The sequence below is a fragment of the Thamnophis elegans genome, chromosome 14, assembly GCF_009769535.1.
Source record: "Thamnophis elegans isolate rThaEle1 chromosome 14, rThaEle1.pri, whole genome shotgun sequence".
Classification (NCBI taxonomy): Eukaryota; Metazoa; Chordata; class Lepidosauria; order Squamata; family Colubridae; genus Thamnophis; species Thamnophis elegans.
This window is the reverse complement of record NC_045554.1, coordinates 8,872,591-8,943,645: the sequence shown is the minus strand read 5'-3', so window position 1 is coordinate 8,943,645 and position 71,055 is coordinate 8,872,591. Positions and strand designations below refer to the sequence as shown.

The window sequence follows — 71,055 nt, the reverse complement described above, 5'->3', positions numbered from 1 at the left end:
CCGGAACAGCCAGGTCTTAATGGCTTTGCAGAAAGCCTGAAGGGTGGTGAGGGTCCGGATCTCCATGGGGAGATCGTTCCAGAGGGCTGGAGCAGCCACGGTGTGGGCTTCAATGGACTCCAGAGGATGGGAGAGGACAGGAAGGCCTGGAGGAACGTTGTCCATGGGGTCGCGATGGGTCGGACACGACTTCACAACTCACAAAACAACAACAAGCAGTGAATACAAAGCTTCAACAACCCTAGCGTTGAGGGTCTCCCCAGTTGGCAACGTGTTTGGACAAAACTTTTTTTCCTAACGATCCAAAGGATTAGAAACAAAAACAAAAATAAATTCCAAGTATGGTTGAAGAGCTACCTACCCACAGTCATGGATTCTGGCATGCTATCGGAAGGCAGAAGTTCGGTTAATGCATTCTTGTGGACGGGAGAGCTGGTTTCTACCCTGTAAAAACAGAGAGGGAGATTGGCTAAAAGCAAAAGCGCAACCTAAAACCGTGATGTCGAACCTATGGCAAGCATGTCTGAAGTGGCACGCGGAGCCATGTTGCCTGGCGCACCCCCCATCGCCCATTCCTCCTCCGGGTCCCCTGGCGCGCATGCGCACACGACGATCAGCTGGCGTGCATGCGGCAGTGCTGGAAACCGGAAGAGCCGGTCTTCAATTTCCTGGTGTGAGCATGCGTGCTGGCCGGCGGATCGGCATGCGCGCATGCGCGGCAGTCACTGGAAGGCTTGCTGGCGCGCACCAGGAGCCAGAAGTATGTTTCCTGACACGTGCATGCCCCTGGGCAGCTCCTCTTCCTGGTTGCGGCCTAGATGAGCGTGCACGCCAGTGGTGGGATTCAGCCAGTTCGCACCTATTTGGGAGAACCGGTTGTTAACTTTCTAAGCAGTTCAGAGAACCGGTTGTTGGAAGAAATCTCATTTTGTTTTTTCACCACTTTACAGGGCTAATCCTGTAAGGAAGGCAGGAAGGAAACATTCTGGTGTTATTTCTAGCCTCATCTTTGTTGCCCTGCTTACAGGAACTGCCTCTCCGGTTAACCCTTATTACATTGTAACAGCTAAGGTGAAGCGCCCATCAATGTGAGTGATGTTGAGTTGGCCACGCCCACCCAGTCACATGACTACTGAGCCACACCTACTCAGCTGGTCATTAGGGCAGAGAACCGGTATTAAATTATTTGAATCCCACCACTGGTGCACGCGTACAAAAAGTGCTATGCGCACTAGAAGTGCTCCCTTTTGGGCACTCGCCATCACTGACCTAAAACAATTGGAAGAACTGAAGCAGGAGTCGCAAATAATTCACTCCAGCTTCATCAAATCACCCACTAGGAGCCTTGGCAGAGTGGAACTCTCAATTCCCATTAACATGGCCTTTGCTATCCAAGGAAGTCTTCTGTAGCCAACACGGACCACTACATCGTTCGAATCGAAACTCTGGTATCAAGACGTATGAATCTAAGATGGCCAAGCGGCTGAATTTTGACCATGTGACCTTGGGGATGCTGCAACGACGGTCCTGAGCGTGGAAATGTCAGGGGTTCCAAACAGCATCCAAAATTAAATCAGAGTCCAAGGCAAAGTATTGTTCAAAGTTCCAATTTATTATGAGAGACATGTTGGCACATCTGGGAAAACCCGAATCTGAACGCTTCCCGGTTTTCCCCACCCAGATAAAAGTTCACGATCTTGCCCCCACACCCATTAGTCCCATCACATGGTCCAATCTCCCACTGCCATGCTGGCAGCTTCCACCCATCCAGTTCCGGCCAGGTGCAGAGGTGCAGAGACAAAGGATGACCTTGGCTTTCTAGAAAGAATGTTGTTATGGCTACCTATCATCTAATTCCGTACAATTCCCCCCTCCCACTTTCCCACCATAGAAAATTCATAGCAGAATAATAGAAAGGGGGTGGCAGGCCAAAGAATCCAAAAGAAAAGATGGCAGGAAAAATGAGTCCCATCTTTCAGTGCTGCTGAAACTTTGAACAGTCACTCAATGAAACGTTGCAAGTCAACGGCAATCTGTAGCCTGGTGATTTTGCTGAACGACCTTTTAATTGATTCTTTCAATGCAATAGCAGAGTTGGAAGGGACCTTGGAGGTCTTCTAGTCCAACCCCCTGCCTAGGCAGGAAACCCTGCAACGCTTCAGACAAATGGTTTTCCAGTCTCTTGTTAAAAACCTCCAGTGTTGGAGCATCCACAACTTCTAGAGGCAAGTTGTTCCACTGATTAATTGTTGTAATTGTCTGGAAATTTCTCCTTAGTTCTAAGTTGCTTCTCTCCTTGATTAGTTTCCACCCATTGCTTCTTGTTCTACCTTCAGGTGCTTTGGAGAATAGCTTGACTCCCTCTTCTTTGTGGCAGCCCCTGAGATATTGGAACAGTGCTATCATGTCTCCCCTAGTCCTTCTTTTCATTAAACTAGACATACCCAGTTCCTGCAACCGTTCTTCATATGTTTTAGCCTCCAGTCCCCTAATCCTCTTGGTTGCTCTTCTCTGCACTTTCTACAGTCTCCGCATCTTTTCTACATCGTGGCGACCAAAACTGAATGCAGTTACCTGTAGTGCAATTCAGCGCTGCTCTCAGTCAATTCCACTGAAAAATCTGCATTTTCAGGTTCGTTGCCGTCCTCCAGATTTTCTAAAGTAGCCGATAGAAACATGTGTTAGTAAAAGAAAAAACATGGCACATTCTCATCCTCTTCCCTTTTTTCAACTCTACACACAGACACAAAAGAAGGGCTAAAGGTGACACGACAGCAGTCTTCCAATATCTCAGGGGCTGCCACAAAGAAGAGGCAGGCCAGCTATCCTCATGGGTGGGCTGCTAGGGGTTCGCACAGGTTCGGGCGCTCCTCTGGCTAGGATTCTGCCCAGTTCAGTGAACCCCCAAATGCCACCCCTGGCTGGCCACACCCACCCCACCTTTTCCCAGGAATCTCCAGCGGCCTGTTCATCATGTCAGGTAAGTGCAGAGTCAGCGCAGAGACTCGTGGAGGGGGGGGGGGGAAACGGGCCAACTGGAAGTTCCGGAAGTCCGGAAATGGGTGTCATGCGTGCCTCCTTCAATAACCAAGAAAGAAAACTCCCAACTCCATTGTTTGTGGAATTAAAGATACTGTCAGGCCTGCAATTATATTCCTTTTAGAATTTTGGCCTGCCACACTTTCTCTTATTTCATTATGCTGTTTCATTAGTATAGTTGATGGGAGGGGGGAATAGACAGGAGTAGGATTGTGGAATGTATTGTTGTCATTCTTTACTAGAAGACCAAGGTCATCTTTTGTCTCCGCACTTTTACACCGGATCAGAAGCAGCTGGGTGGAGATGCCAGTGTGGAAGAAGACGATTGGACCATGTGATGGATTTGTGGGTGTGGGGACAAGATCATGAACTTTTAACTGGGTGGGATTCTGATGTCATTTCCAGAATTGGGATTTCCACAGCAATGTGCTAAGATGTCTGCTTTATTAAATTGGAACTTTAAGGATCATTTTGCCTTGGACTCTGATTTAATTCTACATGATACTTGGAACGCTGACAGATACTTTTATGAAGTATGGTTATGAAAAGATAGCAGCGGAAAGAAAGCAAGATCTGAATCAAAAAGGCACCGAACATTGCCAGACCCCCTCCCCCCCAATCACCCCAACCCAATGACCAATCGGGAACTCCCAAAGGTGTCATGTGGGGTGCATCTTCAAAACCCTCATTTAATGGGTAAGGTTAGATGGTTGACCTTGACTAGGTCCAAACACAGGCCATTAGCATGGGTGAGATGGGTGAGGGTGAGAACAAACTCCCTCCTGATAACTGCTCCAGCACCATAAGTTTCCCATCCCAAATACCACAAGCCCCCTCCCTCCCCGTTTCTATGGCAGCCGATAGCAGCAAGCGAAGTAGAGGCTGACAATGGGCCTGTCCGGAACCCAGGGAAAAGCAGTTTTCGCCCTCCCGGAGACTCAGGGAAAGCCTCCGGAGCCTGGGGAGGGTGAAACACACACACACACCATGGTGCAGGAGGTGATTAGGCCATGCCCACTGTGACCACGCCCACCCAGTCACGGGACAGCGAACCCATTGCTGCAATTTTTTAAGCCCAGCCCTGGCTATTCTGCAAAGCACCAGAGGACAGGACAAGAAGCAATGGGTGGAAACTAATCAAGGAGAGAAGCAACCTAGAACTAAAGAGAAATTTCCTGACAGTTTAGAACAATGAATCAGTGGAACAACCTTCCTCCGGAAGTTGTGAATGCTCCAACACTGGAGGTTTTTAAGATGATGTTGGACAACCCTTTGTCTGAAATCGTCTTTCAGGGTGTCCTGCTTGAGTAGGGAGTTGGACTAGAAGACCTCCAAGGTCCCTTCCAACTCAGTCATTCTGCCATTCTGTTATCGCCCACATTCTCACACATTCTCTTTTGGGTGCTGACTCGTCACATTCCACTCCAAACTCATTCTGTGTCGGGGAAATTCCCCTCCGGTTGCAAATTTTGAAGTGGAGAAATTAACAATACCTTAAATGGAACACTGGAAGGAGTCTGGCAGCACTTTTTCCAACTAACAGGTTTTATTAAAAGGTGTTAAACTTTTCATTAAAACTTATTATACCTTGAGAAAAAAAAAGAAATGTTACTTGGAAAAGGTGCTACTAAATTCTTTCTGGTTTTTAGCTGTCGTACATTAACACCTCTTTCTCTCTCTCTCTCTCCCTCCCTCCCTCCCCCCCCCTCTCTCTCTGCAATTATCTGCAAACTAAATGCTTATCACTTGTTGCTTGTATGTACACTGTGACCTTATGCACTGGAGACAAATTATTTTGTGTGTCCAATCACACTTAGCCAATAAAGAATTCTGTTCTGTTCTGTTCTGTTCTGTTCTGTTCTGTTCTGTTCTGTTCTGTTCTGTTCTGTCCTGTCCTGTCCTGTCCTGCCCTACCCTGCCCTACCCTACTCTACTCTACTTTACTTGTCTATTCTATTTTCTATTCCATACTATTCTACTCTGCTCTACTCACTCTTCTCTTCTACTCTACTCATCTCTTCTATTTTCTATTCCATACTCTATTCTACTCTGCTCTACTCCACTCCCTCTTCTAATCTACTCTACTCTACTCAAAGGTGATGGTTAAACAAACCACAGCTGAACACTATTTGAAAACCTAGTTTTAGATTGTCAACTTGGTTATGTCTTCAGACCTCCTTTGGCTATCCTTCACCAGAGATGGATGGATGGATGGATGAAGATAGATAATAGATAGATAGATAGATAGATAGATAGATAGATAGATAGATAGATAGATGTAGATAGATAGGAGATAGGTAAGTAGATAGGAGATAGATAGATAGATAGATAGATAGATAGATAGATAGATAGATAGATAGATAGATAGATGATACATAGATAGAGAGATGATAGATAGATGATAGATAGAATAGATAGAGAGATGATAGATGATAGATAGATGATAGATAGATAGATAGATAGATAGATAGATAGATAGATAGATAGATAGATAGATAGATAGATGGGGATAAATGATAGATGATAGATAGATGATAGATAGATAGATAGATAGATAGATAGATAGATAGATAGATAGATAGATAGATAGATGATAGAATAGATAGAGAGATGATAGATGATAGATAGATGATAGATAGATAGATAGATAGATAGATAGATAGATAGATGATAGATAGATGATAGATGATAGATAGATAGAGAGATAGAGAGATAGACAGACAGATAGAGAGATAGATGATAGATAGATGATAGATAGATAGATAGATAGATAGATAGATAGATAGATAGATAGAGAGAGAGAGAGAGATGATAGATGATAGATGATAGATGATAGATAGATGATAGATAGATGATAGATAGATGATAGATAGATAGATAGATAGATAGATAGATGTAGATAGATAGGAGATAGGTAAGTAGGTAGGAGATGATAGATGATAGATGATAGATAGATGATAGATAGATAGATAGATAGATAGATAGATAGATAGATAGATAGATGTAGATAGATAGGAGATAGGTAAGTAGGTAGGAGATGATAGATGATAGATGATAGATAGATGATAGATAGATAGATAGATAGATAGATAGATAGATAGATAGATAGATAGATAGATAGATAGATGATAGACAGACAGAGGGAGAGAGACAGAGACACAGACAGACAGACACACAGACAGTTTTTGATAGCCAGGGATCAGCATATTTGGTGCTAGGGAAATGGGAAATGAAAACAAACGGATACAAACTTTTCTTCCTACAATTTTATAGCCTCGAGGCCTAACCTTCCTTGTATAAGCTCTAATGTCCTAAACACGAACTCTCCCTTCGACCAACTTGTCCTGGGCGTAATTGAATTTTATTATTGCTTTCTTTTCTTTTATGGCTGCTGCCTAATGGCTTTCCCTCTTCTCTATTAGATTTTTAAATAATTCATGCTCTAAATTGCCCGCTGCGTTGGAATTCCCCATAATGAATGGCGTGGGAAGGAAATAAAAGCATAATTTGTATAAAATGACTAGCTGGCATAGAATTCTTTTCTTTTTTAAGTTCCTATGTTATGCAACTTCAGCACTAAAATGCTGGAATTTGGCAGAAGTTAGCAACATAGTCACTTTAAAAAAGCCTATAAGTCAGGGGTGAAATCCAGCAGGTTCTGACAGGTTCTGGAGAACCAGTAGTGGAAATTTTGAGTAGTTCGGAGAACTGGTAGTGGAAATTTTGAGTAGTTCGGAGAACCGGTAGTGGAAATTTTGAGTAGTTCGGAGAACCGGTAGCGGAAATTTTTAGTAGTTCGGAGAACCAGTAGTGGAAAGTTTGAGTAGTTCGGAGAACCGGTAGCGGAAATTTTTAGTAGTTCGGAGAACCAGTAGTGGAAATTTTGAGTAGTTCGGAGAACCGGTAGTGGAAAATTTGAGTAGTTCGGAGAACCGGTAGCGGAAATTTTGAGTAGTTCGGAGAACCGGTAGCAGAAATTTTGAGTAGTTTGGAGAACCGGTAGCGGAAATTTTGAGTAGTTTGGAGAACCGGTAGCAGAAATTTTGAGTAGTTCGGAGAACCGGTAGCGGAAATTTTGACTAGTTCGGGGAACCGGTAGCAGAAATTTTGAGTAGTTCGGAGAACCGGTAGCGGAAATTTTGAGTAGTTCGGAGAACCGGTAGCAGAAATTTTGAGTAGTTCGGAGAACCGGTAGTGGAAATTTTGAGTAGTTCGGAGAACCGGTAGCGGAAATTTTGAGTAGTTCGGAGAACCGGTAGTGGAAATTTTGAGTAGTTCGGAGAACCGGTAGCGGAAATTTTGAGTAGTTCGGAGAACCGGTAGCGGAAATTTTGAGTAGTTCGGAGAACCAGTAGTGGAAATTTTGAGTAGTTCAGAGAACCAGTAGCGGAAATTTTGAGTAGTTCAGAGAACCAGTAGCGGAAATTTTGAGTAGTTCAGAGAACCAGTAGTGGAAATTTTGAGTAGTTCGGAGAACCAGTAGTGGAAATTTTGAGTAGTTCGGAGAACCGGTAGTGGAAATTTTGAGTAGTTCGGAGAACCGGTAGCGGAAATTTTGAGTAGTTTGGAGAACCGGTAGCAGAAATTTTGAGTAGTTCGGAGAACCGGTAGCGGAAATTTTGAGTAGTTTGGAGAACCGGTAGCAGAAATTTTGAGTAGTTTGGAGAACCGGTAGTAGAAATTTTGAGTAGTTCGGAGAACCGGTAGCAGAAATTTTGAGTAGCTTGGAGAACCGGTAGTGGAAACTTTGAGTAGTTCGGAGAACCGGTAGCGGAAATTTTGAGTAGTTCGGAGAACCGGCAAATGCCACCTCTGGCTGGTCGCAGAGTAGGGTGGGAATAGAGATTTTGCAGTAACCTTCCCCTGCCACGCCCACTAAGCGACACCCACCAAGCCATACCAAGCCACGCCCACAGAACCAGTAGTAAAAAAAATTGAATTTCAACACTGCTATAAGTAGTCCTCGATTTACAACCACAACTGAGCTCAAAATTTCCATTGCTAAACAAGACGGTTGTTAAGTGAATTTTGCCCCATTTTACAATCTTTCTTTCCACACTTGTTAAGCGAATCACTGCAGTTGTCAAGTCAGCAACACGGTTGTTAAGTGGAACTGGCTTCCCCATTGACTTGGCTTGTCAGGAAGACGCAAAAGAGAATCACATGATGATGGTTGGCTGCAACCGTCCTAAGTACATGCCAGTTGCCAAGCATCTGAATTTTGATCCCTTGAACACGGGGATGCTGCAACAGTCGTAAGTATGTAAAACGGTCATAACTCACTTCTTACAGCGCCGTTGTTAACTTCGAACAAACGCAACGGTTGTTAAGTCGAGGATTACATGTTTGGCCAAGCAACTCAATTCTGGTCAAGTGACCACAGGGTTTGTGTGATGGTCAGTTCCGTTTCCTTTGAAACGTTTTCAAAGGAAAAAATAAAAAAGCAAGAAAGCCCAAGTGCCAAATTGGAAAAAGCCCCTTTGGGACCAAAGAAGGGATTGTTCTGACCGAGGCTTCCCAGGAGCAGGAAGCAAACTCCTTGTCCCAACAAAAAATCTTTTTATTAATTGACTGAATTTGGCTCATTCACATCCCGCAAAGTCTTTCAAGGGAGGGTTTACAGTCACAGACCTTATCTGTCTTGGAAAGCTGCCAGGCCGATATCTGCAAAACTTGGCAAGGAGTCTCGGAGAGTCACAAACCAATTAAGCGGACTAATTGTCTCCTGCAAACTCCACTCCCCTTTCGCTCCTCTTTTATTTCCTCTGGGAGGGGCCATTCACCATCCACCTGTGGCCTTACTCCCAAATTGACACCTGTTCTTTAGCTGTTCCCTTCATCTGGCAACTCTGCACATGCGCACCCTGGGAACAGGCTCCAGCTGTTCCTCTGCCTCACTGATGTCTTACTCTGAAGGCAGCTGATAACTGTCAGATGGCCCTGGCCCCCTCTCTGCCTCTGACACAGAGCCCTCATCAGAGCCTTCCCCAGACTCCAGGACTGGCCCATGTTCCTCCCCAACCTCCTCACTGTCCGAATTTGCTGCCAGCTCCACTGGCCGCTGGTGGGCCACAACAGGGATTTAGTGCTATCAAACCTACTTACCAGTCTGGGAGAAAGATCCCACAGCGCTAACTGGGAATAGTTCATCCGTGTCATCGTTCAGCATTTGTAGAGGCGCCCCCGTGCAAACCAGCGAATGGGTCGTCACACCTTCAGCGGGTCTAGTTAATTAAGACAAACCCCCAAAAATAGTAAGTGGTGGAAAAGGACACAGACGGAAGTTGGAAGGGACCTTGGAGGTCTTCTAGTCCAACCCCCTGCCTAGGCAGGAAACCTGTTCCAGACAAATGGCTATCCTACATCTTCTTAAAGGCTTCCAGTCTAACACAGACGGGTGTCCAACCTTGGCACTTTTAAGACTTGTGGACTTCAATTCCCAGAATTCCCCAGCCAGCTTGGCTGGCTGGGGAATTCTGGGAGTTGAAGTCCACAAGTCTTATAAGTGGCCAAGGTTGGTCACTGCTGGTTAAACCACAATAGTGGCCTTTCTATGAAATGTTAAGTTCAAAAGCCGGTCTAGTTAGTTAACAACATTTAACAAATTCTACAAAGTGGTTGTCAGATTTCTAAGGCAAAACCTGGGAGGGAGAAAAAGGAGGCAGCTTCTTGGATTTCTCACGTAGATGACAAAATACATGATACTCAATAGTAGTCACTGTGAGAAGGATCTTGGAGTCCTAGTGGACAACCATTTAAATAGGAGCCAGCCGTGTGCAGCAGCTGCCAAAAACACCAATACAGTTCTAGGCTGCATCAACAGAGGGATAGAATCAAGATCACGTGAAGGGTTAATACCACTTTATAATGCTTTGCTAAGGCCACACTTGGAATACGGCATTCAGTTTTGGTCGCCACGATGTAGAAAAGATGTGGAGACTAGAAAGAGGGCAGAGAAGAGCAAGAAAGAGGATTAGGGGACTGGAGACTAAAACATACGAAGAACGGTTGCAGGAACTGGATATGTCTAGTTTAATGAAAAGAAGGACTAGGGGAGACATGATAGCAGTGTTCTAAGATCTCAGGGGCTGCCACAAAGAAGAGGGAGTCAAACTATTCTCCAAGGCACCTGAGGGCAGGTTAAGAAGCAATGGTTGGAAACTAATCAAGGATCAAGGATTGAAAGAGCCAAGGTGGCGCAGTGGTTAAATGCAGCACTGCAGGCTACTTCAGCTGACTGCAGTTCAGCAGTTCGGCTGTTCAAATCCCACCAGGCTCAAGGTTGACTCAGCCTTCCATCCTTCCGAGGTGGGTAAAATGAGGACCCGGATTGTTGTTGGGGGCAATATGCTGACTCTATAAACTGCTTAGAGAGGGCTGAAAGCCCTATGAAGCGGTATATAAGTATTGCTATTGCTATTAGAAAGAAGCAACTTAGAACTAAAGAGAAATTTTCTGACATTGAGAACAATTAATCAATGGAACAGCTTGCCTCCAGAAGTTGTGAATGCCCCAACACTGGAAGTCTTTAAGAAGATGTTGGACAGCCATTTGTCTGAAACAGGTTTCCTGCCTAGGCAGGGGATTGGACTAGAAGACCTCCAAGGTCCCTTCCAACTCTGTTATTGTATATCACATAACAGGGATGGAGAACCTTTTTGGGACCAAGTGCCTGAACCAGAACGGGCATGCATGTATGTGCACATGCGTGCGCTGGAGCACTGGAAGCCAAAAGACCAGCTGGCTGGTGTGCGCATGCCTGTTTTTTGGCTGGTTTTGGCCATTTTTTTTGGCTGTTTTTCAGGACATTTTCAGACTGTTTTGGGGGCAGTTTTCAGGCTGCTTTCGAGCTGCTTTTGGCCTGAAAATGTCCCAAAAACACCCTTAAAACGGGCCAAACACAGCCCAAAACAGCCTGAAAAATGATCCAAAACAGCTCAGAAATTGCCTGAAAGCACCCCCAAAAATGGCCTGTTTTGGGGAGGCATTTTTCAGCCCAATATCAGGCCATTGTCCGGTGCTCCAGTGCCTGCAAAGACCAGATGGCTGGTGCACTTGCGCGCCGGAAAGCAGCTGGCAGATGGCACGCTTGCCCACAGAGAGGGCTCTGAGTGCCACTTCAAACCTCACCAGGCTCAAGGTTGACTCAGCCTTCCGTCCTTGTGAGGTCGGTAAAATGAGGACCCAAACTGTTGGGGGGCAAGAGGCTGACTCTGTAAACTGCTTAGAGAGGGCTGGAAAGCAACATTGCCTTTACTAAGTGCTTTTGCTACTTTTTTGGGGGGTGGGGGTGAGGCTGTCCATCGTAAACTCGGTCGTAAGCGAGGACTACCTGTATTTGGCCCAGACTCACTTTGTGAGCACCTGTGTGTCTTCTATCCCGCCGTGATGCCTCAATGTTCTGGCCCGATTCTCCTCGTTTTCTTCGGCCTCTTCATCATCTATGCTTTTGACATCCAGCTTCAGGTAGCTGCAATCTCCGTTCAGGTACTCAGAATGATGCTTCAGCGATGACCCATCCTGGTTGCCGGGCAGAAGAAGATCCGTCTGTTCAGTTAGCGAAGAAGCCGCCGAGGCTGGAAGTCTGTCGAAGCCGTCTTCGGAGTCTTCTCCTGCTGCTGTACCCCGGTAGGGGGTCCCCGAAAGTTGGCCCTCTTCGTCGTCGAACAAAATGATTTTTGTGATTTTCTTCTTTTTCTTCGTGCGGTCTTTCCGGCATTTTAAATCTGAAGGGAGGAAAGGGTGGCCCCCACAAAGGAAAGACTTTAACTCGGAGGGGTCCAAGCTTGGCAACTTTTTTTTTAAACTGAAAATTTTGAAAACAAAACTTTTACAAATATTTACCTCCCTTCCCCTACCCTCCCCACCCAAATCCCACCCCCCCAATCTTCCCCCCCCCCCGACTTCCCAGAACCAATACAGGGTATAAATCTTTAACAAAGATATTCTAAGATAAACTTTAAAAAAAATTAGTATCATCTTTCATTTGAGCTTTAACTCCTCTTTGCTAGGCTAGCTCTAAACAGATTATATCATTCCTTGTTTCTTCAGTCATAAGCTATCTGGAATTTCTTAGTCCCATATTTATTTTGAGTATAGTCAATCCATCTTCTCCACTCCAGTTTATATCTCTCATTTGATTGGTCTTTGAGATATGCTGATATTTAGCCATCTCTGCTAGGTTTGTTACTTTTAATGTCCATTCTTGAATAGTAGGCAAATCTTCCTTCTTCCAGTATTGCGCCACCAGCAGTCTTGCTGCCGTTATTAAATGCAAAATCAAATAGTCTCTATAACTATACAATCAGTAATTATACCTAACAAGAATAACTGAGGAGTAAACTTTATCCTTTTTAAAAGAACATTTGTATTTGTATTTGTATTTTGTATTTATTGCACATTTATAGGCCGCCCTTTTCCCTGAGGGGACTCAGGGCGGCTTACAATAAAAGGGGAAAGGGAGTGTAGGACAAATACAAAAAGAGATGTGAACAAAAGTAAATTAAACAGTAAAACTCAACATTCACTCGACATTCGGGAGGGGCGAAATAAGATTATCCCCAGGCCTGACGGGCTAGCCAGTTCTTGAGGGCTGTGTGGAAGGCCTGGACGGTGGTGAGGGTACGAATCTCCACGGGGAGATTGTTCCATAGTGTCGGAGCCGCAACAGAGAAGGCTCTCCTCCGAGTAGTCGCCAGTCGGCACTGACTGGCGGATGGAATACGGAGGAGGCCAACTCTATGCGATCTGATGGGACGCAGGGAGGTAATTGGCAGAAGGCGGTCTCTCAAATAGCCAGATCCTCTACCATGGAGCTCTTTATAGGTGGTGAGTAGGACCTTGAAGTGCACCCGGAGATCGACAGGTAGCCAGTGCAGCTCACGGAGGATCGGTGTTATGTGGGCGAACCGTGGTGCGCCCACGATCACTCGCGCGGCCGCATTCTGGACTAGCTGAAGTCTCCGGATGCTCTTCAAGGGCAGCCCCATGTAGAGCACATTGCAGTATTCCAGCCTGGAGATCACAAGGGCTCGAGTGACTGTTGTGAGGGCCTCCCGATTCAGGTAGGGCCGCAACTGGCTCACCAGGCGAACCTGGGCAAATGCCCCCCTGGTCACAGCTGAAAGATGGTGGTCAAAAGTCAGCTGTGGGTCCAGGAGGACTCCCAAGTTGCGGGCCCTTTCTGAGGGGTGTAGATTTTGTCCCCCCAGCCTGAGTGATGGTACGTTGGTCAAATTTTTGGGAGGAAAACACAACAGCCACTCGGTCTTGTCTGGGTTGAGTATCAGCTTGTTTGCTCTCATCCAGTCTTTAACGGCCTCAAGACCCCGGTTCATCACGTCCACCGCTTCATTGAGTTGGCACGGGGCGGACAGATACAACTGTGTATCGTCCGCATATTGGTGGTATTTTATCCCGTGCCTCCGAATGATCTCGCCCAGCGGTTTCATGTATATGTTAAATAGTAGGGGGGATAGGACCGACCCCTGCGGCACCCCATAAGTTAGGGGCCTCAGGGACGATCTCTGCCCCCCTACCAACACCGACTGCGACCTGTCCAAGAGATAGGAGGAGAACCACTGCAAAACAGTGCCGCCCACCCCTATCTCCCGCAGTCGTCGCAGAAGGATACCATGGTCGATGGTATCGAAAGCCGCTGAGAGGTCAAGGACAACTAGGATGGAAGCATGGCCTCCATCCCTAGCTCTCCAGAGATCATCGGTCAATGCGACCAAAGCGGTTTCTGTGCTGTAACCGGGTCTGAAGCCAGACTGGAAGGGGTCAAGATAGTTAGCTTCCTCCAAGGTACACTGAAGCTGGAGAGCCACCACCTTCTCAACAACCTTCCCCACAAAGGGGAGGTTGGAGACTGGACGATAGTTATTAAGGACAGCTGGATCCAAGGACGGTTTCTTCAGGAGGGGTCTCACCACCGCTGTCTTAAGCGCGGTGGGGAAGTACCCCTCCCGAAGAGAGGCGGTAACAACCGCCTGGATCCAACCTCGTGTCACCTCACTGCTGTTGGCAACCAGCCAGGAGGGACACGGGTCCAGTATACAGGTGGAGGCACTCACAGCTCGCCTTGTCCACATCCCCAGAGGCAACTTCCTGAAACTCAACCCAGAGATGGTTTGCCAAGTCTTCCCCTTGTGTCCCGGCTGGATCTACTGGGGTGGAGTCCAGGTCCGCTCGAAACCGGGCAACTTTGTCCGCCAAGAACTGGACATACTCCTCAGCCTTACCCTGTAAGGGGCCCCCCGTCTCCCTCCTATTTAGGAGGGAGCGGGTTATCCTAAACAGGGCGGCTGGGCGGGACTCGGCGGACGCTACCAAGGAGGCAATATATGTTCTTTTTGCTGTTCTTAGAGTCCGAATATACTCCTTGGTGCATGCTGTTAAAAGTGCCCGCTTCGACTCGGACCTATCAGACCTCCACAAGTGCTCTAGGCGTCTCCTCCGGCGCTTTATCTCCCGGAGCTCCTCAGTGAACCAAGGAGGCCTCCGGGGGCCGCTGACCCGGAGGGGCCGTAGTGGCGCAATCCGGTCTAGAGACTCCGAAGCTGCCGAGTGCCAGGCAGCGACGAGGGTCTCCACCGAACTGTGGGCGAGGGTATCAGGAATAACCCCAAGCTCCGTCTGGAACCTAACAGGATCCATCAGTCGCTTGGGGCGGAACCAGCTGGTCGGTTCCTCCTTCCTACGGTGGGGGTTTGGCCTCCGGAAGTCTAGCCTCAGTAGGTAGTGGTCTGACCACGACAGGGGTATGATCTCATTAACCCTCAGACCAAGATCGTAACTCCACTGCTCCGAGAGGAATACGAGGTCAAGTGTGTGACCCGCTGAGTGAGTTGGGCCTCGAATTACCTGAGTCAAGCCCATGGCTGTCATGGAAGCCATGAACTCCTGCGCTCCATCAGAGTGTTCACCGAGCGAAGGCAAGTTGAAGTCCCCCAGAACCATAAGTCTAGGGAACTCAACTGCTAGCTCGGCTACTGACTCGAGGAGCGAGGGGAGGGCTGCTGCAACGCAGTTGGGAGGCAGGTACGTAAGCAGCAGCCCACTTGACCCTTGAGGTCCAGCTTCACCAGCAGGGACTCACACCCGACAAGCTCCGGAGCAGGGATCCTACGAGGTACTAAAGACTCCCGGACTACAATAGCCACACCGCCACCCCTTCCCTGGGCTCTCGGCTGATGCAGCACCTGAAATCCGGCTGGGCATATCTCAACGAGGGGGACTCCTCCCTCGGTGCCCAGCCATGTTTCAGTAATACATGCCAGGTCTGCACCTTCATCAGTTATCAAGTCCCGGATGAGGGGGGCCTTATGAACGACAGACCTGGCATTTAGCGACAGCAGCCTGAGACCAGGGTCCTGATTACTCGCGCCATCTGACCTTGGAGTGGGACTCCTAGGGCCGGAAGGAGGGATCTCTATGACACAGCGAGCCCTCCTTCCCCGATGATGGCCTGCCCTAAAGTCCCCGCCATATCTGCCTCTCCCTGCTATGACTGTGGATTATTGCATAATCCACCATATTTTTATCCAAAATGCTTTTTACCTTTTTACAAGTCCACCATATATGATAGTATGTAGCATCGAGACAATCACATCTCCAGCATTTAGGTTGTAAATTCGGATACATACAGGCCAGTTTTTTAGGATCCAAATGCCATCTATAAAACATCTTATAAAAGTTCTCTCTCAAATTTTGGGCTTGTGTAAATTTTACCAACCTTGGCAACTTTTAAGACCTGTGGACTTCAACTCCCAGAATTCCCCAGCCAGCCATGCTGGGAATTGAATCCTGGGAGCCGAAGTTCACGGGGTCTTAAAAAGCTGCCGAGGTTGGATACCCCATCCTCGAGTCAAAGACCCTGCAGGGTAAAAGACTGCTCTACTATTTTCAAACTCTCGTTTTAAGCCACGTTGAAATCAGGTTTTGTGGGGTGTCCAAATTGAGTTCAAGGGGTTAACTTGTGGTTGAATGCTTTAATCACAGGGCAATAAACTATCTTTTTGTCAGAAAAATCTTGGTCTAGCCAATTCGTAGAAGCAGGATATTAAAGCTGCATTCTCTCCTTCAACCTATGAAAACTGGCTGGATGTTGAATGTTGAATGTTGATTTTATTTATATGCCGCCCTTTTCCCCCGAAGGGGACTCAGGGCGGCTCACAACTCAACCAGGGAAGGGGGATACAAACAAAAAATTAAAAAACAACACAAAACAATGCATAATTAAAAACACACAGCAGTCATACCAATTCGAGACGGGGGCAACAGTTCTTTAGCCCCAGGCCTGTCGGAACAGCCAGGTTTTAAGGGCTTTGCGGAAGGCCTGGAGGGTGGAGAGGATTCGAATCTCCACGGGGAGTTCGTTCCAGAGGGTCGGAGCGGCCACGGAGAAGGCTCTCCTCCGGGTAGTCGCCAGTCGACACTGGCCGGCAGATGGAATTCGGAGGAGGCCTAATCTGTGGGATCTAATCGGTCTAGTGGAGGTAATTGGCAGCAGGCGGTCTCTCAAGTACCCAGGTCCAATACCATGGATCCCAATCTCTGATTTTTATTTGTGTGTGTGTGTGTGTGTGTGTGTGAGAGAGAGAGAGAGAGATATATTTATTTGCATATGTATGTATATGTGTGTATATGTATGTATACGTTGTGTATATGTGTGTATGTCTATCAGTGGTGGGATTCAGCCAGTTCGCACTACTTCGGGAGAACTGGTTAACTTTCTGAACAGTTTTGTGAACTGGTTGCTGGAAGAAATCATTAGGGCAGAGAACCAGTTGTTAAATTATTTGAATCCCATTACGTGTATGTATACAGAGAATGCTATTAAAGCAACATTAGACAGCTCAGCATTATTCCCTGGGGATGAGCAGCTCAAGCTGTGCTCAATAGGAGAGAAGGGAATAGGAGCATCGATTAACATGCCTGATGTAAAAACAGCAAAGCTAATTACAGGTAGGAGGCGGGTGGATCAGCCTAACATGGGTGCAATGGCCAAATTGATTAATAGTGTATAAAGGCAGATATCTCTTTAATGGTTTTTACACTCTGACGATATTAGCAGTGGCCAACGAAACAGAAGTGAGCGATATATATTTAAAATTCCGGAGGTCGCAATGTCTGTTTCTTCTTTTATAACTACACCTGGAACTCGTATTTTTAGGATAATTCTCAATATCTATATGTATATGTAAATAGGATGGGATTCAGCTGGTTCAGACCAGTTCGGGAGAATCGGATGCTAATTTTACATCTGGTTCACCAAACCGGTATTTGAAAGGAGTGGCTGGCACCCACTAACCCCACCCCGCCCCTTCCAGGAGATTCCATAAGGCCTGTTTTGGATGCCAGGTAAGTGCAGAGCCCGCGCAGGGGCTTTGGGAGGGCTAAAAACGGGCCTACCGGAAGTTCCGAAAGTTCCAGAGGAGGGCCTTCTCTGTGGCTGCTCCGATACTTTGGAATGAGCTACCCGGTTCCACCACAAAACCGTGTTCGACTAAAGCGTGCTCGACGAAACCGCGTAGCTGACGTCATCACAGGGCGACAACAGCGCGGAGACAGAAGCACGCTGTAAACGCTAAACCTAAAATTAACCCCTAAACCTAACCCCCCTAAACCTAATCCTAAACCTAACCCTTAACCTAACCCTAAACCTAACCCTAAACCTAACCCTTAACCTAACCCTAAACCTAACCCTAATCCTTAACCTAACCCTAAACCTAACCCTAAAGCTAACCCTAAACCTAACCCTTAGGTTTGCTTTCAAAGCGCTATTTAAAGCGCCCTTCTTTCTCCGCGCTTGCTGTTGTCGCCCTGTTGATGACGTCAGCGATGCGGTTTAATCGGGCGCGCTTTAGTCAAGCACGGTTTTGTCGTGCCACGGAGCTACCCCCAGAAATCTGGACCTTACCCACTCTCATGGCCTTCAGAAAAGCTGTTAAAACCTGGCTATTCCGGCAGGCCTGGGGCTGTTGACCTCATTGTTGAGGTCCAGCCCCGATCACAACGAATGTATGTGCGTTGATTTTAACTTGTTTTTATTTTCATTTTTATTATTTCTTTTTTGCTTTGTTGTAAGCTGCCCGGAGTCATCCAGGATTGGGCGGCCTATAAATCGTACAAATAAATAAATAAATAAATAAATAAATAAATAAATAAATAAATAAATAAATAAATAAATAAGTTCTGAAAGTCCGGAAACTAGCCAGTTTCCGGCCTCCGGAGCCCAGGGAAGGCATTTTCACCCTCCCCGAGGCTCGAGAAAAGCCTCCAGAGCCTGAGGAAGAGTGCAAACACACACATACACACACACACAAGCTGTGCAGGCTGCGTAGGCCACGCCCCCCACCATGGCCATGCCCACCCAGCACCTGGGCAGAGAACTGGTTGCTAAAAATTTTCAATCCCACCCCTGTATGTAAACGTGACCTGACCTCAATTTATTACTTTTTGTGTGGCAATCATGAAGCAAGCATCATGGTCATTAAGTGAAACAAGAAACTGGCAAAATACATTGTAAATTACGATCACATCACTGCAGAACCCTGCAAGGAGCCATCAACATTAGCCGGTTGCCAAATGTTGATAATGCAATTGTGGGATGGCGGGGGGGCGGGGAGGGTTGCCTGTGCAGCAGTCAGAATTTCGGAACCTGGTCATAAGTGACTTTGGGGAGGGGAGGGGGGTCATTCTAACTTTAAACAGTCACTAAGCCACCGGTCCTTAAGTGAAGAGCACATACCACCGCTGACGCTCTTCGATAAAATAGGTAGCAGGTCAGCATCTTGATCGGACTTGATGAGCATGGAAACAGGGGATGAAGACGTGATCTCCCGGAAGAGGGTGCTGACGCCTTGGGTGGATTCCTTCAGCAACGAGGTCACGTTCTGGGTCGATTCCTTGAGAAGGTCAGAGACTGAGGGGGGGCATTTGCTTGGTCCATTTAAATCCTTATTATCGATGTTGATTGCAAAAAGAATAGAGTTCAACCCTTCGGATAAAGCAGAAACAAGAAAAAAAAACAATATTTTAGGTCAGCCTATATGGACTTGAATGGGACTATTCCATACAAGAATCATCAATCAATATCTATCTATCTATCTATCTATCTATCTATCTATCTATCTATCTATCTATCTATCTATATCTATATCTATATCTATATCTATCTATCTTACAGTATCTACCTATCTCTCTCTCTCTCTCTCTCTCTCTCTCTCTCTCTATCTATCTATCTATCTATCTATCTATCTACAGTATCTATCTATCTACAGTATCTATCTATCTTACAGTATCTACCTCTATCTATCTATCTATCTATCTATCTATCTATCTATCTATCTATCTATCTATAGTATCTATCTATCTATTATCTATCTATCATCTATCTGTCTATCTATCATCTATCGATCTATCTATCTACCGTATCTATATCTATCTTACAGTATCTATCTATCATCTATCTATCTATCTATCTATCTATCTATCCTGAATATATGTATATATTGTGTCACAACCCCTGGTATGCCCAAATATGGGAGGGAGCATACTATTTATCAGCACAAATGCAATGTATGTATGTATGTATGTATGTATATTTCTTCTATCTTCTTCTATCGCTCTGTCTGTATGTCTGTATGTACGTATGTATGTGTGTATATTCCAGCATAACTCTGGAACGCCTACAACAATTTCAACCAAATTTGGCAAACAGATGACTTAGTCTCTGGAAACAAATACTGTAGCGATAAGACACCCCTAACACCCATCGGGACATGTGTTCTGTTAAGATACAGCCTGTTGTGCCTTAAAATAGCTTCTACTGTACTATCTTAAAATGGCTTCTACTGTGCAGCACAGTGGAGTTGGCATGGTAACAGCTGCACAGTATTCTACAAGGGGGCTCCCTCTGGTAAAGGGGAAAATCTAACATTAGAAATTATGCTTCAGGGGGCAGAGGGAAACCACTTTTAACTAATTTAATCGTCGCCGAAATCAGGGCTCAGGGAGAAGTTGCTCTTGCCATCGCCACTTCAGGCGACGTTCCTGGAAGGAGGGAGGACAGCCCATTCCATGCTTACGTTGCCACTTGACATGACCATACCTGTCTAATACAGGGTTGGGATACATAAATACCCGGGTAATGCTGGGTTATCAGCTAGTAAATATATAAAATAAAGTTAACAGCTTAAATGATTTGCTTAAATCATAGCTGGACAACGAACGAACCCAGAAGCTTTTAAAGCTGCCTAGGACATTGGGCCACGCTTACCAGCTGCCATGGTGGGAATCATACTGGATCGTTCCTCATCCATCAAGAAGGACCAGTCTTCATAGAAGACACTGAAGACAAAAGGCAGGGTTAAAAAGAAAAGTAGTAACAACTGTCTTGCTTAGCAGTGGAAATTTTGGGCTCAACTGTCATAAGTCAAGGACTATCTGTAGTAGGAGCTTGGGAGGATTTCTAGTCTGAATCTTTGCTCATGGCAGGAGATCCAGTACAATTTCAGACAAACGACTATCTGTTTTATTCATTAAACATGAAACTCAGCCAACTGAACATTCAAAAATGCATCACAAATACCATTGACTGGTGGTAATGGTTGATACGGGTTGCTGCCAGCGTCCTAGGTATCAATCACGTACCTTCTTAAGATGTATGGTGTCCATTTATTATTATTATTATTATTATTATTATTATTATTATTATTATTATTTTAATCTTTGGTGACATTCACAGCCTTTGGGGCTGGTTGGTAGCTCAACAGCTCGAGTCCTAACCAAGGACCTAGGAACTGTTAAGGTAACATCGGAAGATATAAGCTGTTCCAAGTAGGGTGGTTTTTTGTAAACTCAGAATGTTCAAGTCCGGAAAATTTAGAATTTCCAAATAGCGAGGTAGCCCTTTAGGTATTGCTCCAAGGGCTCCAATTACAATTGGGACAATAGACGATTTCTTTTTCTACGGTCGCTCAACTTCAATTTGCAAGTCCCGGTACTTTGTGATTTTTTCTTGCTGTTTATCTTCAATTCGTGCATCTCCAGGTATTGCAATGTCAATGAACCATACTTTTTTCTTTTCAACTATTATTATTGATAATAATTATTATTATTATTTACTTTGTCCATTAAACATGAAACTCAGTCAATTGAACGTTCAAAATTCATTACAAATATCACTGACTGGTGCTAATGGTTGATACGGGTTGCTACCAGCATCCTAGGTATCAACCAAGTACCTTCTTAAGATGTATGATGTCCATTTATTATTATTATTATTATTATTGTTATTAGTAGTAGTAGTAGTAGTAGTAGTAGTAGTAGTATTGCTGTCATCTAGTTTGGTAATGAAACATCTGCCAGAAAACAACCAAGCTCCACCTCCTCTGCCTCCTACTGCCTCCTTCCCAACTCCACTCCCTTCTAACACTGATGATGTTACCTATTTGGGTAATAAAACATCTGCCAGAAAACAACCAAGCTCCGCCTCCACCTGCGCCCCACCAACTCCACTCCCTTTCAAAACCTTCCCCCGTGAAGAAGAGCATTTAGAAAACTTACCTAAGATGGTTTTTATCTGCGAGCAACATGTGCAAATATCTTTCTAGAGAATGTTCATTGAGAGCACAGCGTAGCCAAGCCCGGCCTCGCCCCGTATCCGTAGTGATATTCCTCAGAGAATAGAAACGTTGCAGTTCATGTTTATTAAGAACTTCTTTCACATAATACCAGAATATGGATTCTGGGGAGGAAAAATGTAGATTCGTAAGTACGCTTGATGTTTTGTCTACCCATCTCAATATCACAACTCTGGGCAGCGAAGAATGGATGGAGACCACAGAACCCTCAATCAATCAATTTCTATATTCCCAATACTTATAGGTAAAGGTTCCCCTCGCACATATGTGCTAGTCGTTCCCGACTCTAGAGGGCAGTGCTCATCTCCGTTTCAAAGCCAAAGAGAGCCAGCCCTGTCCGAAGACATCTCTGTGGTCATGTGGCTGCCAAAGATGCACGGAACACTGTTACCTTCTGTTCTGACCCCCTCCTCTGTTCTGTAACGAATGCCGAGACAAACTTAACTGGAATGTACTTTAATAGCAAGTAACTAAAACCTCGGTGGCTAAAAGCCAAGCATAACAAACAGATAAGGACCTTGGCAGCAACTCAGACAAACCTTGGCAGCAATCCAGCCTGCCAAGGTAGTTACAAAAGTCCTCCAATTTTTAGTCAATGTGTTGACTTCTGCAAAGAGGGGCATGTGCACAAGTAGTCTTTTTATAGTCTGGAGAGGAGCCTAATGACCACCAGCTGAGTGCAATTACCTCCTGTAACTGTGCAACTGTTCCTTATGCCTATTAGCTCTTCGATGGCGTGCATCCAGGAACAACTCACTACTGGCGTCCGGATCACTCTCCCTTGTCTCCTCCCCACTGGTCCAAGGCTCAGGTGCCTCCTGGTGGCCAACCAGCCTCTCTGCGCCCTGCTCGGAGTCGGAACCCTGTCCAGGGTCCTCCACATCCTCCAGAGCCGACTCAGAGGGCCCCTCGCTGTTGGAGTCTGGTGGCAGCTCCAACGGCTCCTGTTGGGCCACAATACCTTCCCACCAAAGATGGTCCCTATTTTTCTACTTGCATTTTTTACGTGCTTTCGAATTGCAAGGTTGGCAGAAGCCAGGACAAGGAACGGGAGCTCACCCCGTTACGAGGCGCTAGGGATTCGAACCGCCGACCTTTCTGATTGACAAGCTCAGCATCTTAGCCATTGTGCTACCGTGTCCCAATACCTATCCACTGCCACTGTTATAAATCTCAAATCGTTAAAAAAAAAAAGTTGAAAATCATAATCCATCATCTTTTAATGGCTCCATAATCCCTTGTGGAGTCTGGGCAACTGAATGGAGCTGAGTGATGACTGGCCAGATGCCCTTCCTGTCACCAATGCGGAGTTGATCTCATATAATAGCAGTAAAATTTAAAAGGGCCCACAGCCAATCGCATTAGGACAGTGTTTCTCAACCTTTGGAGGTTTTAAGATGTGTTGGAAGAATTTCCTAGCCAGCTACTCTATGATGTGTGGACTTCAACTCCCAGAATTCCCAGAAATCACATCCGGACTTCAACTCCCACAATTCACGCACGGAAGAAAGACTGCCGAAGCATTGTTAAGGAAGAGGCAAGCATGCTTAAAAGGCTGCATTTACCCATTTCCGTTTTAGTGGAGAAACCGGTGACTTGCTTGATGGCGGCGGCGGTTAACGCTAAACCCCGGGTCCTCTTTAAACCATGCTGAAGGACGGACTCGAACTGCGCACAGAGGCACGTAACTCTGGAAAACAGATTGAATGGGAAACGCTGTGCAAAATGGAAGGAAGCGGAGACCGAGAGCTAATTTGCAAAGGCAAGAGGGGTGAACCGGCGCCTGCTGATGCCAAGGTGGCGCAGGGGTTCAAGCTTAGGGTGGGAAAACATCCCACGGGAGGCACAATAAACTATCAAACGGGCATCGTGGGCAGGATTAAGAGAATCCTCCTTCCATGGTTTTATGTTGGGAGAGAGGGGGGGGGGAGAAGTACTTTTTCAATATGTCCTAAGGCAGGGGTATCAAACTCAATTTCATTGGGAGCCGCATCAGGGCTGTAGTTGACTTTGGGGGGCAGGGGGGCAACTTGGTGGGCATGGTCAGCATGACGCCTCTCCCCAAACTGCTGGCATGTTTCCTCTTTGCATTGGTGTTCTGACTTAGGTTTCCTTAAAAACCTCTTTTATTTACACCACTGTGAATTCCTTTCATTCACAGTGCGCAAGGCTTAATAAACAGTCTTTCAGAGGAATGTTTATCAACACAAACCTTATCTCGCTTGGAGAGCTGCCAGGTAACTAGTTTCCAAACGCAGGGCAAGGCGAAACTTGGCACAGAGTCTCTTATAGTCACAAACAGAACTTTCCACTCTTAAAACGACCGAAGGAACAAATTGTTTCCTGCAAAAGCCCCCTCCCCATTCGCTCCTCTTTTGTTTCCTATAGGAGGGGCCAATCACCTCCAAGGTGTGGCTTTACTCCCAAGTCGACCCTCCTTTCTTACTTGTTCTTGTCTTCTGGCAGCTCTGCATATGTGCACACTGGGAACAGGCTCCAGCTGTTCCTCTGCCTCACTGCTGTCTAGCTCCCTCTCTGCCTCCAACGCAGAGCCCTCGTCAGAGCTATCCTCAGCCCCAGGACTGGCCCATGTTCCTCCCCAACCTCCTCACTGTCCGACTCTGCTGAAAGCTATGCTGGCTATAGGCCAAAGTTCTCAGAGATGAGAAACACCAGCCTAGGATGAGAAAGGAAAGTCCCTTCTCTCTTTTGCTCAGTTTCAGGAAGGAAAACATTCAAACCACATATTCAGTGAAGATAATCAAGGGTAATTCCCGCTCCACAGCTACAATCCTCTCTTCCTGAGAAAAAGATTTGTATTAGTGGATTGAAGGGAATAGTAGTATGATTGATATTGTTATGCAACTAATGAAGAAATAAAGAAAGCATAATATATTGTTAATTGCAAAAAAAAAGTGAAAGAAATGCTCTCTACATCAAAACGTAACTAGAGGATATATATTGTTTATAGTAAAATAGACCAATAGAGAATTTTGAAACGATAATTTGGTGCAATTTTTGAGGGGGCAATTGAGTATATAAAAAAAGGAAAATAATGGAAGGAAGTACTTTGGCTGAAAGTGGAAACCAAGGTGTGATGTAAAATGGATCATGTAAATGAGAGGACGTAACAGGGAAGATCCAGTCAACACTTTGTTTCTATAATATGCGTAAAACTGTATTAAAACAAAATAAAAATAAAAACTTGGGGGGGCAAAAAACCTCCCTTCCTAATTCTGTGTATAGATTTCTTATCAAGGACTTGAAAGTTTTCTAAACACTGAATATGCACGGCAAGGCATAAACTGCCTCGTCCCTGCAGCTTCATTTTATAATAGTCCTGACGTGAAAAGGAAACAGAAGAAGAAGAGGAACGAGATTTCAAAGCACAGTTGCTTTTCTGGAGAAACAGATGGGATGCAACCACACCATAACAACAGGAATCCCCTAAAAATTACTGGTAAGCGTTAGGTCCCTAACCCCAAAATCAGAGAAGAGAAACTGCAGGGTGTGAAAACTTCTTACATCAACTTCCTCAAAGCTCAGTGGAAATCGGGGGGCCCAGAGCCCCTGCCAGGGTGGATAAAAATCAATTTTTTAAAAAAATAAGCACCGCATTTTTCGGAGTATAAGACGCACCAAGATTTTGAAGAGGCAATTTTTTAAAAAAAAGGGTTTTACACTCTGCAGATCTCCCCAAAATGGCCCCTTTTTATTTTCAAAATAAGGGCATGAATAGCCTTTAGGAGGCTTGTAGAATGCGGGGGAGGCAAAATTGAGCAAAAAAGGCTCATTTTTCGCTCATTTCTGCCCTCCCCAGCCCCCAGGAGCTCTTTGGAAGCCTCCAAAACGCTATGCATGGTCATTTTGGTGGAGGTGGAGCTTCAGGAGGCAAAAAATGCTGTATTCAGTGTATAAGATGCACCCAGATTTTCAGTCTCTTTTTTGAGGGAAAAAGGTGCGTCTTATACTCCGAAAAATACAGTAAATGAAATCTGTTTTTTTTTTTTAAATTTAATTTGGATTTTTTTTTTATTTTGTATCAAAAATTTTAATAAACTACTTTTGGAGTAAAATTCTACCTAATGATAGTTTTCTATTTAAGTTTACATTCATATTTTAGTTTATTCCGCATGAAATGGAGCTTAAGTTAGGTAAGAATAGCTGTCTATTCTGCAATATTGGGACTGTCGGTGAATCAACAGCGGGACAGAGGAGAATCCGATGTGGGACAGAGAGGATAGTTGCTCTTTAAAAATAATGATTTCCGAATTGATTTGAATTAAGCCTTTTTATTAGTGATTTCAATCGTGATTTCAATCGACTTCATTTAAAAGAAATCCACCCTGGCCCCCCATAAGAATTTGCAAGGAGGTGCAGAGATATAATCCCTTTTCTCTCTCTCTCTCTCTGCACACGTAAGATAAATTCCCTGCTGTATAATACCTTTCAAGGGATTCCCATAATAATCCGCTTAAATGGTTGGTGACTCTCCGAGGCTCCTTGTCAAGTTTTGCAGATATCGGTCTGGCAGCTCTCCAAGCCAGATAAGGTCTGTGATTGTAAATCCTCCCTTGAAAGACTTTGCAGGATGTGAATGAGCAGAATTCACAGTCAATGAATAAAAAAGGGGTTTTTGTTGGGACAAAATGCTCTCGGGAAGCCTCGGTCAGAACAAGTTTCTGCCAGAACAGGGAAGAAATCACATCCCCAACCAACAATAATCATGGACAGATTTGGTTGAGGAATACAAAATAAGGCACTGAAAAGCACAGGTGATCCTCCTCCATTGCGGAGGCTCTCAGTCTCACTTGGGAGTTCATGCCCATCGTCAAACGCCTGCAGATGGAATTTCTCATTCAAAAATAAAAATAAATTCATGCTATTTCCAACTTACCTGCTGTCTGAATCAGAAGCGATCTCTTTCCTTCCCCCAAATCGGATCTGGCACTGTAAGGCAATGTGTGTGCGTTAACAACGAAGAGGCTGGGATTAACTTTCATGTACTTAACAGTTTGCACACGTACAATTTTAAACACCAGAATTATTATTTTTTTAAAAAAAAACAACAAGGAAAGAAAAGCGTGATACAAATACAAAACTGCAGAATTAGCAAGAGGGAAAAATATATTGCATATAAAAATAGTATGAAATATGATCACATGTATAAAAAAGATGTATTGTATGGAATTAATAGAGATAGAAGATATGTAAAAATGTATGTGTGTGTGTGTGCGTGTGTCTGTCTGTCTGTCTATCTGTCTGTGTATACCAGTGGTTCCCAAACTTTTTCAGCCCACCCCCCTTGGTGCTACAAACTGATCCTCAGTGCCCCCCACCCAGTGGTGGAATTCAAATTTTTTTACTACTGGTTCTGTGGGTGTGGCTTTGTGGGCGTGGCTGTGGGGGGTCATGTGACTGGGCAGTTTGCACGACGGAAGGAAGATAGTAACAGTAAAATTCAAAATTTTGGTCACCTCATGGCTGCTGCTGTGTTGCAATATTTTTGGGGAGGGCTTATTTTCAGGGGAGGACTTATTTTCAGGGAAATAGAATACACACACACACACATACACACAGATGCATAAGGCATATATGTATAGATAAAAGAAACATAATGGATATTTAAAAGATGTAGAATTGTAGCAAAGATGATATAAATGTATATTAAATAATAATAGTAATAATAATAATACTGGAGCATAATACACCAGACATCACACTGGTTGAGAAAAAAATAAAGTCACAATCATAGACATTGCAATACCAGGTGATAGCAGGGTCGCCGAGAAGGAACATGAAAAAATCGCAAAATACCAGGACTTAAAAATCGAAATTCAACGACTGTGGCACAAACCAGCAGTGGTAATCCCAGTGGTAATTGGCACACTGGGTGCTATTCCAAAAGCACTGGAATTACATTTGAAACAGTTAAAAATTGACAAAATCACCATCAGTCAAATGCAAAAAGCCGCACTGCTTGGATCTGCACGCATATTACGAAAATAATATATAATAATACCGCTGGGTGGTGCCCGACTAGTAACCAATGCCAAATCCGGCGAAACAACTGGCCGCTGTGATACAATTGTATAATAATAATAATAATAATAATAATAATAATAATGAAAATAACCAAAACGCCCTCATTGAAATCATAAATAAACAATTATTTTTTTTTAAAAAGAAAGGAAAAGCAGGAAATGCTGCAAATTTTTTAAGTGCGAGAATTGGACAGAAGACACTTCCCCCCCCCCCCCCCATATCATCGTAACTTCAAACAGGTGAACTTTCCATTTCTCACCTGTTTAACCGCATCCAGTAAGCGCTCAAGTAAAAACTGTCTTCGGTCAACACTGTTCTGCAGCCCTAAAATTCAAGAACACACACGTGTTATGATATCTTAAATATTCTTCCCATTTCCAGCGAGGGGAGAATGAATGAAACACGACTTGGCAAAACTGGTTTTTTTTTCCTTTTCTCCTAAACCAGGGGTCAGCAACCTGTGGCTCTGGAGCCGCATGTGGCTTTTTCATCCCTCTGCTGTGGCTCCCTGTCACCGATCGGCTCCACAATTGATAGGGCTTTTGGTTAGGACAGATAGAGAAAAAAGGATGCAGTGCTAGGAGGAGACTCTATGGTGGGGGAAACCAGATTTCTGGTCAGCAGAGGGAAAAGGACGCCGTGCTAGGAGGAGACTCTATGGTGGGGGAACTGGACTTCCGGTCGGCTTCAGAATTGAACTGGGGGTCGGGGGGGGTGTTTCCCGTTAGGACCTTTGTGCTGTTTGAATGTTTAAGGTTGATGATCCCTATCCTAAACAATCCCAGTTCCTTGGAAGCTAATTGAACAATCTCTACAAACACACACACACAAGACACGCAGGGATGGAGGGAGAGACAGACAGAGAGAGAGAGAGAGAGCACCATAACACAACCAGAGTAAGCAAAAGTGAGAAGGTTAGTTGGCACGCTTGATATATTGCAGAAAGAAATGTTGTGCATTTGCCATTTATTGAGAAGTGCAGATTTCTAGCCCCATAATCCACTTCTAATAACAGGCTTGGGTGCCCATCTTGGAGCAGAGGCGAAAGGATTATCAAGAAGCAAAATGAAACATGAATAGTCTTGAATAATACAATACGATAGCAGAGTTGGAAGGGACCTTGGAGGTCTTCTAGTCCAACCCCCTGCCTAGGCAGGAAACCCTACACCACTTCAAACAAATGGCTATCCAACATCTTCTTAAAGGCTTCCAGTGTTGGGGCATTCACAACTTCTGGAGGCAAGCTGTTCCACTGATTAATTGTTCTCACTGTCAGGAAATTTCTCCTCAGTTCTAAGTTGCTTCTCTCTTTGATTAGTTTCCACCCATTGCTTCTTGTCCTACCCTCGGGTGCTTTGGAGAATAGCTTGACTCCCTCTTCTTTGTGGCAACCCCTGAGATATTGGAAGACTGCTATCATGTCTCCCCTAGTCCTTCTTTCTATTAGACTAGACACACCCAGTTCCTGCAACCGTTCTTCATATGTTTTAGGCTCCAGCCCCCCAATCATCTTTGTTGCTCTTCTCTGCACTGTTTCTAGAGTCTACACATCTTTTCTACATCGTGGCGACCAAAACAGAATGCAGCATTCCAAGTGTGAAATAAAACCTTAACAGTTCATATTATCCCAGAAGAAAATACCAGCTGTCTAAAGTCCAAAACATTTTAAAGGATACTGCAAGTTAATAAAGGTAAAGTTTCCCCTGGACATGTGTGCTAGTTGTTCCTGGCTCTAGGGGGAACACTGAGCCACCGCATCCCTTCATAAAGGATACTACATTCAATATCACTTTTCCTCCCCGTTTTTTTTTTAATTGGTGAAACTACACAAGGCAGCATATTCCATAAGATCTGAGTGAACACATGCAGGAGTTCTCACCCCACAATCTCACGTGTCCTTTTCTCAATTCTTATTCAGCCAAGAGCAGCCTTGGTTAAGTTATACTAAAATCATCGCCTTTAAAACCCGACATGGCACAGCTTGTCTGTGGGATGCTATTCCCGAAGGTCAACGACAGGTAGTCTTCAAAACTGAACTCTGTAGCAACTCAAATGTTAATTGCACGTATCCGGGCTGGGGGGGGGGCGTAGTTGGAGGACCCCTGATTTAGTGCAATATAAAAAAATGCAAATAATTTTCCTGCGGACCACCAGTGGGTGACCACTGGTCTATGGGAACTGCAATATATGTATGTATGTATGTATGTATGTATGTATGTATGTATGTATGTATATGTATATGATGTATATGTATATGTATATTTGTGCTGATAAATAAATAAAGGGAGACTAGTATAGATCTATTTCAAGCTATTTAGCTCTCATCAGCTAGCCATACCCTTACTGGGATTTGAACCTGGGCTATATTACATACTAGGCAGACTTCTTAGCCATTAGGCCACAGGCTCTTATCCATTATTTATTTTATTTTTATTTTATTATCAGCGAAGCCAGGGTGAAAGATATCTATTAGATTTCTTTTACAACCCCCGGTATGCCCAAATATGGGAGGAAGGTCACTACTTTCATTCTCTGTCCTTCGGCTCGTCACAAGAGACCATCCAGGCAGAAACTCAATATTTTTACTGTTGCCTTTTTGTTACATTTTGTTGTATTTGTGCTGATAAATAAATAAAGGGAGACTAGTATAGATCTATTTCAAGCTATTTAGCTCTCATTGAATTGAATTGAATTTATTATATTTCTATGCCGCCCTTTTCCCCGAGGGGACTCATCAGCTAACCATATATATATACATACACACAGGCAAAATGTATAGCAACTTCTACATGTTGAAGTGTCTCAGAATTAATCTATGGGGGTTTCAAGTAGAACAAGAAAGATTGCGAAGCAAAAACCTAATCAGCCTTTATGGAGATTGTTAATAATGGCTGAATAATCAGAAACATCCATTCCGTTCCCCAGCGTCCGTTAGCTAAGTTGCTCATTTTGCATTCTGTCACACTCGTCCGATTCCTGAGAACTACACATTCCAACTTTGGACTCCTGGCCCGAGCTTATTTCTATATAAATCACCAATTATTCCCTAAAGATTTCAAGGAAGCAGGGAGGTAGGGGGGAAGGAAAGAAAGGGCAGTCATTTCTGATATCAAATTTCTGTCTACTACTTTTCATCCTTACTCAGCTGCTGCCCATTTTATTCCTCAACAAGCCTCAACACATCAACAATTCAGCTAGAGTGCATTAGGTGACTCTACACAAAGTACAGGTATCAAATTGTTGTGTTTAGATGAATAATTGCTGCTCCAGAGTACATGACTTGCAAAATTATATTAGGGATATATCTCCATTGTCAAAAATCCCTCAGTTCCCACGAGATTCTCTTCTTGATATGTGGTAAAAAGGAAGTAAGGAATTAAGGCTGTTTGCCAACAGATGTTAATTTTCAATATAACAGAAGGGGGGAGGATTAAACGCATGAAGTGTTTAATTAAGAGCATCTTCTAAGCCACTGCTTCTCAGTTGGTGTTATGGATACCACAGTGATATTCTGATATATTCTAAATGGAAGCTAGGAGGAAAGTCATTTAAACTGTAATGTAATAACAGCATGCTTGCAAACCTAAGTTTTTCTTTCAAAAGGCAAGCTTTTTTTTAAAAAAAATTCTACTGAGATCCAGATATTTTCCTAAAGTAACAGATGGGATTCAGCTACGCCAGTCCATTTGCAGAGGGAGTTAAAGGATATTTGAAACGATAGTATCCACGTTCTCCTACAAGCAAGTTTGCTTACTAAGCAACATTAAGCACAGCAATGTAAAAATATCAAGTCAGCGTAAGAAACAAAGTTACTCAAATACAACAACAGGCACACAAAAATGGGGTTGTTCCCTCAAGAGGTAAACAAATGTTTAAAGTAACTGTAGTGAAAAGTGAAGCTATCAAAAGTGATTGAAAGTGTTTGTGAGTGTGCAAATAAATGAATCTGTATTTTCTGCCTGAGTGCACGCAGGCCTTAACAGCAGCGAGGATTATTTTTGCACAATATGGGAAAAGTGAAAAAAAATACCGCAAGATGAAGAGATAATTAAGAAGATATTAGATTGTGCACAAATGGATAGACTTACATTGAAAATCAAACAGAAAGAAGACTCAGAATATTATCAAACATGGAACTTATTTTACCCAATGGTTGGGAAAAACGGGTGAAAAGTAAGAAGGGAGTTTATATTGTCAAGCAATTTAAATACCCAGACAACAGAGTGTTTATTAAGCATTAAGAAACGTAATAAATATAAAATTAATTTTAAAAATATTTTTTAAAAATGCTGTTGATCCTTTCCAGCCGATTCCCTCAAGAGGTAAACAAATATTTAAAGTAAGATAAAGACAAAGATTTTGATTTGATTACATTTATATGCTGCTCGCATATATGTGCTAGTTGTTCCCAACTCTAGGGGGCGGTGCTCATCTCCATTTCAAAGCCCAAGAGCCAGCGCTGTCCGAAGACGTCTCCGTGGTCATGTGGCCGCCATGACTCAATGCCGAAGGCACACAGAATGCTGTTCCCTTCCCACCAAAGGTGGCTCCTATTTTTCTACTTGCATTTCTTAATGTGCTTTTGAACTGCTAGGTTGGCAGAAGCTGGGACAAGTGACGGGAGCTCACTCCATTACGCCGCGCTAGGAATTCGAACTGCCAACCTTTCTGATCGGCAAGCTCAGCGTCTTAGCCACTAAGCCACCGCATCCCTACATATTTAAAGTAACTGTAGTGAAATGTGAAGCTATCAGAAGCAACTGAATGCGTTTGTGATTGTGCAAATAAATGAATCTGAATTTCCTGCCTGAGTGCACGCTTTATGGTTTCATTAAAAACAAAATCTGCTTGAGCAGTTCTAATGCCAAGTAACTACACATCCTGACATCCACTCCATCTCCAGCATAAAAAAGGAAATTTGCAGCCAACACGCCAGCATCACATCATTTAGCTCTGAAAAACTGTTTCAAGGCCAGTTCAGACAGCAAGTTGAAGTTTAACAGAAGACTTAACCTTTCATTTTCACTTTCTTTCTTTTTATTATTTTAAAAAGTTTTTTATTAAACACACATTAAAACATTGGACACGGTGTCTTTGCCATACATACTAGAATATAAAGTTAAGTATTATAACCACCATACTTATTTACAATTGGTCTATTCAGCATTTACAAATATAAGGATATCCTATTTCCATCCATGTTCCTTTTGTTCCTGTCTTATACATTTTCACTGTTAGGATTTCATACATAATTCTACTCTCCATTCTATAAATCTTAGTCATTGCTTATTTTGGGTCTTCCAACCATCGATAGAATTTATCCCAGATCTTATAATATTCTAATTCTTCTTTGCAGCAAAACAATCACAGCCCTTGGAAAGACGCAGGAGGGGTTACACCTCGAAGAAGTAAGAGAAATAGGAGGATATCTATGGAGATTCTCAATCAGCCAGGTCATGGCTGATTTCCCAAAAGTGCTTTTTCGAAAGGCAACTGGGCTTTCTTGGGGGTTTTTTTCTCCTTGAAGATGTTTCTCTTCTTCTCCAAGGAGTTTCTTCAGTTCTGAAGAACTGAACTAATTGAACGCAACTGAAGAAGATTCTTGGAGGAGAAGCGAAATGTCTTCAGGGGGGGGGGAGAACCAAGAAAGGCGTGTTGCCTTTTGAAAACTCTCCTTCGAAAGAAAAATAGGAAGATGCCCCTGAACAGGTCGTGAGTGGCCATAACCATGTCAACTCCTTAAGAAAACTGGCAGACTCTGAGCAAACGCAGAGTGCTTAAAGCTTCATTAACCTCTTAAGAAAAGTGGCAGAGAGTCTCTGAGTGGGTGCAGAGTGCCCAGAGTCACATCAGCAAGAAAATTGATAAAAGATTTATACCATTAGAAGAGAAACCGAAGTATATTGACAGAGAGCTTACTATAAAGAGTCCGGAGTCTCTTCAAGCCGTTAAGAAAACTGGCAAAGCCTCTGAGCAGGTACAGAGTGCCCAGAAACTCAACTCCTTAAGCAAACTAGAAGAATGCCTCTGAGCAGGCACAGAGTGCCCAGGGCCACATCCACTCCATAATAACATGGACAGAGACCCTGGCAACAAGAGTGCCCAAAACCTCCTTAACCCCTTCCAAAAAACTTGGCAGAGAATGCCTCTGAGCAGGCAGAGTGCCCAGAATCTCAATTACCTAAGAAAACAACCAGAATGCCTATGAACACGTACAGAGTGCCCCGAGGCTGGTTAACCCCCTTACAAAAAAAATGGCAAGAGAGCCTCTGAGCCGGTACAGAGCGCTTCCTGCCATCCCTTTCCCCAACAGGAATAGCTCATTGGCTAAGACACTGAGCTTGTCGATCAGAAAGGTCGACAGCTCGGCGGTTCGAATCCCTAGTACAGGAGAGAGCAGCGGGTTGGACTAGATGACCTCCAAGGTCCCTTCCAACTCTACTGCTGTTTACAAGCAAGGGAAAAAGTGCCTCTGAGAGAGTGCAGAGCGCCCTGCCACGTTCCCGCAAAGGCTAGCCAAAAAGCGAGCAAAGCAAGAAGCGAAAAGGGAAGTTGGGGGACAAGGGTGCCTCTGAGCATACGCCAAGTGCCGGGGGAGCTTTGGAGGGGTTTCAAGCACCAGCGGAGCTTTTGACAGCCCCGAGCGCAGAAGGGATGGAAGATTAAGCGGGGGGTGTCTTAATTAATTAAGGGGCGAGGGAGCTCCTGGTCATGTGCAGAGCGCCCCCTCCTCTCTTCCTCCTCCTCCTCCACCTCCATGCCCCCCATCCTCGGTACCAGCCAGAGAGCGGGAACCCCCCCCCCCAAAAAAAAAACCCGCCACCCACCGGCAGCCCCACTCACCGCTCATGGTGCTGGCGAAGCCGGAGCAACTCGGGCTCTCCCCCTCCACCCCGCCCCGCCCCCCGTCCCGGACTACGAGAGCAGGGCGGCAGCCGCCTCCGTCGCCGGAAGTGACCCTCCGCCCCGGAAGCAAAATACGGGGGAACCCGGAAGCGTCCTGCATCGGCAGGCGGTGTTTATCATAGTCGCGGAGGATTGGGTGTGTGTGTGTGTGTGTGTGTCAGCTGCTCACCTTCTTTGGGTGGGGATGGGTAAGGGGAGGGGGGGACCAGAGAAAGGAGCCCCCACCCAGCCCATCTCGAGGAAGGCCAGGATGGATAAAGAGAAGAACAGGGACGGAAGGGACCTTAAGGGACCCCTGTCTGAAAGAGTGTATATGGGGTTGGACTAGAAGACCTCCAAGGTCCCCTCCAGCTCATGCTATGCTATACCATTCCCTATTCAGTTCTTTATTTAAATTTCTATTTCTTTCCTATTCCTTTATTTTGTTTCTTATTCTATTCTAATTCTTCCTTCCATTATTCTATTCTAATTTAATCTAGTCTAGTCTAATTGTTCGTTCCATTATTCTGTTCTAATTCCATTCTCTCTCTAGTCTATTATCTCCATTCTTCTATTCTTTACTCTATTCTATTCTCTAGTCCGTTCTAGTCTAGTTAGTCTGTCTCTATTCTTCTACTCTACTCTAATTCTTCATTTCATTATTCTATTCTGCTCCATTCTAATTCCATTCTCTCTCTAATTTAGTCTATTCTCTCTTTATTCTTTATTCTATTCTCTAGTCCATTCTAGTCTAATATAGTCTGTCTTTATTCTTCTACTCTATTCTAATTCTTCATTACCTTATTCTATTCTAATTTAATCTAGTCTAATCTAATTCTTCATTCCATTATTCTGTTCTAATTCCATTCTCTCTAGTCTATTCTCTCTATTCTTCTATTCTTTACTCTATTCTATTCTCTAGTCCATTCTAGTCTAGTCTAGTCTAGTCTCTATTCTTCTACTCTACTCTACTCTAATTCTTCATTTCATTGTTCTATTCTGTTCCATTCTAATTCCATTCTCTCTAATCTAGTCTATTCTCTCTCTATTCTTTATTCTATTCTCTAGTCCATTCTAGTCTAGTATAGTCTGTCTTTATTCTTCTACTCTATTCTAATTCTTCATTCCATTATTCTATTCCATTCCATTCAAATTCCATTCTCTCTATAGTGTAATCTATTCTCTCTCTATTCTTCTATTCTCTACTCTATTCTCTGGTCTATTCTATTCTATCTCTCTCTATCCTTCTACTCTATTCTGCATTCTATTCTATTCTTCTGTCAGGTTCTGCTTTGGAAGGAGCATCAGGGATCATCTTTAGGATAGGCTTCATTATCCTCAACTTGGAGGGGGATGAGAACCTGAGGCAAGTGGGACTTCGACGCACAGGGCTGCAGGAATAATCAGCCTCACCTCGCCGGGCAAAATTTGGAGAAAAAGATGGTGAGTGAGAAAAGGGTTTGGGTGAGATGGGCAGCATCTAAATAAAGAAAACTTAAATCAATAAACTCAGATGAAGCCAGCCAAGCACCATGTTTTCATTCCTTCGTTGCAGCTGCTGAAATGCTTGTAAATCTAGTTTTAGATGGGGTGAAATCTATTTTTCTTGGTGCATTAGATTATTTGTGTGTAAGAAAATAGAAGCACAGTACCTTGGAGAGTAGATCCCTAAATAAAACTCTCTGCAGCTTTCTTCAGCATTTCCAGACGGGGTGAAAGATTAAAGTTTATACTCTTCTTTGTGATTGTTATGAATTTGTATTTCAACATCATCAATAATCAAGTGGAGGAAAAAAAGGCTTACTTTGCATAATGTAGGAATTTATCTTCTGTAATGTGGCTTGCAAAATCGTTAATTTGACAGTTGGTGATGAAATCTTTCATGTGAGAACTGATGATGCAAGGCTTACCCACTCTAATTAAAATCACCAGACGGTTAAATGTTAAATCAAATTCCTTCTAACTACAATCAGATAGAGGATGATTAATTAAAGCATTACTGACTGTCCAGCTAACATCCTGACATCCCTAGAGCAAATTAATTCCCTCTCCCAACAAACAAATCTCATTTGAAAATTGTTTGGCTCAAGAGTGACATCCAGTGATGGTCCTGTGCAAAAGTTTCCTGATTTTGACATCCCATTGACAGTAGGAAAACAAACAATACATTAGATGGGAAAAGGAGTAGTACCTTCAAAATGGATTATAGCTCAAATGTTTTCTTCTTTTTCTAACAATGACTGATAGTCCTCATTTAATGGCTGCCTCATGTAGGACCACTCATAATTCGATGGTGATCAAGGAGTAACTTTACAACTAATCCCCACTTTTACGACCTTCACAGGTGTGTGAAGCAAAGGAAAGCTGAAGCCAGATCACAAGAACAGTATTTTAGCTTCCCTACCACTTTCCTGAATAACTGAGTTGCTATTCCTCATTATGGTCACTAAACAAGGGCTGTGTATACAATTCTATTTTTTCCCTCCGGTTTCAGATAGCAATAGCAATAGCAGTTAGACTTCACCTTGAGCCAGTCAGGATCGAACTCCAGACTGTGGGCAGAGTCAGCCTGCAATACCACATTCTAATCCCTGTGCCACCAGAACTCCTAATGCAACAGCTGATCAGCTATAGCAATAGCACTTGGACTTATATACCGCTTCAAAGGGCTTTCACAGCCCTCTCTAAGCGGTTTACAGAGTCAGCCTATCGCCCCCACAATCTGGGTCCTCATTTTACCCACCTCGGAAGGATGGAAGGCTGAGACAACCCTGAGCCAGTGAGATTTGAACCACTGAACTGCAGATAGCAGTCAGCTGAAGTGACCTGCAGTACTGCACTCTACCCACTGTGCCACCTCGGCTCTGTAAGGGAACCTTTAGCTACAGGTAATCCTTGACTTACAGCCATAAGTCAATAATGAACTTTTTGTGAATAAGCAAGTGGATATTAAGTGAGTCATACCTACTTTTTTTGACTTTTCTACCACAATTGTCAGGTAAATCACACAGTGAAATAAAATCCAGTCCCGTTTCCTCCCCCCCCCCCTTGATTTGCTGGTCAGAAGCTGGCTGGGATGGTGACAAACAGCAACCGGTGACATTCATGAAAGTTTTCTTCCCAATTCTCAATGGCTACCAACCTGCCTTCCATGGAGGACCAGTATACTGCACAAGCCAGAAAGAGGGCTGTGAAAATATCTACAGACCCCTCACATCCTGGACATAAACTGTTTCAACTTCTCCCCTCGAAATGACACTTTAGGGCACTGCACACCAGAACAACTAGACAAAAGGACAGTTTTTTTCCCCTGAACGCCATCACTCTGCTTAACAAATTCCCACAACACTGTCAAATAATTTACTAAGACTGTATTACTATTCTTCCTTCCTAGTATCTATCTCTCCCCACTTATGACCGTAACCATGTTGCTTTCAATTTATAGTTTTTTTATTTGTTTCCTAGTACGATTTGATAGCTTAATAGTAACCTTGTCTATCCATAAGTGTTGTATCTTTTTATTCTTGATGAATGTATTTTTTATCCTTATGTACGCTGACAGCATATGCACCAAAGACAAATTCCTTGTGTGTCCAATCACACTTGGCCAGTGAAGAATTCTCTTCTCTTCTATATTATACTTGAAAAGCCTGAAAAATCCGTTTACTCAATAAACTACATGGTTTTACTACTACTACTATATCACAGTGTCAAAACACGCTTCGTTTGAACTTTGGCTGAGCACAATACCTAAATCCCTGCCATTGTGATTTGTAAATGACGGCGGATCACTTATTTAAAAGCGCTCAGCGAACCATGATTCAGTCGGTTCTTAAAGCATGCTGATGTGTTCAGTGAACCACAGTTTACTCAACACCATTTTCAGGACCGGCATGAGTAAACTTTGGATGTGTTTTAAGTAAACTGAAATTTCATTGAACATTGAATTAGCAAGGCCGGCAAACAGCCACTATCGTTCAGCCTAACCTACCTCGCAGGGCTGCTGTAAGGATAAAATATAAGAAAAAGACTTGTTCAAGGAAAGGCGAGTGAGAAATTAAAAAAAACAAAATAAGTGTAACCACTTAACAGACTTGCAAAACATTTTATTCTTCTCCTTCCTCGGTGACAAGGCTCATTCAGTCTCTCCCTTTTTTGATGCAATTTCCATCAAATACATCCCACCACCACTCAACTCCCACTTCCTTGCCGTAGCCTTAGATCTCCAAGGTCCCCTCCAACTCTGTCCTTCTATGAATCTACAATGGTCTCTTCCTTGAGCAGGGGGTTGGACTAGATGACCTCCGAGGTCTCTTCCAGCTCTGTGATTCTATGATTTTGTAAGGGTCTCCTGCATGAACTATATGGCTTCGATGGTCCCTTCCAACTCTGTCCTTCTATGATTCTGTAAAGGTCTCCTGCTTGAGCAGGAGGTTGGACTAGATGGCCTCCGTGGTCCCTTCCAACTTTGTCCTACGATTCTGATCTCTCCTTTGCAACAGAAATTCCCATCGTTTCTCTTTCTCGGGGGGGGGGGAGGGAGAAAGAAAGCGCGTGCGCAAGGCAAGGACCCGCGCGATGCCTGCTGGGGATTGTAGTTTTTGCACAGAACTTGGAGGAATCCACGCCAGCGCCAGGGAGGGAGGGAGGGAGCGGAAAGAAAAAGAAAGGCAGCGAGTTGTGCTTCCCGTGCGGATCGGCTTCCCAGTGTCCAACTGGGCGGCGCGGCGCCTTTCGGGAATTGTAGTCCTCGGACCGGCGGGCGCCCACGCGTCGCAAGGGCTGACGCGCGGACTCAGGACTACCGAGCGTCCAAGCGGCCCTCCCCGCGCCTGCGCACGGGAGACGAGGCGTACGGCAACCGAGGGTGGCCATACTGCGTCGGGGCGGTGGGGCACACGCGGAGCGTGGCCGAAGCGAAGGACCGGGGTCGCCGCCGCCTCAGCTGGTCGCTCGTCGCTCGCCGCCGCCGCCTCTCCGCGCCTTTCCTCCCTCCCTTCCCCGCCGGGGAGGCGCTTGGGCCGCAGCAGAGAGGCTCGCGAGGGGCCGGGCGCACAAAATGGAGGCGAACGGCAGCGGGAGCAGCAGCGACTCGGCGCCCGATTGCTGGGACCAAGCGGACCTCGAGCCCGGGAACGCCGCCTCAGCCGCCGCCGGGGACGAGGAAGCCGCGGCGGCGCCCGGTTCGGCCCCACTGGAGTCGGAGGAGTCGGAGGAGGAGCAGCTGCTGGGCGCGGCCTTCAGCCGGCACCTCAACGTCAACGCCAAGCCCTTCGTGCCCAACGTCCACGCCGCCGAGTTCGTGCCGGCTTTCCTGAGAGGAGGCCCGGGACAGCCCGCCACGCCGACGGCCCCGTCGCCCCCGCCGGGCTTGCCCACGCCGACAGCCCCGTCGCTGACACACGGTGAGCCCCGCGGAACGGCCCGACACTGGACGGGGGGGAGGGGGGGCTCAGTCCTTCCGGGGCACTTTGCTAAAGGCCCGTCCTCCTCCCCTCAATTAAGGCTGCCTAAGACACCCCCCCGCCCCCCATTATTGCCCAGGCAGTTCTTGGGGGGGGGGGGGTCCCTTCAGTCTTTTACTCCCCCCCCAATGGGATTCAGGGGCACCTTTCTAAAAAAAAAACCTACCCAATTAGGCTGCCTAAGACCCCCCCATTATTAAACACCCCCCCCCAATTATTGCCTAGGCAGTTCTTGGGGTTCCCTTCAGTCTTTTAATTCACCCCCAATGGGATTCAGGGGCACCTTTGTAAAAAAAACCCTACCCAATTAGGCTGCCTAAGACCCCCCCCCATTATTAAACAACAACCCCCCAATTATTGCCCAAGCAGTTCTTCAGTCTTTAAATTCCCTCCCGATGGGATTCAGGGACACCTTTCTAAAGCCCCCTCTGCCCAAGTAGACTGCCTAAGGACCCCCCCCCCCCCATTATTAAACACACACACACCCATTATTGCCCAATTAGGCTGCCTAAGACCCCCCCATTATTAAACAACCCCCCCCAGTTATTGCCCAAGCAGTTCTTCAGTCCTTAAATTCCCTCCCGATGGGATTCAAGGACACCTTTCTAAAGCCCCCCCTGCCCAATTAGGCTGCCAAAGACCCCCCCCCCATTATTAAGCACCCTCCATTATTACCCAGGCACTTCAGTCTTTTAATCCCCCTCCCCCATTCAGGAGCACCTTTCTAAAAAAAAAACCTGCTCAATTAGGCTCCCTAAGACACCCCCATTATTAAACACCCCACCTTCATTAAAAACACACGCCCATTATTAAATACAGACCTCCCCATTATTGCCCAGGCAGTTCTTGGGGGTCCTTTCAGTGTTTAAGTTCCTCTTTTGATTGGATTCAGGGGCACCTTTCTAAAGTCCCCCCTACCCAATTAAGGCTGCCTAAGCCAACCCCTTCCCCATTATTGCCCTCTTCCTTGGGGTTCAGGCAGTCTTCGGTCTTTTTAAGGGTCTCTCTTTGAATTCTCCACACACACCCAACAAGAACCTTGTAAGGAAGGTTACCTGAGTCAGAGAGGCCCCCCCTCCCCTTCCCAAGAGCCATTATGGGATGCCAACCTGGCATTCCCCTCCACCCCAAGAGCATATATATGGGGTGCTGCCCCTTCCCTCCCCCAGAATATATTGGAGTCGGCCTGGAAGAGGGTAGTTGCTTCTAAAGGTTTTGAAAAGGTTGCTAACAAGATGGAGTTTCTCCCCCCCCCCCACAAAAAAGGCAGCTCAGCAGAGAAAGGATTCCCCTCTGGGGTTGTCCATCAACAACCCTGCAAGGTAGGTCAAGGGATGTCCAACCTTGGCAAGTTTAAGACTGGGGGACTTCGACTCCCAGAATTCCCCAGCCACAGTTCCCTTAACTAAACCAGGGGTGCTCAACTGGCAGAGAAATCCTGGGAGTTGAAGACCCCCAAGTCTTAAAGTTACTAAGATTGGACACCTCTGGTTCAATTCTGGGAGTTGAAGACCCCAAGTCTTAAAAGTTGCAGAGGTTGGACACCGCTGGTCTAAATCCAGGACGAAGAATAACCGCTTGGCCTGAAGACGAACTGGCTGGGAGAGGCTGGCCTTCCTGCTCCTTTCCCTTCTGAGAAGTAGAGTAGACAGCTGGTTGCTTCCAAGATCGCTTGACCCATCTTTGCTGGGCCTCTGCCAAAGTGGCGTGATTGGGGTTGCACTCCGAAACTCCCCAAGGGAGAAACCCACAGCTTGACCTAGTTCTTACCCATTTTGCCACCCTTGTCAGAAGAGAAAGAGAGCGGGGATTTTTTTTAAAAAAAAAAAGCCGAATGATCCTCCTAGCAGGACGTTTTGAACAGTGGTGGGGAGGCCCTTTCTCTGGTCATCAAGGCCAGGACTTTCCGGGGGACGTTTTCTGCCTCGAGCAAGCGTTGGGATGGTAGAGCTTGGGATGGTAGAGCCTCCGGGTGATTCTTGCCAGACAGGTTCCCCTGCTTGTGATAGTAGAAGAAGAGCAATTCAGGCGTCTCTACTTGCAATGGCTGAGCCAAGGAATGACTCAGAGAGCAGCAGCACCCTCATGGCCGGTGATGCAATCTTGAATGGTGGAGATGTCACCTTTCTTTTGCCAGTAGAGAGAGTTGGGGGTGGGGTGGGGAGTATTTCCTGGTAGTCTCAACCGTTGCTGTGAAACCACTCAGAGGACTCTTCCATCAGAAGTCTTCAAACTTGGCAACTTTAAGACTTGTGGACTTCAACTCCCAGAATTCTCCAGCCAGCATAGCTTGCAGACTTTAACTCCCAGAATTCTCAAGCCAGCATAGCTGGCTGGGGAATTCTGGGAGTTGAAGTCCCTAAGTCTTAAAGTTGCCAAGTTTGGACACCCCTGTTCTTCTTCTCAAGCCACTCTTCAGTAAGAGATTTGGTTCGTGATCCTTTTTCTTGACTTTTCCCATAACACTTCTCCCCCCGCCCCTTTGCTGTAAAACTCACTGCCTTTGAGATAAGATTAGGCTCAGGAAGGGACGCGGTGGCTCAGTGGCCAAGACAGCTCTCCAAGCCAGAGAAGGTCTGTGACTGTAAATCCACCCTGGAAAGATTTTGCTGGAGGTGTATGAGCAGAACTCACAGTCAATTAATCATTTTTTTTGTGGGGGGGATCAGGAGTTTGCTTCATGCTCTTGGGAAGCCTTGGTCAGAACAAGATAAGAGCATGAAAGCCATCTGGCTGGCTCTCTCAATCCAATCAACTTCACAGGGTTGTATTGGGGAAAATAGGAGAAGGGCCGTTTTGTTGGATATGTTCGCCACCTTGATTTATTTGTATGAATAAGGGCAGCATCATGTCTCCTAGAGTTCCAGAAAGTCTTGAAAACCTTGGTTTGGTCCCAGGTCTGGAGTTGATGTTTTATTATTTGCCTAGGGTCCCTGTTCGGTTGATTTTGTTTATTACATCATTTTAGTCTGGGCTCTTTGGCCGATGAAGTGTTTTCTAGTTGAGTTTGTTTTTACAAAACTAGATTTGTACGCTGCCCAGAATCGATTAGAGTTGGGTGGCTAATAAGATTTGAAATAAGCATTTGTTTTATGGGGCAAACTCTTCAGTAAGTTAGATATGTAAAGAAATCCATTATACCCTGACGGCTCAATGGCTAAGAACTCTGAGCATGTCGATGAGGAAGGTCGGCAGTTCAACGGTTCGAATCCCTAGCACTGCATAACGGAGGGAGCTCCCGTGACTTGTCCCAGCTTCTGCCAACCTAGCAGTTCGAAAGCACGTAAAAAATGCAAGTAGAAAAATAGGACCCACCTTTGGTGGGAAGGTAACGGTGTTCCGTGCGCCTGTTCCGTGCGCTTTCGGCATTGAGTCATGCCGGTCACACAGAGATGTCTTTGGACAGTGCTGGCTCTTCAGCTTTGAAACTGAGATGAGCACCGCCCCCGAGAGTTGGGAACAACTAGCACATATGTGTGAGGGGAACCTTTACTTTTAGAGACCTGATTAGCTGGCTCTCTTTTTTTTCTTTAATGTCAGATTATCTGTTGATCTGGTTCCTATGCTTATCAGGATTGTGCAAGCATACTTCTGGAGACTGCCCAATCATTTCTATTTTATTTATTTTTTAATCTTGCCAGCATCTGAACGAGCAGAGAAACTGAATCCAACATTTCATTCAAGTTGGAGATTTCTGGCTCGTTATAACCCAGTACGGGTCTTTAAAATATTGGAATCCAGGGCTTCATGCTTTTATTAACTTTATTAAATATTTAGCAAACTGCTTGGAGGTGCCCTACTTTAACTGTTGCTTCGGGGAGAAAGTCTCCCAGTGAGACCATTTATTTAGCCGCTTGCTTGCATTACCCTGTTGTTTGATCTCCACGAGACAGAATTCTTCCAAGTGTTGTCTTTTGAGGGACATCCAAAGCACAGGTATCCCATCTGCGCGCGGAATAGCTCCGTTCCTGAAGACATTTTGTGAAATGCCTTGTTTTTAATACGAAACCACTGATTTAGCATTTTGCAAGCTTTCTGAAGGGTGGCTCAGTGGCTAAGACGCTGAGCTTGTTGGTCAGAAAGGTCAGCAGTTCGGCAGTTCAAATCCCTAGCACCGTATAACAGTGAGCTCCCGTGCCTTGTCCCAGTTTCTGCCAACCTAGCAGTTCGAAAGCATGTAAAAAATGCAAGTAGAAAAATAGGAACCACCTTTGATGGGAACATCACGGCGTTCCGTGCGCCTCAGCATTAAGTCATGCCGGCCACATGACCATGGAGACGTCTTTGGACAGCGCTGGCTCTTTGCCTTTGAAACGGAGATGAGCACTGCCCCCTAGAGTCGGGGATGACTAGCACATATGTGCGAGGGGAACCTTTACCTTTAAGCTTTCTGAGTTTGAAGTAAAAGTATTCTAAGTGGAAGCACTCCATTACCGACTTAAAAATGTTTCTAGAACACATTTAAGCCTCCCCTTCTTCCCTTTTTTGCACTCCCAACAGAAGCTTTCGTGAAATTCCACGCATCCTAACATTTTGCACACCTCTGCCAAGTGTGAGGATAGTAAACACACACACGTTTGATTTAGTCACTCCCATGGGCACGAGTCTCAAGGCTAAAATAAAACCTTAGAATGACACTTAAGGATGCAGATATAAATCCTATGTGAGTTTCTTTTTATGGGACCTATTTGCCAAAGAGGCAAGACAAGAAGAAAACCCAAGGGAATTAATCAAGGAGGGATCGATCCAACTTAGAATTAAGGGGAAATTTCCTGACAGTGAAAACAAATCAACCAATGGGACGGCTTGTCTTCAGGAGTTTGGAGTATTCCATCACTGGAGGCTTTTAACAAGAGAGTGGACAGCCAATTGCCGGAAATGCTCTAGCGTCCTTTGCTTCAGCAATGGGTTCGACTAGATGACTTCCAAGGTCCCTTACAGCTCTGTTATTCTAAGTTACCCAAGGCAAGTTAGATGCCATCTGCTCTACACTGCAAAATTTGCACATGTGTTTGCTGCAATCTCAGGGTAGCAACAGGTCTGGCATCCCTTTTACTCCCATGTTGAACATAAGATACCGGTTTAATTGCTGACCGCATTACTCCTGGTGACACATGAAAGGCCTGTTATCAAGCAGTGTACAGAAACACAGGCTGCACCTCTGATAAGAGTGTGGAAGCACACGGCTTAGCCCTTAAACAGATTGGCACTGGGGTGCCCCACAGGTTGCAGAAGTAAGGGAGGATGGGATTTAATGATCCTTGGTGGGACAAGAGCCGCAGGTGACCAGAAATTCATCCCAAGTCGGAATGTATGTACTTTCTGCAGTCCTATCCGCTAAATCAGCATTTCTCGTCTATTCAGGGTCAGTAAGTTGCTGACCGATTGTAATCTGTTTTGGGAGCAGATAGTCATCTGAAAGGGACGCACTGGCTAAGATGTTGAGCTTGTCGATCAGAAAGTTCGGCGGTTCGAATCCCTAGCGCCGTGTAACGAAATGAGCTCCTGTTATTTGTCCCAGCTTCTACCAACCTAGCAGTTCGAAAGCAGGTAAAGAATGCAAGTAGAAAAATAGGGACCAGCTTTGGTGGGAAGGTAACGCCGCTCCGTGCGACTTCGGCATTGAATCATGCCGGCCACATGACCACAGAGACGTCTTCGGACAGCGCTGGCTCTTCGGCTTTGAAACGGAGATGAGCACTGCTCCCTAGAGTCGGAAACGTTAAGCACATATGTGCGAGAGGAACTTTTACCTTTTCCTTTAGTCATCTGAAGATTACAAATGTGATTTTGAACCAAAGAAAGTGAGGGGGGGGAAATATGAGGAATCTGCTAGCAGGACTTCCAACTAACAATTTTTATTAAAAACATAATAATGTTATGTTTTTATATAACAAATTAAAAACATTTTGTGAGTGGCAGCTCATTTGACCAGATGCAGGCAACACAGCTCACCAAAACTGGTTCCTCTTCAGTAAAATTTGGGGAAAGTACTGAGTTATTTCCCCCATCATAATAACACCTCTCTCCTCCTAGTGACTCTAATTGGACTTCATTAACTGCTTAGCTTTACCTTGGACCGGATTCAATCGTGAGAGAGAAGGTGGTTCCTGTTTTTCTGCTTTGTGTGTGTGTGTGTGTCTGTCTGTCTGTCTGTCTCTTTGGTGCCACTTGCTTCTGTCTTTGCAGAATGGCGGTCATAATTGATAATGTAGACCAGGGTAATGCTCTCTAACTGGATTCTAAGAAAAGGCACAAGGAGGAGAGATTGCTTGGGAATAAAGTAACTTTTTCATGATTCCTAAAATTAGGAGATAATCTCTCTCTGTAAAGGTAAAGGTTCCCTCTGCACGTATGTGCTAGTCGTTCCCAACTCTAGGGGGCGGTGCTCATCTCCGTTTCAAAGCCAAAGGGAGCCAGCACTGTCCGAAGATGTCTCCGTGGTCATGTGGCCGGCATGACTTAACCCTGAAGACGCACGGAACTCTGTTACTTTCCCACCAAAGGTGATCCCTATTTTTCTACTTGCATTTTTTTACGTGCTTTCGAACTGCTTGGTTGGCAGAAACTGGGACAAATAACGGGAGCTCACTCCATTAGGCCGCACTGGGGATTCGAACCGTCAAGCTGCCAACCTTTCTGATCGAGAAGCTCAGCATCTTAGTCACCTAGCCACCACGTCCCTATAAAAAGATGTGTTTCTGTCTCTATGTAGACCCAGCCAATTGCTAACTGAAAGTTACACATATGCCGGCTCTTAGTGAAAACTGCCTATACCTATGTAAGTAGAAGTTTTTATCAGAGGTCACATCATGTCTTTGAGGATGGGAACTACAGATGGTCCTCGACTTAACAACCATTCATTTAGTGACCAAAGTTTCAGTAGCGCCTTCCTCCTCCTATTTTCCCCCTAATAACAAGTAATCCCGCCCCTTGTCATGGCTAAGGCAGAATTTGAACCCAGAGTCTCCTGCCTTTACCACTAGGCCAAATTGACGTCTTTGGGAATCTTGTGTTTAGAAAACTATATCAGCCCAGGTTCTTATTAGATGTGCTTTTTTTTCAAAACCATTTCTAACCCGTTAGAAAGGTTTGGAATTTGTTGTTTTTCCTTTTGCCTTCAAGTCAGTCTTAATTCCTGGCGATTGCCTAGATAAATTCCGGCTGTTTTGTGGGCAGTATTTTTAGAAAGCTTTTTCCTTAGAGCTGGGAAGGAATAACCTGCTTAAAAAATAAATAAATCAGAATTGCATTTTAAAAAAAAACCTGATCCAAATAACCAGGCCTTTCCTTCTCCAGGAAAAGCACAAAATTTCCATTTGTACTTGAACATCTTATGAACCCTCTCTGGAACATCAGTGGTAGTACACATGTTCCACAGCTTTAAAAACAGCCACACCTAATTGATGTACTAGTCCCTGCTTCGAATTGATGTCTGAAATCAGCCGTCTGGTCTAAATTTCCACGTTCCATGTTTAATCTCACTGGTCTTCTGACAAGTATTCCTCAATTGGGGCTTATATTTTCATGGTAGAACTGTTGTTAGTTTTCATTTGTTGTTATCCGTTTGTTGCATCGACATAAACACTGGGGGCTGATGTGCTTTGATCACTTTGTGTTATCCTCACAAGCGTGTGAGATGGATTTGGCTGACACCCATGGGCATTTTGGCATCTTGGCATTTTGAATCTGGATCTCCCTGAGTCTTAGCCCATCATAAACTGCAGGTATTTATATAACACACACGTGTCCATTAATTAAGTTCTGAAAACAAATAGGAATATTATCCTTAGATGGTCTGAAAATGGAGGAAGAGCTTCAATTCAAACTCGCTGATCTTTACATAGAGGAAGCAAATGCCTTTTTTACAAGTTGGGTAGGACATGTGTCCACTGTTTGTACCAAAAAAATTCCTCTACAAAGAGAATGGAAAGATTTAAGTATTTATTGCAGTCAGGTTGTGCAATAGTCACACACAGAGCTACTTAACAGAATTTATTTACAGCATGGCTGCTTCTAATATGTCGCACACATCTTGCCTTTCAACAGAGTTGATGTAACTTTTATTCTGCTCTTCCAAAAGAATATGGAGTCATAATCCTCCTGCCTTGGTAGTTGTCAAGAGTTAATTCCATGAAACTGGTCCCTAGCACCAAAAAGGTTGGGGACAGGCGCAGAGGGTTGAACTAGAACAGTGGTCACCAATTGATGATCCGTGGATCACTGGTGGTCCGCAGAAAAATTATTTGCATTTTTTTTATATCGCACTAAATCAGGGGTCCTCAAACTACGCCCCCTGGGCCGGATGCGTGCAATCAACGCTTGTGTTGCTGCAGAGAGTCTCCCCCTTTGGGGTTTTTTTGTGTAGGTCGGAGGGGGCCAGAAATTCTGACTTGGGGTCTGCTTCAGCCTCCTGGTGCGGGGCTTTGGGCGAAGGCTGGAGGGAAGAGCCGCTGGTGGCGGAGCCAGAGGGCCTCGTTCCAGTGGGACTGCATCATGGCCTGGAACTGGCTGACCATCTCAGCCCGCTGAGCCTCCAGGGGCCAATCCCTGGCCTTGCACTCCTGCAGGCCTTCCCTCTGCCAGGAAAGCCTATGCTCCTAGTCCTCAGTGAGGTGCTTCTGCTGAGCCTCCTTCTCAGTCAGATCCAATTTGAACTGAGCTCTTTTGCCAACTTTTTCTCCTGGTGGCTGCTTAGCTCCAGCAACTGCTTCCTGTTGGGGCCCTAAGGAGCCCGGGCAGGCAGGCGAGGAGCGGCTGGGAGAGGATGAGTGAGTAGAGACTGGTGAGGCGCCCCTTGATGTGAGGACATCAAGTTGGCCATGCCCACCCAGTCACATGGCCACCTAGCCACACCCACCCAGCCGGTCATTAGACAGATCATATGAGTGATCTGCGGGATTTAAAATTATGAATTTAGTGGTTCCTGAGGTCCGAAAGGTTGGTGACCCCTGAACTAGAAGACTTCCAAGGCCCCTTCCAGCCTTGTCATCCTGTTTCACTGATAGCTAGACTGCTTTGGACAGAATTGCTAGGAATAGTGCCTTGAGCCCAGTTTGAGCCCACATAGGTCAGTTGGGTAGCTTTCTGCATGCCATGCTTGCAAACAAATTGGCCACAGAGAAAACAGGAGATGGTGATTATTTATACTTCAGTGAGCGGTAGTGAAACTGGGTTTTCCCCCCCTGTTCAAAGACACGCACAAGGAAGACCTTGGAGGTGTTTAATTTCGTGCTTTGAACCATTCTGGGGAACCGACAGCCTTTTAGGTGTTACTTAGCGGCAAAACCCCTGCAGCCCTAAGCAACATAGACAATTACGAGGAACGCTGGAAGGTATAAGTCAGCAATATCTAGAGAAGCAGGTTTCATGTTGTGGTCTGGTTTATTCCTCCTGCTACGCCCGTAAGATTGCCTGGTTTTACGTTAATGATGGGATAAGAAAACGTCGTCCCCATCCATCTCTGAGTTCTGGTTTAAGTGTACCGTATTTTTATGAGTATAAGACGCACTTTTTTCCCTCAAAAAAAAAAGGTGGAAACTCTGGGTGCATCTTATACACTGAGTACAGCATTTTTGGCCTCCCGAAACACCGCCCCTTCACCAAAATGGCCCTGCATAGCCTTTAGGAGGCTTGCAGAGAGTTCCTGGGGGCTGGGGAGGGCAGAAATGAGGGGAAAATGGGCTGTTTTTTGCTCAATTTTGCCCCAGCCTCCAGAAGCACTCTGTAAGCCTACTAAAGGCTATGCCTGCCCTTTTTTGACAAAAAATGGGCCCATTTTCACAAGAAACAGGCTGTTTTTTGCTTGTTTGGGGGGGGGTAGCCCCCACCAGCACTCTATAAGCCTCCTAAAAGCTATTCATGTCCTTTTTTTAAAAAAAGAAATGGGCCTGTTTTCACAAAAAAGGGGCCATTTTTGGGAGGTCTGCAGAGTGCAAAAACTTTCCTTTTTAATTTGCCTCTTCAAAATCCCGGTGCACCCTATACTCCAAAAAATACAGTAGTTTTCAAAAGTTTAATCTGACTAGTTCTAATGTTTCAGCGTTTTATTTTCTGACCTGTTTTATAATTTATAAGCCGCCCTTATAGGTGAGATGAGCTGCGTAACCTTTTATTTAAAAAAATAAATAAATGCTTGGTAAGGATTCCAATTGTCCTCTTGATTTCAGAGTCCTGACTATTCAAAGAATAGGAGAAGATCACACCAGCTTCGCTTTTCCTTCTGAACAGTGGCTAGTTTTGTTCTCCAGTTTTTCCCTGGAGTTGCATCAAATACTGATTTCAGTGTCGATTTTTTTCTTTTTTGAAGGGGCCTCGGCAGAATCGTCACAAGAAGACCTGCCGTCTTGTGAAGGTAACATGTTATCTTTTGTGCGTGTTTGTGTGAAACAAATTTGTGGAGCCTTCACACAGTTAGAAGCAATCTAGAACACCATAGGTCCTCTAAGTGAGACCTGCCCACCCACTCTTGGCCTTCTGAAAGGACCACAGTACCTGGCTTGGGGCACCAATGCAGGTATTTCATGTTGGAGGTGGCTAGTGAATTAAAAAGAAGACCCTTCCCCATCCCGTTGTGTACTGGTTCTTCCTGTTCTGACTCCCTCCTCCATCCAGTAACGACTGCCGAGACAAGCTTAACTGGAATGTACTTTAATAGCAAGAAACCAAAACCTTGGTGGCTGAAAGCCAAGCATAACAAACAGATAAGGACCTTGGCAGCAACTTAGACAAACTCGGGCAGCAATAAACACAGATAAGGCTTGGCAGCAATCCAGCCTGCCAAGCTCACAGTACTGTCCTCCGACATTCAATTCCTGCGTTGACTTCTGCAAAGGGGCGTGTGCACAAGTAGTTTTTTATAGTCTGGAGAGGAGCCTAATGACCACCAGCTGAGTACAATAACCTCCTGTAATTGCGCAATTGTTCCTGATGCCTAGTAGCTCTTCGATGGCGTGCATCCAGGAACAACTCACTACTGGCCTCCGGCTCACTCTCCCTTGTCTCCTCTCCACTGGTCCAAGGCTCAGGTGCCTCCTGGTGGCCAATCTGTGCACCCTGCTCGGAGTCAGAACCCTGTCCAGGGTCCTCCATATCCTCCAGAGCCAACTCAGAGGGCCCCTCGCTGTCGGAGTCTGGTGGCAGCTCCAACGGCTCCTGCTGGGCCACAACAGGTTCCTATCTTAGCTCATTTTTGTTAATGGAATGTTTTATATTTTTGCTTGTGTTGTGTTGTAAACCACCCAGAGTTGCTTGACAGTGAGATGGGCAGCATATGCATTTAATAAATAATGGTAATTACAGTGCCAGTAGTCATAGAAGCCTTGGGCGCAATCCCAAAACGATTGGAGCACCTCTTGACCACCCTTGGCATTGACGATTAGTCAGTTGCGAAAGGCAACTCTTGCTTCACCCAGCTGACATCCTGCGAGTATCACTGCAACAGCGCCAACCCTCCGCATTTGACTCTAGAGGTGGGCAGAAATGCCAAATCCAGTCTGAGCATCTGGCTGACTGCGCAGTGAACAAATGACGATTGGTCCACTGCTCAAAAAGAACACAAGCTGGGACGACTGAGTTGATGCAGCCTCTTTAATCTGCTTCTTTCTATTCTTCTAGGGTCAAACATTGCCATTGGTATGGAAATCTCCGAACCAGTTGGTAAGAAACCACTGTTTACTAAAAACTTTTATGGTCTGGAGGTTGTTTTCAGCATTCCTACCACTGTAGTTGGAAAAGGGCTTCTGTGTTAAAATAGCCAAACCTTACGAATAGTAGCTTGCTTTACATTATTTACTTACAATCAGCCTCCAAGGGGTTGCTGCAAAAGTGAGGTTTCAAATGTGTGTCCCCCCCAAAAAAAAAACCTCTGGGACAGAGGAAAATAAATAAAAAGTGGAACTTAAAACAGGCACCTGTTCTGTAGCCTTGCTAAACCACCTCCTCTCTTGCCCAGCTCTTTCCGGGAAAGCCAATCAAAAGCCTTTCTCTCCGTCAAGTAACGGTTTCTTCCATCCCAGTAGAAAATGGAGAAACGGAAATGTCTCCCGAGGAATCGTGGGACCACAAAGAAGAAATCATTGAATCCGAATTAGCAAGTGGCCCTTCCGGTGACGCGGGGCCCATCGAAGAGAGCACCCAGGAGATGACGGAGGAAGAGGAGGAGATGCCAAAACCCAAATCCATGGTGGCTCCCCCGGGTGCTCCCAAGAAGGAACATGTGAACGTGGTGTTCATTGGACACGTAGGTAAGTTCCTCTAGAGAGCCCCGGAGACGACTATGAAGCCAATATTCAGACGTTGTTACCTTCTGTTTCTCCACGGACTTGGCTCCCTAATCTACTACAGGAGAAAAGCAGGAAAAACGGGGCAGAGGGGGGGGCCGGAGTTAAGCTTTGAAACGGAGATGAGCACCGCCCCCTAGAGTCAGGAACGACGAGAACATATGTACGAGGGGAACCTTTACCTTTTCCTTTAGTCATCTGAAGATTACAAATGTGATTTTGAACCAAAGAAAGTTGTGTGGGGGGGGAAATATGAGGAATCTGCTAGCAGGACTTCCAACTAACGATTTTTATTAAAAACATAAATAACGTTATGTTTTTATATAACAAATTAAAAACATTTTGTGAGTGGCAGCTCATTTGACCAGATGCAGGCAACATAGCTCACCAAAACTGGTTCCTCTTCAGTAAAATTTGGGGAAAGTACTGAATTATTTCCCCCATCATAATAACACCTCTCTCCTCCTAGTGACTCTAATTGGACTGCATTAAATGCTTAGCTTTACCTTGGACCGGATTCAATCGTGAGAGGGAAGGTGGTTCCTGTTTTTTCTGCTTAGCTCACGTTTGTGTGTGTGTGTCTCTCTCTTTGGTGCCGCTTGCTTCTGTCTTTGCAGAATGGTGGTCATAATTGATAATGTAGACCAGGGTAATGCGCTCTAGCTGGATTCCGAGAAGAGGCACAAGGAGGAGAGATTGCTTGGGAATAAAGTAACTTTTTCAGAGCTGTGATTCCTAAAATTAGGAGAGAATCTCTCTCTGTAAAGGTAAAGGTTCCCCCTGCACGTGTGTGCTGGTCGTTCCCGACTCTAGGGGCGGTGCTCATCTCCGTTTCAAAGCCAAAGAGAGCCAGCGCTGTCCAAAGATGACTCCGTAGTCATGTGGCCGGCATGACTTAACCCTGAAGGCGCACAGAACGCTGTGACCTTCCCACCAAAGGTGGTTCCTATTTTTCTTCTCGACTTGGCTCCCTAATCATCTACAGGAGAAAAGCAGGCAAAACGGGGGGTGGAGTTAAGCATGTGATCAGTTTAGAGTAGCTGCATTGCCACAAACAGCCCAAGTCCAACCCCTTTTGAACTCTCTTGTGCCTTCTGTGGCACCAATTCACTTTAGTTGTCGAGATTCTTGTGTATAGGCTTAAGCCAGGGGTATCAAACTCAAGGGCCACATTTTGCGAACGGGGTGCTTAGATCTGGCTCACAGGGCCACCCTGGAAACACCAGCACCCGGTGCCTCTGCCAGCAAAATCGGAGCTCGGGAAGGCCTCCTGCACCTCTCCCAAGTCCCGTTTTCAGCTGCGACAGCCTCCTGCAGCCCTCTGCCCAGCGAAAACGGAACCGGCCCGAGCTCTGTTTTTCACTGGCAGTGCACTCGGTCCACCCCAGGCGCTTCTGACACGAGTGGTGTTGAACTGGCCACACCCCCTCAGTCCTCCCGAGGTGAAACTCAACCCTGGTGCAGCCCTCAATGAAATAGAGTTTGACACCCCTGCCTTAAGCAGTAAATCTTTGAACTGCAACCTAATGCATGGTCCTGCTCCTTTGCATCTCTAGGTGTATTAAAGGATTACAGTAAAGAAGTAGACTTTCAGATGTTGACATGCAATTTCCCAGCGTCCCTCTTGCTGGCTGAGGGTGCAGGGAGTTCTAGGTCGGGAACATTGTTGAGCCAGAGGTGGCATGCCTGTAACTGAATAGAATAGGTTTGCTTTTCACAGTTTAAATGTTTTTTTTTTTAAGTTCCTGAAAAAAACTGATTTGTTTGATCGATTATGTGCCATTAACTTGTTTTTAACTGCTAGTTGACATAAATGGGTAGACCACGTTGATAGATTAAAAAATGGTTCACATACCAATTGTAGTAGAATTAGTGCTACTTATCAGAAATTCCCCAAATATGTAATATGAACAAGATGTTTCTTCAGAGAGAGAAGAATTCCATACTAAGTTATTAGCCCTCTTGTGATTATATAGGACAAAAGCATATGATGATGGGAAAACCAAGTCCTTTCCAAAAAAAGAATTAAATATCTTAGCTGCTCACGAAAAGCTAATTTTAAACATCTTTTGTCTATCTTGTTTTTAGATGCTGGAAAATCAACAATTGGAGGGCAAATAATGTAAGTAATTTTTTTCCCCAAATACATACTCGATTCAGTCATCTTAAGCTTCCTTAAATTGACTTTTAGTCTGAATCAAAAGGTATAATTATAATCAAAGAACACTGCATCTGAAGCACTTTTATTATAAAATAGGTTTCCATTTTTGTGAGAGCTTGTTAGAAAAAATGGATAGGCATTACTGCTGTTCTCTCCACTTTTGTAATGTGTCACCTCTTGATCTTCCCAATTTGTTCTGAGGAAATTTTTTGGGGGGAAGAAAAAACACTTTATATGCAGCTGTGTGTTCTTGAAACTATCGACTGGCCAAAGGGGTTTCAACTGAAGCCATTTCATTCCTTATTCTTCGACTTACAAGCATAATGGATCCTTCCCATTATGTTCATAAGTTGTGACAGTTGCAAAATGGGTCACCCATCTGACCAATCTAATCTTGCAACCTTTTTGTGGTGGCCATTAAGCAAACACTGTGGTTGTACAGCAAAATATGCTCGGCGTAAAACAAAACAAACCTGTTTTAAATTGTGGTTATGTGACCATTGTGGAATTGTGGGCAGTGGAAATGATCCAACATGCAGATCAGTTGCCGAGCGCTCAAAATCTGGTCACGTGACTTCAGGGCGGGCCATTGGAATGTTGGAACTGGGTTATAAGAGCCTTTTGGGGCAGGATCCATCATAACGTCAGACGCTCACTAAGTGACTGGTCATAAGTCAAGGAAACCTGTACTTGCTCTTTTTTAAATTTAAAAAAAACCTGCAACTCTACTGAAACTGCTTTCTACATGTGTTTCGTCTTCATATCTCACGCACCAAATTCTTTTCAGGTATTTGACAGGCATGGTTGATAAAAGAACGCTTGAAAAATATGAAAGAGAAGCTAAAGAAAAAAACAGAGAAACCTGGTACGAAGCCTACATTTTTTAAAAATTTTAACCCACTTTAAATGATGATAGCCTCATGTCCTCCAGATGTGCTTGACCCAGCTTTCTTGAATCTCTTGAGTCTTTGAACTGGAACCTAGCTTGCCCACTTTGGAAGACAAGATAAATTGTACATCAAGATAAAAATTAGGGAAAACGGATGCAACAGGCTAAATGCAACTTCTAGGTTCTTTAGTTATGAAGCTAGCTGGAAAAGGGGGAGCAGAAGTGAATGGGCTGCATGGGTGCTAAGCTTACTTTCTCGGGGGATTCTGGAAGTTGAAGTCCACGCCTCTTAAGGTTGAGAATCACTGAATTATATTTCTGACACTCTGAGCATTGTCTGCCCAAGGAATGGATGTCATGCCAATTAAAAACTGTAATCATTTCTAAAACCTGCCCCCTGCCTGCTTGAGGAATCCCCTGTGTTGGTATAGTGTCATTACAAATCATTTCAATTTAGGTTCTTGCTCAGTTAATTATAAATTTGATTTATAATCGTATGGCTCCATCCACTGGGAAAAGCCCCAAGAGGAAAATTAGCTCCTCTGCCAAATTCTTAGCAGCTAAGAAAAGTCTCTTTGCCACCGGGAGGAGACAGTGAGTTGGCAAACACCCAATAAACAATAGACCGAGTCTTATAAGTCAGTAGAATCAAAGTTATCCTGAGAGAATAAGCCACACGGAGTAGATTTCCCATAGGAAAGGATTAGCAACACCTTGGATCTGGTTATTCCTTGACAAAGATAACATGAAGAAACCTGTAAACTGAACTGAGAAATGGATAACTACAACCTAGAATGCCGTTGCAATCTACCCTGTGTGTGTCTGTGTGTATCTAAGAGCCAAGGTGGCGCAGTGGTTAAATGCAGCACTGCAGGCTACTGCTAGATCAGCAGGTCAGCGGTTCAAATCTCACCGGCTCAGGGTTGACTCAGCCTTCCATCCTTCCGAGGTGGGTAAAATGAGGACCCAGATTGTTGGGGGCAATATGCTGACTCTCTGTAAACCGCTTAGAGAGGCCTGAAAGGCCTATGAAGCGGTATATAAGTCTACTGCTATTGCTATCTATGTATTCGCCATTCATAACAGATGTACAAAGGGGGTGTGGCTTCGGTCACATGGTTGTGGCCACCATCTTGACTAGTTTTACCCCTCCTGCCTTGCATCCCATTTCCTGAGTCGCATGCCAGAGCCCAAAACAAAACCCACAACTGCACAGAACAAGAACGTCCAACCTTGGCACACTTTTAAGACTCGTGGACTTCCAACTCCCAGAATTCCCTAACCAGCTTGTCCAGCTGGGAAATTCTGGGAATTGAAGTCCTCATGTCTTTTAAAAAAGTTGCCAAGATTGGACACCCCGAAAAAGTTGCCAAGGTTGGACTGCCCAAAACAAAATTCACAACTGCATAGAATATGTGTCCAGCTAAGACTTGTGGGCTTCAACTCCCAGAATTCCCTAGCTAGCTTGACTGGTTGGTGAATTCTGGGAATTGAAGTCCCCCCAGGTCTGTAAAAAGTTGCCAAGGTTGGACACCCCTGGTGTAGACGCATTTAACTTAGTTGTTGGAAAGGATGAGAACGTTCAGATAAGTTCTAGAGTAGCATCTCTTAAATTTACCCGAGAACTATCAGTTTTATAACAGCTATTTCCTTTCTTATTTTTTTCTTTTAATAGGTATCTCTCTTGGGCCTTAGACACAAACCAAGAAGAACGGGACAAGGGGAAAACGGTGGAAGTAGGCCGTGCCTATTTCGAAACAGAAAAGAAACACTTCACAATTTTAGATGCCCCAGGGCATAAGAGCTTTGTTCCAAATATGATCGGCGGTGCTTCTCAAGCTGATTTAGCTGTATTGGTAAGAGCCTTTCTTGCCTACGGACCGATTGGAAAACTCTTTTCATTCATCTCCATTTCTTTGTATAGTTATTTTCTTTGTTTTATAATCGCCCAGTAGCTGGTAAGCGCTCTCTGAAAAATTAACACGAAAGCAGATTAAAAAGATATAACAAAAATGTGTAGATGTTAGATTCTCTTATCAACCTTTGAAAAGTCCTCATACTGTAGAAATAAGAAAACGAAGCAGTGTCTTTTGGTATGGTCTCAAGTTACTAACAGGTGAAAAGCTGAGGTTGCCTATGTATTAATATTAATAATAATATTAATACTGGTGATGTCGAGTTTTGCCTTTATGTTTTTCAGTTTGTTGGGGGTTTTTTTTAGTCTATTGTCATTGTGTTGTTTATTTTTCCTATTAACTCCAGTAATCTATATATATAAAAATGGCTCGCTGTGTGTGTGTATGTTCCAGCATAACTCTGGAACGCTTTGAGCAATTTCAACCAAATTTGGTACACAGATGACTTACTTTCTGGAGAAAAATACTGTGGGGGTAAGACACCCGTAACACCCCTCAGGGTGGGTATTTTATTAGGATACAGCCTGTTATGCCTTCAAATGGCTTCTACTGTACGGCCATAAAATGGCTTCTATTGTACAGCACAGTGGAGTTGCCATGGTGATGGCTTCACAATATTCCACAAGGGGGCTCCCTCTGGTAAAGGGAAAAATCCTTGAAATTAGAAATTTCATTTGGTCCGGACATTTTCCTCCAATAAATAAATACTCGGACAACGCCAGGTTTTCAGCTAGTAAAATTATAAAAATGGCTATTTAATCGTTGCGCCACAGCACGCTATAAAAGACGTGTTGAGCACTTTTCAGCTCACCGTATATCTGCTAAGGAGATTGATATTATGAAACTGGGAGCAGTGACAAAAATTGCTCAGACCTGCCCCGAATGGGCTTGTCGGGATTCTCAGCATAAAACATTAAAACAAAGCCTTTTTGTTTGAGAGCTGTCTTGTCATCTTCCTCATCTCCTGCCCAAACCAGGTTGCATTGTAGCCAAACCCTCCAAATCTTTCAACTGGACTTCTTCTTTCCATCAGGTAATCTCTGCGAGAAAAGGAGAATTTGAAACAGGTTTCGAGAAAGGAGGGCAGACCAGGGAGCACGCCATGCTAGCAAAAACAGCCGGTGTAAAACACTTAATAGTTCTCATTAACAAAATGGATGACCCAACTGTGAACTGGAGCAACGAAAGGCAAGTTTTTGTGTTTAGTTTTGTGCCAAAGTTGGATGTTTAAGAGTAGCCAGCATTTGCCTGGCATTTGTAGAAAATGGTTCAAAACCTTGGTGCATCTTATACTCTGAAAAATACGGTAAATCTTGAATTAAAAGTGGTGGGATTCGACCAATCCGGGCGAACAGGTAGCTCTGACGATCAGCTTGGGAGCGAACCGATTCGCTCTGACGACCTGATAGGCCCTCCCGCCCGTGCTGTTTCCCTACCTTTATCTTCTCGGGTGATCCACGTGACAAAGCTGATTATCACCCCTCAGCTGTGTTAGTCCCCCCGAAGTAATGCGGAAGCCAAGATTTCTCTAAACTTCGCACACACGCGCACAGCGAAGAGCATGACCGCCAAACGGGTTGTTAAGTCGGCAGGATCTCACCCCCGGTTGAGTCTTGGGGGTCCGTGGTCACGTAAGGCAGTGGTCTCCAACCTTGGCAACTTTAAAACCTGTGGACTTCAACTCCCAGAATTCCTCAGCCAGCTTTGCTTTGCTGGCTGAGGAACTCTGGGAGTTGAAGTCCACAAGTCTTAAAGTTGCCAAGGTTGGAGACCACTGACGTATTAAAGGAGATCCGTGTTGAAGAAAAGGTTGGGAGCCACTGATGTAGATGCTGTCGTCATGTGGCCGACAACATTGTACCCCCAAATGCTCTAATTTCCTACCCAACATCTTGTGATAACGTGGCTTCATGGCTCTTCTCAACACCTAATATTTTTTCTCCCCTGCGCCCGATCTTTCAGGTATGAAGAATGTAAAGAAAAACTGGTGCCATTCTTGAAGAAAGTGGGGTTCAACCCCAAAAAGGACATTCACTTCATGCCCTGCTCGGGACTCACCGGAGCAAATCTCAAGGAGCCATCTGACTTCTGCCCTTGGTATATGTAAGTGTCTCCTTGAATGGGGTCCCTGCTTTGCCACAATCGTTTTTTTCCTAAGGTAAAGGTTCCCCTCGCATATCTGTGCCAGTCGTTCCCGACTCTAGAGGGCAGTGCTCATCTCCTTTTCAAAGCCGAAGAGCCAGCACTGTCCGAAGACATCTCCGTGGTCATGTGGCTGGCATGACTGAACGCCCAAGGCTCACGGAATACTGTTACCTTCCCACCAAAGGTGGTTCCTATTTTTTCTACTTGCTGTCAGCAAGGACATGGGTTGCTGCAGGCATTACTGCCGGTTCAGCACGCAAAAAATTCTTACCCCACAGTATTTGTTTCCAGAGAGTAAGTCGCCTGTGTACCAAGTTTGGTTGAAATTGCTCGAGGCACTCCAGAGTTATGCTGGTGCACGCACACATGCACGCACGGAGCCGTTAAAATCAATGGTAGTCAACCTGATCCCTACCACCCTGTTCCAGCTTTCATGGTGGGCAGTAGGGGTTTTGTCCAATACTGAAGCACTTTCCTTTTTTTAATTTAATTGACTTCCCTACTTTATAAATCACCATTACTGTGGAACCGGTGGGCAGTTAGAAAATTTTACTACTAACAGAGATACAAAAGTGGGTGGTAGGTATAAAAAGGTTGATTACCCCTGGTATAGATAGATAGATAGATAGATAGATAGATAGATGGATGGATGGATGGATGGATGGATGGATGGATGGATGGATGGATGGATGGATGGATGGATGGATGGATAGATAGATAGATAGATAGATAGATAGATAGATAGATGATAGATAGATGATAGATAGATAGATAGATAGATAGATAGATAGATAGATAGATAGATAGATAGATAGATAGATAGATTAGATAGATAGATAGATGATAGATAGATGATAGATAGATTAGATAGATAGATGATAGAGAGAGAGAGATGGATGATAGACATTAGAGATAATAGATTATATAGATTGATAGATTGATTGATTGACTGATTGATTGATTTGTGGATAAAGTGCTCTGTTCATTGAGTTCTTCATGTTCTCTGCAGTTGCTGGTAAAAAGGCCTAATTTACACTTGCAGCCTCATCTTCTACCTTAACTTGATTATCTCTCACAAAGAATCTTGCTGTGTTTAGATGTCAGTTGCATCATGGATGGAAATTTTGTCCATCATCAAAAACATTCTATAGATTTTGATCCTGTATTCCTCTTTTGTTTTTCTCCCCCAGTGGGCTACCATTTATTCCATATCTGGATAACTTGCCAAACTTCAACCGATCAGTTGATGGACCAATCAGGCTGCCAATTGTTGATAAATATAAGGTACGTAACTAAATAAACATGTGGAATATTTATATTTATGTCGATCAATATAAGGTACGCTTCCAACATGAATGTAGTAGTCGCAGTTATTCAAGTTAACCTGGAAAGCATAAAACTGTTGCTTTAGGGGGCCAGTCACATGGCACAACCAAGTTAACTCTTGATAAGGGAATCAGACCGTGTTTTGACCATATTCTCCTAACCTGGTTGGTTTTTTTTCTCATTCTCTCCCTCCCCCACATGAAGGATATGGGCACGGTGGTCTTGGGAAAGCTGGAATCAGGGTCTATGTGCAAAGGACAGCAGCTCGTGATGATGCCAAACAAGGTATACATATTTTCTCTTTAAGCCTCTTTGCCTCTTTCAGATCTAGCTGTTGTGGCCCAGTAGCTTTGGACAGTGACGAGGTTGGGGAGGAGGATGGGCCTGTCCTGGAGTCTGGGGAAGGCTCTGATGAGGGCTCTGTGTCGAAGGCAGAGAAGGGGGCCAGGGCCGTCTGTCAGTTATCACCTGCCTTTAGAGTCAGACTTCAGTGGGGCAGAAAAACAACTGGAGCCTGTTCCCAGTGTGCGCAGGCGCAGAGTTGCCAGACAAAGGGAAGAGCTAAAGAACAGGGGTCGACTTGGGAGTAAGGCCACAGGTGGACAATGAATGGCCCCTCTCAGAGGAAATAAAAGAGGAGCGAAAGGGGAGTGGATCTTGCAGGAGACAATCAGTTTGCTTAATTGGTTTGTGACTCTCCGAGACTCCTTGCCAAGTTTTGCAGATATTGGCCTGGCAGCTCTCCAAGCCAGATGAGGTCTGTGACTGTAAATCCTCCCTCCAAAGACTTTGCTGGATGTGAATGAGCAGAATTCATAGCAAATTAATAAAAGGGTTTTTTGTTGGGACCAGGAGTTTGCCTCTTGCTCTTGGGAAGCCTCGGTCAGAACACTACAAATGTTTTTTTTTTTTTCCTGGAGTGTCCAATCTTGGGAACTTTAAGACTTCCTCAGTCATTTGGACACCCCTGGTTTAGTTAAAGGAACTTTTTAATTTTGAACTGCTGCTCCATAACAGCAATTAATGGTACCAATTAAGAGTGGCAAGACGGAGGATGAAATTTCTCAGGGATTATCAAGTGAGCTGAAAACCAGGTTGCATTATTAGCTCGAAATCTGATCTGCGAAGTTTCTCTTCTTCCTCTTTCCCGCAAAAGAAAGTGGCTGCCCTGTTGGTTTAAGAAAAGAAAGTAAATAAATCCTCCTATTACAGCATTGCATTCTGGGGCCTCCCATTTTCTACAGGAATTCTTTAACAATGAGGTTGCCACCCATTTGAATTGTTGTCTTTGCTTCAAGTGTCCCACAGTGGTTGGCATTTAAGTATTTGAGCCCGTCCTATATTCTGCAGTATCCTTGAATCTGCACTCAAGCAGGAGGTAGAGATGAAACACAGTTCTTGGCCAAACCACTCCAAGGTCTGCGGATATATTCTAGAAATAGAAGCTTGAACGAGGCAGAAAACAATAGAAGTTGCTAGAACGCAGCTTATCTATTTGTATGTGCGGCCTTTTCAACATTTCGCGATGCAGCTTTCACACAAAGAAACTATAAGTATAGGGATACAGTATTAGCAACTCTCAAATGCATAGACCTGTGCAGAAGACATGTACCCCAAAAGTAACGTTTGAATAGAAATTACCGTAAAGAGGTAGGATTCAGAAGAAACTTGGCATGAATCTATTTTTAAAGGTCAGAAACTATTAAAACGAAATAAGAATTGTGGTCTTAAAAAATACAGATTACTTTTAATATTTCAAAAAGATTGTTTTTAAAAAAGGGGGAATTTCTAATGTGGATTAGGACTCGTGCTGGCCAGAAGGTTGCTTGCCCTTTGCTGAATTTTAACTGAGAAATATGTGTGGGTTAACTTCCTTAACCATCTGCTTTTGCAGTCTTAAAAATGCCTGGTCACCAAGGACAGGGTCATCAAAACCTCGAGCAGATGTTCCCCTGGCGTTTACCCTTCCCGGAAATTTTCCTGAAAGGCGGTTCGAATTTCACACACAGTTACATAAATGTCATACCTCTCTAAATAGTTGGCAGGAAAGCAAAAAACAAACAAACTCCAAAATCCTAAAGAAGCACCATATTCTTCTACATTTAGTGAGAATCCTACTACTACTGAGGATATGGAAAGCCATCCAGGAAAATAATAAAATTGACTTGGTTCTTAAGGCCTGTGATAGTTATCAAATAGCTCTCTGCCCCTGTCCAGTCATTCTTTCTGCCCTGATTCTTGCCTTCAAAACAAATATATTTCTCAGAATGTTTGCCTTCAAGCGAGGGACTTCATTTCGCAACTTCATTTTGGCTTCCTACCAGTTCTCAAATTTTAAGTGGATTGAGATGTGGTTTCAGAAGTTATAAATAACCAGTATGAGGGTTGCCTGTCTGGCTCAGGGCCATGTCAGGGTCCTAGTTTTCAAAAAATTGAAGACCAAAGCCATCCTACCTGATTTCATTGGGACAATCCAAACATCAGGGGGTCCAGCAAGGTATTGGAACAAAAAGGGGGACATTTCTGATCCCCCACCCCAAGAGGTTTTTCTTTTTAATTCAAAATACTGTAATACGTTTCATATGTGTGTCTTAAAAATGAATGTTTTCCTCTATTGGTAAGCTTGCTTACCAAAAGGGAGCGAGGGGGGGGGGGGGAAGCATTGGTTGTGAGTTCCTTAAGAAAAGAACAAGAAAAATTCCAGGTTGGAAAAAAAATACGTATTTAGTGGTTGTAACGCCTTAAGAAAGGAATCTTCACATGTTATTTCTGGAGTAATAAAGTGACAGCAAGTAAAGTATCAAGATGATGGGGATAATTAATTAAATGTATATGACACCCAATTCCAGAGATTAATGTAGAAAAGGTAACACTATCAGTGCTAAGTAATCATCAACATCAGTGCTAGATAACATTAGCGCTACCCAGCACTGATGATTTTACCTACCGTGTTTCCCCCAAAATAGGGTTTTATTTTCTTTTTTGACCCCCGAAATAAGCACTCGGCCTTATTTTCGGGGGGGGGGGTCTTATTATTTTTAAGATGCAGGAAGTGAGAAGCGTGGTTACCTCATGGTTGCTGCTGGGCTGCAGTATTTTCAGGGAGGGCTTATTTTAGTACATGCGCTCAAAAGCCCGATTGGGCTTATTATCCAGGGAGGACTTATTTTCGGGGAAGCAGGGTAGCTGCGTAATGAAATGTCTTCAAGAAATCAATCAAGCTCAGAGAGCACCAAGGACCCCTCAGTTCCATCCTGAGCTACAAATACTCTCTTCTGCTGCCATTCTGGGATGTACCGAGCTGAAATAAGACAGAAGAATAGGCTTGACCTGCGGAAATACCCCGTTTCTCTGAAAACAAGACCTCCCCAGAATCTTAAAAATAATAACACCTCCCTGAAAATAAGGCCAAATGCTTATTTCGGGGGGGGGGGTCAAAAGAAAATAAGACCCTGTCTTATTTTTTTGGGAAACATGGTATTTATTTGGCAGGCCATATTGCAATTGTAAACCAAAAAAGCAAGATGATCTTTTTTTTAAAAATGGAAATAGCATCTGAAAAACAAAACTCCAATCATATAAGTATGAGGTAACATCACAGCCTTTTGCACAACCCTAAAATATTGTTACGTGTGCGTGACATTTCATGCCTTCAACCACCCCAATCTCTTTTTTTTTTCCAGCACAATGTGGAAGTCCTCGGAATCCTTTCCGACGATGTAGAGACCGAATCTGTATCTCCAGGTGAAAATTTGAAGATCCGACTGAAAGGAATCGAAGAGGAGGAAATTCTCCCGGGCTTTATACTCTGTGACCTGAGTAACCTGTGTCATTCTGGACGCACGTTTGATGCCCAGGTAGGCCTCCAGAAGAAGGTCGGTTCTCTTAAATAAGAGACTCCAGGGAACGGTGCTCATCTCCGTTTCAATGGCTTTGAGCCAGCGCTGTCCGAAGAAATTTTCACAGTCAGCGTGATGTCACGGACAATTGGTGGTGTGGTCTGTGGGCCGCAAACCCCTCCAGCAGCCGAATCAGGAGGAGGAGGAGGTGTGGGAGTCAGGGTCAGCATCAGGACAATCTTGAGAGCTCCGGGAAAGGGGGGAGGAGAGGGAATGGAGCTGTCAGAGAGAGACAGAGGCGGAGCCTGGGCTGTCCGTCAGCCCTCAGATGGAGAGTCAACAGCCCCCAGGAGATGGCTGATGAGGAAGAGGCTGATGAGGAAGAGGAGGAACAGCTGGGTCCAGTGCCTGCCACACTGATGTGCAGAAGGCAGAGGAGAGGAGAGCAGTGGAAATCTATGGGAGGGTCCTTGGGACGGAAGAGTCACCCCTGCTAGTAATTTATCCACCCTCAGGATAAAAGATAGGGGGAGGCGATGAATAGATGTGGCAGACAACTATGCATCTCCCTGCCGGGCGGACTTATTAGCCTGTACTGAGAGAGAAACTTCTTGCCGGGGCTGCCGGCGCTCCTAATAAAGGAATCTTTGAGTTAATTTCAGAGGGTTTGTTGTGTTTCGGGAGCTGGGGCAGAACAGTTGGTACCTAATTGTCTACTTGCAATTGCATGCTTTCGAACTGCTAGGTTGGGCCGAGGACAGGAGCTCACCCCCATCACATGGCACCTGGGTCTCGAACCAGGGCTGCCAGCTCTCCAGCTGACAAGCCCAGCACCTTAACCATTGAACCACTGCCACTATGGAACTACAATTTATTTAGAATAAATATTATTGAAATCAAGTTGATTGAACTGGCCTCTTCTTTGATTACAGATAGTGATCATTGAACACAAATCTATCATATGCCCAGGTTACAATGCGGTGCTGCATATTCATACCTGCATTGAAGAAGTCGAGATTACAGTAAGTGCAAACTATCTTTCTTTTGAGGATCGACAAATAACTCGCTGGTGCCAAAGACAGAAAAGGGCCTATTAACTAGTCTGTCAGCGTTTCAAGTATGATGTAGAATTAAATCAGAGTCCAAGGCAAAACGATCCTTAAAGTTCCAATTTAATAAAGCAGACATCTTAGCACATCTGTGTTAATCCCAATTCTGGAAATTACAGGACAATTCCACCCAGTTAAAAGTTCATGATCTTGTCCCCACACACACAATCCATCACATGGTCCAATCTTCTTCTTCCACGCTGGCATCCACACCCAGCTGCTTCCGGACAGGTGTACTGGTGCAGAGACAACGGATGACCTTGGCTTCTAGTAAAGAATGAAAACAATACATTCCACAATCTCACTCCTGTCTATTCCCCCCTCCCATCAACTATACTAATGAAACAGCATAATGAAATAAGAGAAAGTGTGGCAGGCCAAAATTCTAAAAAGAATATAATTGCAGGCCTGACATAGTCTTTTTTAGGGCAAAATGTCAGGTTAAAAAAAAATAAAAAGTTCAGGGAGAAAAGGCAATTTTAGCCCAGCTGAAATTTCCCAAACGTGCTTTTTTTCAAAAAGGAACTGCTCTTTATTTTTCCTTGAAGAGGTTTCGCTTCTCATCCAAGAAGCTTCTTCGGTTCTGCTCCAGGACTGAAGACTCCAGAATCGAAGAAGCTCCTTGAATGAGAAGCGAAACCTCTTCAAGGAAAAGCAAAAGTTCAGTTGTCTTTTGAAAAAGCACCTTTTGGGACTTTTTTTGTTTCACAGTTACACATCTTGTAAGATGTTGAGAGTTGTTAAGATTATGGTGGGGACAAATTGAATGAATCAATCAACGAAACCATATTATGTCTTACTTAGGACAATGTTGGCAAACCTTTTCGGCACCAAGGGCCAAAAATGGTAGTCCGCACACCTACCACAAACCAGAAGAGCAGCCGTGCAGTGCGCATGCGCACTCTGGGAACATGATTTTCCAGTTTCCGGCGCATGCATGCACACCAGCCAGCTGCTCTCCATGTGCGTATTACGCATGCCAGAAACTGGAAAACCAGGTGGCTGGGTGCTCATGCATGTGCCAGAAAATCATCTTCCTGGTGCGCACATGTGCTGTGGCTGTTCTTCCAATTTCTGGTGCTCCCGCGCACATGGAAAGACCAGCTGCCAGAAGCCAGAAGAGCAACAGGCAACGGCTCGCATGCCCGGAGAGATGGCGCTGTGTGCCACTTCCGGCACACATGAATAGGTTTACCATCATGGCCTTAGGATATAAAATAACAGAGTTGGAAGGGACCTTGGAGGTCTTCTAGTCCAACCCCCTGCTCAGGCAGGAGACTCTATGCCATTTTGAACAAATTGGTTGTCCAGTTTCTATGGGAAAGCCTCCAGTGACTCACAGCTTCTGAAAGCAAGCAAGTTCCATTGGTTGATCGTTCTCACCGTTAAGAATCTTACTGCTTGGGCCTATTGTGTAAAGAAGAAGGAACGATGATTTCCCTCCGTCCTTCGCCAGAGCGTGTATTAAACTGCCCTGGCTACGAAATCAATCCAAGGCCCTTTATTTAAAACCGGCTTGACCTGAAACTTTCAGATGAATTGCCTATAAAAACGATCTGTTCCCAAGTTATCTTTTTCCATCAGCTGGACGTTTCAGATAAAAGGACCTAGAGGGTATTTACTTTTGGAAGAGAGAGAATTTCTATTTTGGGAGTTTTTCCGTTCAGATCTGGAGTAGGTTCCTACTGGCGTTGCTACTGGTTTGCTTCTTGTGCGTGTGCGCGGTTTACTGTAAATGGTTCTGCGCACGCGTCAAGAACGTGAAAAACTAGTAAAACACAGAACGGCAGGGGCGTGGCCAGCCTGTGTCGCTGCCGGTTCTTTGACCAAGCCAAAGTACCACTACCGGTTCTCCCCAAAGCGGTGCAAACTGGGTAGAAACACACCTCCGATTTGGACTCTCTGCTTCTTTGACATGGGCAAAGGATAGCTGCAGTTCTGGGTTTCTTTTTTCAGTTTATTTTGTTTTGCTTTTTTTTCTCTCTCTCTTTTCTTTTCCACTAAAGAGGTTCTCCTCCCAGTTAAAGACGTACCGTATTTTTTGGAGTATCAGATGCACCTTTTTCCCTCAACAAAAGAGGTTGAAAATCTTGGTGCGTCTTATACATTGAATACAGCGTATATATTTTTGCCTCCCGAAACCCCGCCCCCTTCACCAAAATGGCTGTGCACAGCCTTTAGGAGGCTTTCATAGAGCTCCTGGGGGCTGGGGAGGGCAGAAATGAGCGAAAAATGGCCCGTTTCTCCCCCCCCCCATCCCCCAGCAGCACTCTATAAGCTTCCTAAAGGCTATCCATGCCCTTTTTTGACGAAAAATGGGCCCGTTTTTTGCAAAAAAATAGGCTATTTTTTGCTCATTTTTGGCCCCACCCCCAGAAGCATTCTATAAGCCTCCTAAAGGCTATCCATGCCCTTTGAAAAAAATGGGGCTGTTTTCACACAAAAAATGGGCCTTTTGGGGAGGTTTGCAGAGTGCAAAAACTTTTTTTTTAATTTTCCTCTTCAAAACCTTGCTGCGTCTTATACTCCGATGCGTCTTATATTTCGAAAAATAGTGTCCTGTTTGCGAAATGACCCACACGGTGTTTCCCCTGGGTTTTTTTCCTCCCTCCCACAGGCCTTAATCTGCCTGGTAGACAAGAAATCAGGAGAGAAAAGCAAAACACGACCCCGTTTTGTCAAGCAAGATCAAGTATGCATTGCCCGTTTACGGACGGCAGGGACGATCTGCCTCGAGACATTCAAAGACTTCCCTCAAATGGGCCGCTTCACCTTAAGAGACGAAGGTAGGACCAGGATGCAATGTTCTCGTTGTTGTTGTTGTGGGTTTTTTTTGGGGGGGGGGACACGAGATCCAGATCTCTGAACTGCAGTACTTCAAATCTACACCTAGTCCTCGATTTACAACCATTCATTCAGTGACCTTTCAAAGTTGCAGCAAAGGGACTTGCATCCAGTTCTCGCCTAGGCTGGGACTACAATTCAACATCTCCTGGTGATTGGCCCAAAGTCACACAGCTGGCTTTCATGGCTAAGGCGGGACTAGTACTCCCTGTCTCCTGGTGATTGGCCCAAAGTCACCCAGCTGGCTTTCATGGCTAAGGCGGGACTAGAACTTCCTGTCTCCTGATGATTGGCCCAAAGTCATCCAGCTGGCTTTCATGGCTAAGGCAGGACTAGAACTTCCTGTCTCCTAATGATTGGCCCAAAGTCTACAAACCAGCTTATATGGCTAAGGCGGGACTAGAATTCCCTGTCTTCTGATGATTGGCCCAAAGTCATCCAGCTGACTTTCATGGCTAAGGCGGGACTAGAACTCCCTGTCTCCTAATGATTGGCCCAAAGTCCACAAACCAGCTTATATGGCTAAGGCGGGACTAGAACTCCCTGTCTCCTGGTGATCTGCCCAAGTCACACAGCTGCCTTTTGCTTCACAGGGGGTCGCCAACGTATAACTGTTCCAAGTTACAAAATGTGACATGTGACCATTTTCCACACTTACGACCAGCATCCCCAGGGTCACGTGCTTACATTTGGATGCTTGGCAACTGACTCACATTTATGACGGTTGCAGTGTATCATCCTCCCCACCCAGGGTCACATGATCCCCTTTTGCGACCTTCCGACAAGCAAAGTCACACGGGGGAACCAGAAATCATTTAACAGTCGCGGTGATTCACTTAACAAAGGTGGCAAGAAGAGTCACAAAACAGGGACCAAACCCATTTAATGAATATCTCGCTTAGCAACCTACATTTTGGGCTCAGTTGTGGCTGTAGGTAGAGATAGATAGATCCTGATGGCACTTTATGTGAGACCTCCTAATGCTGTTTTCTGCCTTTTCTCTTTTTATAGGTAAAACCATTGCAATTGGTAAAGTTCTGAAATTGGTTCCAGAGAAGGACTAAGCATTCTTTTTGGCAAGCCTGCACAAATACTGTAAGGAGGGGAGGGGAAAAAAAATGACTTCGCAGAGCCCTATTCCACATTGCCTTCTTTCTTTTCGTCCCCCCCGCCCCTCCCGATAATCTCCTTCCGCCCTTCTCTTTTGCAAAGATGAGATTTCACAGCAAAGGTCCACATTATGTCAGCTTTCTCATATTGAGAGCTCTGCTATGCCACTGTGGAAGTTTTTACCCTGAAAAGTTTCATATATTATTATTATTATTATTTTGGCTTGGTTTGGTTTGGTTTTTTCCCCTCTTCCTTCTCCTCCCCCTTCTCCTAAATTCAGCTCTCCCCCCCCCCCCCGAAAGATTTGGCAATAGCTTGGTAAAAGTGATGTGGACATAATTGCCTAAAATTATGAAAAAAGAAAAAAAATCTACAGGATTTCTGTTTATTTGTCCCCTCCCGTCAGATGGAAGCATTTTTCAAAGGCAGATCATTCAGGTGTGCCACATGTGCACATGTTACAAACACAATTACCATGTTAATAAACTCTCCAATTTGAAATCTTTTTTTTTCTTTTGGGTATCTTAATTACTTTGGAATTATGTTTTTTATCCGGATGGAATTCCTGCTGCATTCACGTTTAACCTGCAATGTTAATCTGAACATTTGATGATTTGGGGTTTTCTAGGGGGTCAAAAAAAAAAACAAAAAAACCCCACCGAATTCCTATCTTTGACAGATTCCCTGACTGTGTTTTAAATGAAGCAATTAGCGCGTGGGCTTCAACTCCCAGAATTCCCCAGTAAGCATGGCAAGCTGAGGAAATCTAGGAATTGGAAGTCCACATCCCTTAAAAGTTGCCATGGTTGAGAAACAACAAATTAGCACATTGACAAAACTCGTATTAATGTTTTCCTTTGGCTTTTTTCTTTTCAGTAGTTCAAGAACCCGTCAAAACAGGTTCATACAACTATGGTACTATTTCATTCACAATGCATCACTACCGTATTTTTCGGAGTATAAGACGCACTTTTTCCCCTCCCCTAAAAGAGCCTGGAAATGTTGGTGCATCTTATACACTGAAGAAAGACATTTTTGGCCTCCCGAAGCCCCCCCCCCCCCAATTCCATTTTTGCAAAAAAAAAAAAAAAAAAAAAACCAGACCATTTTTTCGCAAAAACTAAGGCGTTTTTGTCTTTCCCCAGCCCCCATAAGCACTCTGCAGGCTTCAGCTGGGGTGGGGGAAGGCAAAAATGTCCCCCATTTTTGCAAAAAATGGCCCCTTTTTTGTAAAAAATAGGGATGTTTTTGCCTTCCCCCAGCCCTGCTGAAGCCTCCAGAGTGCTCCTGGGTGCCAGGGAGGACAAAACCTTTTTTTTTTCTTACTTACCTCTTCAAAATCCTGGTGTGT

The 71,055-nt window shown here is 44.7% G+C and overlaps 2 protein-coding genes across 3 annotated transcripts in view; one reads left to right on the top strand and one right to left on the bottom strand.

Moving 5' to 3' along the window:
• The window catches only part of SNX29 (sorting nexin 29), a 66,497-nt gene extending 31,819 nt beyond the window's left edge, over nt 1–34,678 (bottom strand). Inside the window, exons 1-11 of the mRNA XM_032231018.1 lie at nt 34,578–34,678; nt 27,994–28,058; nt 26,587–26,639; nt 23,255–23,379; nt 21,613–21,793; nt 20,324–20,394; nt 18,794–19,042; nt 11,393–11,765; nt 9,145–9,263; nt 2,575–2,656; nt 362–444 (exon numbers count right to left, since the gene is read on the bottom strand). Coding sequence (XP_032086909.1) covers nt 362–444; nt 2,575–2,656; nt 9,145–9,263; nt 11,393–11,765; nt 18,794–19,042; nt 20,324–20,394; nt 21,613–21,793; nt 23,255–23,379; nt 26,587–26,639; nt 27,994–28,058; nt 34,578–34,584 — 1,408 coding nt within the window. The 5' untranslated portion in view covers nt 34,585–34,678. The remainder of the gene's footprint in view (nt 1–361; nt 445–2,574; nt 2,657–9,144; nt 9,264–11,392; nt 11,766–18,793; nt 19,043–20,323; nt 20,395–21,612; nt 21,794–23,254; nt 23,380–26,586; nt 26,640–27,993; nt 28,059–34,577) is intronic.
• Nucleotides 34,679–39,454: 4,776 nt separating this feature from the next.
• On the top strand, nt 39,455–70,210 carry GSPT1 (G1 to S phase transition 1). Of its 2 annotated transcripts, none has more exons than XM_032230827.1 (15): nt 39,455–40,024; nt 50,394–50,438; nt 51,701–51,742; nt 52,105–52,329; nt 54,454–54,487; nt 55,314–55,391; nt 57,091–57,271; nt 58,365–58,519; nt 59,294–59,434; nt 60,667–60,760; nt 61,007–61,087; nt 64,486–64,659; nt 65,574–65,663; nt 68,368–68,536; nt 69,606–70,210. In XM_032230827.1, exons 1-15 carry the CDS (start codon nt 39,679–39,681, stop codon nt 69,656–69,658), a joined length of 1,908 nt encoding a protein of 635 aa, XP_032086718.1. In that variant the 5' UTR covers nt 39,455–39,678; the 3' UTR covers nt 69,659–70,210. The 2 variants fall into 2 exon arrangements, with proteins under 2 accessions (XP_032086718.1, XP_032086717.1); XM_032230826.1 differs by having other exon boundaries at nt 52,102–52,329.
• The last annotated feature ends 845 nt before the right edge of the window (nt 70,211–71,055 follow it).

Excerpts from the sequence above, each read along its gene's own strand:
- GSPT1 (XM_032230826.1), top strand. The coding sequence starts at position 39,679 with ATGGAGGCGAACGGCAGCGGGAGCAGCAGCGACTCGGCGCCCGATTGC. Across the intron at positions 55,392-57,090 it reads GAAAAAAACAGAGAAACCTG|GTATCTCTCTTGGGCCTTAG; the intron begins GTACGAAGCCTA and ends TTCTTTTAATAG. Across the intron at positions 59,435-60,666 it reads GACTTCTGCCCTTGGTATAT|TGGGCTACCATTTATTCCAT; the intron begins GTAAGTGTCTCC and ends TTTCTCCCCCAG.